We start from the raw sequence: 72089 nt of genomic DNA on the forward strand, positions 1-72089 counted from the left end.
AACTCAATATTATCTAACCCTTATTTGGATTACACACAAATTATTCTCTGATACTAAATTATTCGTAAATTAATTTATCTTAATTTTTTTTAATAATAACTAAATATATTTATTATAACTATATTATACACTATAAAAGTGTTTTTGATTGCATACGCAGCAACAATAATTTTATAGGCAAATTACATCATATATCCAACATATCATGTGTATGCACATCTTAAATTACAAAAATTCAAAATTTGCTTGAATTATGGATAATGCATTCCACTCTTTATAATATTATTATTAGTATTGTTAGACCCTCAATGCTAATAGACTAAGGAATCTTTATTCAATTTAAAAATAATACAATGAATAGTAAATTTACTGTGTCTAGAAAATAATTCTTTACTTTATTGAGTAATATTTTTCCCTCCCTAACTAACAGTTACAATACTATTTAAAAAAAAAACTAACAAAGAGTTTTATAAATACTATTAAAATTATAAAAAATAATAATTTTTATAATATAATTTGAAGGGTAATATATTGAAAGGTAAAATATTAAAAAAATAAATTAATAAATTTCATTGAACTTAATTAGAGAAGTTCAATCTATCAAAACGCCACTTAAATAAATTATTTCCTTAATATATAAAATAATAATTTTGAGAAAGTTATTTTAAGAAAATTCTACTATGTATATGAATTTATACACTCGTATGATGAAATTATAATATATAATTTAAAATAAAATAAAAATTATTTAAAATATAATGAGATTTATATATTAATATAAAATTATTATTTTTTATTGATTAATTATACAAATAAACTTGTACACTTTTTTTTTTGAATAAAAAACTTGTACACTTTTAGAATGCAAACCAAACAAGAATCTGAAAAAAAAAGGAAACTTTCTTAGTCGCAGCAACAGGAATCCAAATTCTGAAGGGCAAAATTGGGAAGCTGAGGGAGAGAGTAGCAGTCGTAGCTGAAAGGTGGAGGGAGGAGGGAAGTCTTTTCTTCAGTGACAGAGCAGCGAAAGAGAAAGAAAGAAAGTCACAATCAATCAGATGCATTTGGTAGCTTTCCAAGCAACAACAAAAGCCTCCATTGCCATTCTCTAAATTAAAAAAAAAAAAAAAAAAAAATTCCCAAAACACATAAACATACATCTCATGCTTCTCTTAATCATAACAGTCACCGCCTAACCTTTTCTCTTCCCCTCTTCACTCTTCTTCTCTCGTTTAGAACACAGGGTGAGCCTTCTCTGTGCATGTTCCATTTTTGGTTTGCTTCCCATTCTAAACTTTTCTTTGCTGTACTGTTGCTTTTGCTCTCAAAACTCGACTGAAATAGAGAGCCTTGTACACTTTTAGAAACAGATAATGGCGGTTGGAGGCGGAGGCGGAGGCGATGACGGCGATAAGGTGGACGACTTCGCACCTTTCCCCGTCAAGGAAGAGCTCCCTGGTGTCGACTTTTGCGTTCCCAGCACTCCTTCTTGGCGTACTCTCTTCCTCTCTCTCTCTCTCTCTTTCTCTCTCTCTCTCTCTCCCTCTGTTATCATTCTCTGTCTAGGCTTACTGCTGTTGTTTGGCTTGATTCTTGCTGTAGGAATCTGGAAAGTTAGCTAAAATTTCTTCCACTTGGATTCTCGTTTCTCAAATTCTTTGATCACTGTTGATGGATTTCCCGCGCCTTTTTTTTTCATTATTTTTTTATGCTTTATTTTCTGTCACAAATGTATAAATCGATACAATTCCGATTGCTTGGCGATTAATGATTTTTTTTTTCAAATGTTTCAAAAAAGTTGAAAAATATCGATGAATGCTGATCGATGAAATGATGGAAAGGTTAGGGAAGCAAAATGACAGAATAAACGGAAAAGATTTGAATCTTCAATTTGATGTTTCCCTTTCTTTCTTATAAATGTATATTTTGCATTTTTAATTAAATGAAGAAACTTATCCAATTTTATGTCTGAAAATGTTAAAAAAAAAAAAGAGATTCTAGTAGATTTCTTGGGGATTAAGCAATCTAATTTCAATTTTATGCTTCGATGGTTTTCTCGTTGTTTTCCTGTATTTTCCTACTATCCAAACAGGGCTTTCTAAGTAAAATATCACGTCGTTTCGTTTTCTTCATCTTAAAAAAATTGTCTAGTGTGTGTATATATATGTATATATATGCAACTGGAAATTTAATTTTGCCCACTGACTAGTTTCGATTATTTTGCTGACAAATAAATGTTCTTAATAGTACACTTGAATTAACGGTTTCAAATTCTAGACTAATCAAAATGTGATTTATGGAAATGGCTCAAACTTTTATGATATAGAAAATTACCAATTTGACTTAATATTCTTGCTTTCGAGAACATTATTCCTTTGAGGTATTGGTTGAGTATTAATGGTGAATTATAATGGTCAAATTAATAATAAGTTCCTCTGCACAAATTAATTTTTGCTAAAACTTGTCCCACTGATTGCAGCTCAGGCCATATTTTTAGGATTTCAGCACTACCTAGTGACGCTTGGAACTACTGTGATCATTCCATCAACACTCGTCCCTTTGATGGGTGGTGGCAACGTAATGCTGTGCAATACTTCTATATAGAAGTCCTTTTAATAATTTCAAATTTGTGATTATAAGTTATCTTTTGAATTGGTTATCCCCCTTTTTTGGTATTAGGTAGAGAAGGCTGAGCTTATCAGCACTTTGCTTTTTGTTGCTGGAATAAACACGCTCTTGCAGACTTGGTTTGGTACTCGGCTTCCACTGGTGATTGGAGGATCCTATGCTTTCGTTATCCCTACCATCTCCATTGTTTTGTCAACTAACAACAACAAGAACTACGCATTTCTCAGTCCCCACCAGGTTGGTTGCATTTTTTTCTTGAATAGGATGAATGAGAATGCTTTAAATTTGATTAGTATTTTGATAAGATGATTAGGAAAGTGAAGATTTAGTTTAGTGTTTGTCATCAATGTTTTAATGTATGTTTCTGTTGATGATCTTTGTATTACCTTTGTGGTTTTTAGAGGTTTAAACAGTCCATGAGAGCTATACAAGGAGCACTTATTGTTGCGTCATTCTTTCAAATGGCCATTGGTTTATTTGGATTCTGGAGAATTTTCGCAAGGTTAGTTGCTGTACAAGTGTCATAATGGATTTAGGAGATCTTTATGCATTATCTGCTTACCCTAAGGAGCCATTTTTGGATGTCTTACGGTGTAGATTTCTTAGCCCTCTTGCTGCTGTTCCTCTTGTGACTCTCACTGGACTTGGTCTTTATGCGCATGGATTTCCACAAGTAAGAAAGCTAACACTTCTTGGTCAACTACTGATGATTGCCTGTGTAAAAACCAAAATTACAAGTGCAAGATATTTCCTGAAATTATGTTTAGTTTGGTGAGAAAAACCATACTTTTCATATTTGTTTGAATTGTTGCCAACTAGTGAACTAACTTCTAGGCAGTCAGGACGACTAGAGTAAATGCTTCAGAATAATTGTGTACATTCTCTTTGATTTGTTGATGATGAGTGGAGATAGAAGGGGAGATAAAATGACTTCACATCCTTCTTATTTTAATTAATATTGGAAATAATTTTCATTAAACAGCTATTGTCATTAGGCTAGTGAATCTTGGTGATTATACTGAGCTTATATTGTTAGAATAATTGACTTGGTCTATAAATTTAAAATTATGGTTGTTAGGCTAAATCAGATGATTAAATTATTTAAATTATTTTGTTAAGATTTTAAATTCAAATTTAGATTGTTTATGATTTTATTTAATTTTTTACTTGCATGTTATATGTATAAATAACATGTAGATCAATAACATCATTATTTCAATCCTGTGCATTGAGTCTAGTGCAATGCTAGGAGAGAGAATTCTCCATTCACATGCAATGTCAGGAGAAGAGAATTCTCCATTCACATACAATATCAGGAGAAGAGAATTCTCCATTCACAAGCAATGCCAAGAGGAGAGATTTCAGAAACCATTCACAATATTCAAAATTTGTGCTTTCTAAGCCAAGGAGTGTTAAAATAATTGACTTAGTTTACAAATTTAAAATTTTTATTGTTAGGATAAATCAGATGATTAAGTTATTTAAATTATTTTATTGAGATTTTAAATTTAAATTTAGATTGTTTATGATATTGTTTGATTTTTTAGTTACATATTGTATGTATAAAAAGTATTTACATTAATAAAATCACTATATCAATTCTATGCATTGAGTCTCTTATTCTCTTCTCCTCCAAAAAAACCTATAATATGAATAACTCCTTGCTTCTTTATAACACCCTTTTTATGATTAATTTTATCTCTGTTCCTACCATTGTCAAAAGTAAAAAGTCAAATTTGCCCGTAAGTGGGGCTAAAAGTGTCAAATTTCATCTATTGATCTAAATTTCCCCCCTTAACTATCATTTTTGTCCCTGCCGTGTAGTTTAGTGGTAAATTTATCCTTCTGGCCACTGTCAAAACAAACAAATTATGATCTGTACTGACTTATTTTCTTGTTCTGTTAAATTATTTGTTATGCTGGTGGAACAATTTTGTGTGGAACTATATGTTTTGGTGCCAACACTTTTTCCATTTGGATTAATTTGCATAATGTTTTCTTTTGATGCTTCTAGCTGGCAAAATGTGTTGAAATTGGACTTCCAGCTTTGGTTATGGTTGTCTTGTTATCTCAGGTTAGTGGTGACGCTATTTCCATTCATACTGTACTTCAATGGCACGGTAAATGATATTCAGGGGAGGAACTATGGATTACCTCTGAGATTTGTTCTAGGAGGAACATCAAGTTTTGGGCTTCTTTTAACGTTTTCATTTTATACCTTTTCTCCTTGCTGATTTAGTGGGGTCCATATCATGTATCCTTAACTTGGAAATAGATTACCTACTTTTATCAAGGTTTTATCTTGCTTTTAACCAATTCTATTTCAGTTTCTTCCTCCTCTGATGAAATCAAAAGGAATCATACTGGATCGGTTTGCAGTCCTATTCTCTGTTGCAGTTGTATGGGTCTTTGCAGAAATTTTGACAGTATCCGGTGCATATGATAATAAACCTCCAAGCACGCAAATCAGCTGTCGCACTGATCGTTCTCGGCTACTTGGTGCTGCACCTTGGTGAGTTCATATAAAACAACCAAGCTTTGACATTTGATTGCATCTCTTTACGAATAATGTTCATATTATTGTTTCCTGAAATCTATAATATTCCATGCAGATGCTCTTTCATATATCCAGTGGGTAATTTATTGCATCTAATGACTCAAAAGCACACATGAAGTGGAAGCAATGTTATCTTTTTTACTTTCTAACCAAAATGTGTCCCAAAAAGATGGCTTACTATCATAATTGTCATCAAGAACCCAGTTTATAATCTGCTGAATATGTTCTCATTACATGCCTGACAAATTAAACAATGCATATAGATTTGAAGTACATCGTTTTTTATTATCACATATGTTTTAACATTACAGTTACCAGATACAATGGCTATACTCCTTTTATTCATTGCTATTAATAGTTGATAAGTTTAATCTAACACATACCTAAAATATTACTTGTATTTTGGAATGTGGTGAGTAGTGTCTTAGATCAGAAAGAGAGCTTATCTGACTGTATCATTGTATTCTACTGGTAGTAGTTTGTTGATCTATTATTACTTTATAATCTTATGCAATACCTTGAGTGAAAATCAGTAAGATATTCAAGTATATTTTACTTCACTTTGTATGCAGGATAAGAGTTCCATATCCATTTCAATGGGGGCGGCCTACTGTTGATGCTGGTGATACTTTTGCAATGATGGCTGCTTGTTTTGTTGCGGTTGTTGAGGTAAACTTTTTCAAGAGCATTTCGTCATGTATTACTTCTATGAATGCCCAATACAGTAAAAGGGTGGCCCTAGTGCAGCTCCCTACTTTGTGGAGATCAGGGAAGGGTCTCCATTGTATGTAGTCATTAGAGGTGATGCTCAATACAATGATTCACTTATTTCTACTTTTTATGAAATCAGGGATGCAGCGCTTTAAAATATTCTTTTGGTTCTTGTCATTTTAATGTAATGGACAACAGAATTATCTAGACGCACTACAGTAGATGCCATTTCAAATTTTTTATTTCTGGATGCAATCTTAATGCCCTTAGTTTATGGATGTCAATAAAGTGAAAGCTGAATATAATTGCCTTGAATTTTTGGGTCCTTTGTTCATGTTCTTCCTTTATCACTAGTTATATCTTCCAGGAAGGTTTCTCACTTGTACTTCTATAATTTTAATATCTGCCTTCCTCATTATTAATCTTAATGTATTGGTTCCAGTCTACTGGAACAATCATTGCAGCATCAAGGTATGGCGGTGCTACTCCAATACCACCTTCTGTGCTTACCCGTGGTATTGGCTGGCTGGTAATGGATGATCCTAGATGTCTTATTATAAATCTTTAAGGATCTCTTACATTCCATAATTGCTGGTTTTGATCTCTCACCCTTAAAACTTATGAATATCCAGGGATTTGGAACTTTGCTGGCCGGAGCTTTTGGTACAGGAAGTGGCTCTACTGCTTCAGTGTAATGATTTTGAATTTTTTAAGTTAGTTATTCCTTTTTGTGGTATAAAATAAATTTTTGATTCTGTCTACCACTTTGGCCTTCGTTTAATCATACTTAATCCATTGATAATTGTAACAATTGATACTTATAACAAGATAAATAATAATTGGGCAATTTCAGTTTGTTTTCTCTATTGAAGTGTCTATATATAGATTAGAAGGCCTTCTTAAGGCAACTCTTAAGAATTCTCTATCAATCAATTAGCCTATGATTATGTAATCTCCTTTAATTATGTACATATTATATTCACACTCTAACATTCTCCCTCAAGTTGGAGTATATTTATCATGCCAACTTGTTAGAAAGATATTTTATTCAAGGCCCATTTAAACCTTTGGTGACTGGATCATCCAGTTGCTCTCCTGTCACATAATCGGTGGAGATTAAAATTTTTCTTAAATTTTCTCATGGATGAAATGATAATCGACTTCAATATCCTTAGTTCGTTCGTGATATACTGAATTGGAAGCAATGTGAAGAGTAGCCCGATTATCATATTAAAGTTTTATAGGTGATGCAACATCCATACCAATTTCTTTCAGTAGATAATTTATCTACAAAATTTCACAAGTGGATTGAGCCATAACCCTATATTCTGACTTGGCAGTGGATCTGGATATCACATTTTGCTTCTTACTTTTTCAAGGTACTAAGTTTCCTCCAACAAATACATAGTAGTTTGTAGTCAACCTTCTATCATTTTTGGATCCCGTCCAATCAGCATCAGAAAAATACTCAAGTGCAGTATGTCTGTAATCACTGTGGAGTATACCGAGTTCAGGGGTCCCTTTTAGATAATATAGAATTTGTTCTAGAGTAGCTCAATGTTTCACCGTAGGTGTAAGCATGAACTGGCTTACAACACTTATTGCAAGAGTAATATTTGGTCGAGTCATCACCATAAGGTAGTTCAGCTTTCCAACCAACATCCTGTACCTCTCTGGATCATCATAAGGATCTTCGTTATCCTTTGTGAGACATATATTAGGAATCTACATGGTTTAGCTTCTATATTTGTAGAATAAGTCAAGGATATACTTTCTTTGAGACATAAAAATTTTCTTTTTACTCAAGACTTCGATTCCCAAGAAATACTTAACTTGACCCAAGTCTTTGGTATGAAAACTAGCATGCAGTAGTTTTTGAGAGGAGATTCCTGTATTATCATTTTCTGTAATGATAATGTCATTAACATACACAACAAGGAGAATAATACCAGTATCTGAATTTCTATAGAAGACTGAATGGTCATATTTACTTTTTTTCAATCCAAATTTTTGAATAACTTCACTAAACTTGTCAAACTATGCACGGGAACTTTGCTTCAAAACATACAAAGATTTCTTCAAATGGCAGACTTTTCCATACTCTCTGAGCAACAGACTCTGGTGGTTGCTCCATATACACCTCCTCTTGGAGGTCACTATGTAAAAGTACATTTTTGATATCTAACTAGTGTAAAGGCTAATGCTGAGAAGCCGTTAGGGAGATGAACAAGCAAATCGAGGTCATTTTTGCTATAGGAGAAAAAGTGTCAGAATAGTCAATGCCATAAGTTTGTGCATAACTTTTGGCAACAAGATGGGCCTTAAACCTTGCTACTAGACAATCTGGATTGACTTTGATGGCAAAAATCCCTTTACAACGCACAACCTTGTCGTTAGAGAGTAAATCAATTAGTTTCTGAGTATGATTTTCATCTAGAGTTTTGATCTCTTCAAACATTACATCACGCCATCCAAAATGGGCCAGTGCCTCTTTAACTATCTTAGGTAAAGAAGTAGAAGGAGACAATTGATCGTAAGACAGAAAATTAGCGAACAAAATAGGTAGACTTACACATTGTCATTTACCTGTGTGAAGACCAATGGGGAGGTCAAGGTCACTTGATGGTGGATCTGATAACGAAGAAAATTCTGGTACATGTATCATCAGGTACTAGTTTCCGAGAGTAAATTTGAACAACTGACGGTTTAATAGGAGACTGAAACTAGGCGAAATGTTACCATTAGATTATACAGCAGAAGGCATACTCGAAGAGTTCCCACCATCAGATATGATTTTATAGATAACCCATTCATCGTACTCCTCTTGATCAGTAGAGGTTTGTGGAACAGGATAAAAAGAAATTTACTCGGAAAATGCTACATTTGTTGAGACCAGATATTTGTTGAGGTCTGAAAAGTAATACCGATATCCCTTCTGAAGGTGAGAATATCTCAAAAAAATACACTTTAAAACTTTAGGATCAAGTGTAGTCAGATAAGGTCTGACATCCCGAATATAGCAAGTGCTGCCAAAAAGTCGTGGTTCTAGAGGAAACAATAGCTTCTTAGGAAAGAGGATATTATAAGGAGTATTATCATTTAGTATTGTGTAGGACATGCAATTAATGAGAAAGCATGCAGTGGAGACAGTATCAGCCCAAAATTGTTTATGAACTTGCATTTGAAATAACAGAATTTGAGCAGTCTCAAATAGATGTCGATTTTTCCTTTCAGCTACCCCATTTTGAGCGGGTGTATCAACACATGATGATTGATGAAGTGAAGAATACCATATTGAGTTATATATACCTGGAATGATTCTGACATATACGCAAAAATATTAAATTGAGTCTTGATTTCAGCATAAAAGGTAGAAAAATAAGAAAACACTTCTGAATGATGATTCACAAAATAAATCCAAGTCATTCTAGAGTAATCATCGAGATAAAATATCTAAATCCAGTCTTAGATCCAACTGGACATAGGCTCCAAACATTTGAGTGAATTAATTCAAAAGCAGACTTAGCTTGTTTATTGACTCTAGGACTTAAAAAGATTCGATGATATCTTGCAAAATGACATGACTCACATTTTAGTGAAAATACCTCATGAAATTTAGGGTATAGCTTCTTCAAAACCTGTAAAGAATGATGTTCTTTACTAATAATCTGTTTCATCACAAGATCTTGAGTGAGACAATGATTAGGAAAAAAGAAAATACAACAATTTAAGTCTTTAGTGAGTTGACTCACAAATTAAATTAAAAACAAAATTAGGTAAACTTAGCTCAAATGATAGAATAATAGGAGTAGTTTCAATATTCCCAGAACTCTCAACATTATAGGTTGACCCATCAGCTATAGGAAGGTGTTTTATGAGATTGAAAGCCGGTAAAAATATGAGGATTAATCAATAACCCATTTATATGAAGAGGAAATAAGACAAGTTTGACCTGTTTCAACCGCGACTGGAGACGTCGTGATAATTTTAATTATATGGATTTTACTGTTAGAAACCATTTCAACGAAAATCTTATACTCCTATACCTTCAAACGAATTAAAGGAAGACAACAGAACCTAACTTAGTGAATTGTAGACAACACTTCCTAATTAACGTCGGATGGCTAGAGTTCCATCGGAGATGTGCCGAAAATGATCGGGTGATCGTTAGGGTGCTCCCACACGCCATCGCAAGAAACTGGGGCTGAAACCTGGATTGGTGCGTGAGCACCACTCGTGGAAGCTTCAGTCACTGTTTTCTGAGGAACGGCCGAAAATGATGCTACGCCTCTCCTTGTTGCGACAATGAGATCAAACGGACACCCAAATGTGGTGACCCAACAACGAGTTTCTCAACTCGAGAAAGTCAAAGAATACAGACACTAAAAAATTAGCTCAAAGGTTTTGATACCATGTAATAAGATAAGAAATAATTGGGTAATTTCAGTGTATTTTCTCTATTGAAGTGTGTATTTATACATATTATAATGTTTTGTTAAGGTAACTTTTAAAAATCTTCTATCAATTAATAAAATTAGCCTATGATTATGTAATTTCTTTTAATTATGTATAGATTATATTCACACTAACAATAATCAACTCGAAAAATCTTACACCAGCTTGGAGGTTTTTCTAATCTAGCATGGCATTTGCTTTTTTTTTTTTTCTTCCACGAAGAGATTGCTAAAGTTCCATTGACTGAAAATGAATACTAAAATCATCCTTTTGTAGAAAGTTTAAGAAAAAAAGAAATTGTGCATTGTTCTCTAAGGTCTTTGAACTGCAAACAATTCTGTTGCTTGTTCAAGGATATACGCTGTTGTCAATCACATAAGCAGATGTATAAAAGATGCTGAATGGTTGCAATGGTTCAGTTAATTGAGTTGGTAGACATTCTAATCCAAGTTACTTTTTATTTTCTGCTAATGCTGTGATGTAATAATTCTCTGTTGTCCTTGTAGTGAAAATGCTGGTCTTTTGGGATTAACACGAATTGCAAGTCGGAGAGTTGTCCAGATATCGGCAGGCTTTATGCTTTTCTTTTCTGTGTTAGGTGCGGTAGACCTTATTATGGATCTTAACTGATCATTGATTATTCTCTATTGAGGTTTTTGGTTTTCTTAACATTTCTGCTTGAACGATATTGTAATTAGGACCTTAGCTTAATGTTTATAATTTTGTTTACTCATTAGTTGCTTTAATGGTGTAATAATTAATCTCTAACAGGAAAATTTGGGGCTCTTCTCGCTTCCATACCCTTGCCAATCATGGCAGCTCTGTACTGCGTCCTCTTCGCATATGTGTGTATGTATCTCTTACTTACATCTTAGTCAATAATATGGGTGAAGTCTATTCTGTGGCCAACCGATTATCAAGGGGCCAACTGATGTTTTCAGACTTACTTTTCCAGTTCTTTCAATTTCATGAATTTTATTCTAAAGCTTATAATCAGGAATAACTATATCTAGAGATTGGAACTATGCCACGAGGTGCTCAGCTATACTATGCTGACATAGAGCATTTTATGCTAGAGGTTGGGCAGTTTCAGGTTATGACGAATCTATATAGTTGTCGGTATTTAACTGGAGTCAATTCAGAGTTGTATAAACCCCACGAAATGTTGTGTTTTTTTTTGCAAATTGAGTGATAGTTCCTGTAAATCAGCATCGATTGGAACTCCCTGAAATTTGTTTTAGCTTTCTTGATGAATATGTTACTAAATTTCTCTTCTAACTCATTTCCTGATGATCAAAGTTGATACACTTGAACATGTAGGGTTATTGAAGATCAATGTTGTTGAGAAAATTCAAATAGTGTACATTCCCTTCACAGTAGGAATTGCATGTTTACAGATTAAAATTTGTTCTTTGGAGAATCATCAATAGTTCAGAGCTTTCGAGTTCTATTATTTTTTCCCACTATTTTATAGGAGTCTTGTTAATTCTATTGTTCTAGAACTTGTACCTTATGTCTATTCTTATTATCAATACAGTTTCCAAAACGCAGACTCTCTGATGTAACCTAATTTAGTGACTCTTTTCAGAAACCAAAGCAAATATATCCTTCATTTGTTTAGTTATAGTATTTCTTCTAGGTTTAGATTTCTGTTGTTAGCTTAAGTTTTATGTGATCGATTTTAGGTATTTTTAGAGTTTATTACTGTTGCATTTAATTTAATGGGTGAATGTTTCATTGAGGTTTTATTTTTTATGTAGGTTGTCTTGTACTTTCTATGTATTGCTAAATAAATAAAAACAAGATGTGGTATCACCACAATTTAATTGAAGAACAAGTTGATTAGTTGAAAGATAAAAACGATAAAGGAAGAATCAGGGACTACTGTAACATGTTCTGGTCATGCATGCTCGGTTGTCCTACTTTTCATTCACTCTTGAAAGATAAAATTTAAATTGAACTTTATTATGATAATACTTGTGGCATGAGCAGGTTCAGCTGGTCTTGGATTTCTCCAGTTCTGCAACCTGAACAGCTTCAGGACAAAGTTTATCCTTGGCTTTTCTCTCTTCATGGGCCTCTCTGTACCACAATACTTCACTGAGTATCTTTTAGTTTCTGGACGTGGCCCTGCTCACACTGGTGCCATCTGGGTGCGTATGTTTGAATTACAGCTTATTAACAATCATGTGCATTTTATGAAGAAATTCCTGTTCATCATCCCAAGTAATGTTTTTTTGTTTGGATGGTTTATAGTTCAACAACATATTGCAAGTGATTTTCTCGTCTCCGGCAACTGTGGCAATTATAGTTGCTTTCTTCTTGGACTGCACTCACAGTCTGAGGCACAGCTCAACCCGGCGCGATAGCGGTAGGCACTGGTGGAGGAAATTCAGAAATTTTGATCAGGACGACAGGAGTGGAGAGTTCTATTCACTGCCTTACAACCTTAACAGGTTCTTCCCTTCATTTTAATGCCTGGCTATGAAAGGAGTAAAAGTAGATAATATTGTCAATTTATTGCATACTCTAGGCTTACTATTTTATACATCAAGAAAGGAAATTTGTAGACACCCTCTATTGGCTATATATATAAATAAATATATAAAAGAAGGATCTTAATAGTGTTATTACAGAAATTTCTATCCACTGGCAAATAAAATATTTTAAGATTAATTCCAGCTTCTCTTTTATTGTTTTCCTTAACTTCTGCTTCTCCTTTGTTCTAATTCGAGCTTGCTGGACATAATTAATTATTACTCTTTTCGTCTTATTATTTTTTTTCATTTTATTTTCTTATAATTATTAAAAAATATATTTTTTTATTAATTTTTCAATTATATTTATTTTAAATACATTAAATTTTATTAAATATTAAAAAGTATTTTACAAGTTTTTTTAAAATAAAATAAAATAAAATTATAATAATTAATTTATATGTTATTATAGTCTAATAAAAAAATATACCATAATTTAAAGACAATTAAAAATGAAAAAACGAATAAAAATTACTATGATCATCTTCCATTAAAAAAAGTCTATCAATGAAAAACAAAACTTTTAAATTTTTAATAACAAAGTTAAAATTTTTTAAATTTTTTGGATCTCGGTTTATAAATATCAACGGCTAACACAATTATAAGGAATTGTAAGGCTATCAATGTGAAGGATGAGAAGGAATCCCCAAAGTAGATTTCCATGAACGTCTTGAAGCAATATAAATCTTCCAATCTTCCCACAGCGGCCTCAACTCCATCTCCTCCTCCTTTGGCTTCAGCTCCTTCTTCTTTGGCTCTTTCTTGGAGGATTTGATGGGCATTATCAAATTAAAAATGAAAGCAACTATAGTGGCTGTAGTTGGTGCAGATGAGAAAATCACTTGTATAATGTCTTTGAACTGAAACCCAAAAATAAAAATAAAATAAAATAATCAAAACGAACATCAATTTTAATAGGGCATTTTTAATTGAGAAAGAATTACTATTATATTTCTAAATTTTTAGAAAATTCATCGGCTCATTTCTATTTTAAAATTATTTAATTAAAATATTTATATATTTTATAAAATTAAATTTTTTAGTTATTCTATCAAAAAAATTATGAACTAAATAGTATCAATACTTAAAATTATAGATTAAATTATATATATAATTAAAATTATAGAAAATAAACAATATAAATAATTTAAAGTAGCTAATGATTTTTTTAATATAAAAATTAAGGAGTTGAATTTTAAAAAATATATAGATGATTTAATTGAGTAATTTTAAAATAATGAACTAATAAATTTTATAAAAACTCAAAATTTTAATAACAATTTACACTTTAATTGAAGCATACTAACCCAAGAAGATCTGGAATGAGGAAGGCCTTGATTAAAAAATATATCAGAGCTGTAGTATTTACTGGTAGATATACCCACAAAGAGGGAGAAGCCTAAAATGAAATTTAACTTTGACCTATCCAAGTCCAAGTAGTGAAGATCTTTCAGACCACTGGAAACTGATGAGTCACCAAACAAATTTGTCTCAAAGTTAGTAATTATATTTAAAGATAGGAAAAAAAAAAACTTCTTGTTAGTATTGTCATATATATTTATCAAATATATATTATTATCAAAATTTAATAGTATAATTTTCATAATCTATAATATAAAAATAAATATTAAATTATATGATTGATAAGTATACTAATAATCTCATTGCCTTAAATAATTGCAAATTACGAATTAATGAAAAATGAAATTAAAAAAAAATTACTTTAATTAATTATTATTTGCAAATGAAATTCATAGAAAGAAATACATACGCAAATAGGGAGAGAGGATGATATAGAGAGACGCCGCAATTGGCAAGGGTACAGACGCCAGAATAGCACTCACTTTTCCTGTGAAAGTCAAATTTTTTACTGACTTGCCATTTTAAGGAGGATAGTCTATCAACATTGTATTGTATAATTGCTTTATATTTTAACACTATCACTCTTGATTGTAAATTTTGAATAAAATTTCTACAAATTATTTTTTTTAAAAAAAATTATATATTGTGCTTAATTCAAACTGTTGGGTTAAATTATGAAAAGATATAAAGTTTTAGATAATTTTTATAATAATAATAATAACAACAGTATCTTAAGTTTAATTATTCGCCTAATAAACTCATATTAAAGTGTGTAGTATTCGATTTAAATCAAAAAATAGATTAAATCGAATTAATTTAAAAATTCAGTTCGATTTGATTTTTAATTTTAAAAATTTTCGTTATTTCAATTTAGTTCGATTTTATCAGAAAAAATCAAAATCAGATAATAGTTTATTATTTTAATATAAAGAGATTAGATTATATTAAAATTAAAATATTTTAATTAAATTTTAAAATATTAAAAATAAATAATAAAAAATAAAAAATTTATTAAAAATTTAAATCGATCAAATCCAACTGAATTAAACTGATTCAATTTGATTTGATTTTTAATTTAAATCAATTCAATTCAATTTGATTTTAAATCGAATCGACTCAATGAACACCCTCGTTCCTATTACGTCATATCCCCTTATATAAAAAAAGGAATGATAATGATATGATGCTAAAAGTAAATACCAGACCTGTTGTGGAAAGAAGAAGCATAAAAATTGCTGATACAAAAACGACTCGTAGGCTGCCTACCTTTGTTAATCCAGTCAAACCAGTCTGTTCACTGCAGCCATGCATCCACCATCAAAATTAATTGTAATATTCAAATGAAGATTTTAAAAAAATACACCAGAAAATTCTCTTTAAAAATTATATACATGCTGTTTGATAATGCCCACCATAAAAAATAAATTATCAATTATTTATTAACTATTTAAAATATCAATAATTAAAATTACGGATCATTTATCCATAAAAAATTATAATTATATTTTTATTTAATTTAATAATTTTTATTTAGGAATGGAGGTTTGATAATATTAACAAGTAAATAAAAATTATATTCTGAAAAAGAATAGTGATTACACTGAAGCAGTGCAGCCAAATCCCATGCCAAACACTGCATCAATTAAAGTTCCAACTCCCTGAAAAATTATAAGAATAAATAATAATAATAATAAAAAGTGATAATGCTGAATCCAGAATATATATATTATCAATATTTTCTGTAAATATATAATTAATAATCAATTTTATTTTTATATTAGGGTTTTATATTCTAAATTTTTATTATTTTAAATAATAATGTCAATTATTAGTCTATTTTAAAGAAAAAAAAAAAAAAAAAGATGAATTGGTACCTGAAAGCCAATAGCAGGAGGAAGTGTATCAGGCGAAATGTGGAGTGCACTCCTATTTTCTTTCGCTTTTACATATCTTATGAACAAATTCTTTCGCTTTTCCTTTATTTCAGAAACAATAGAATCTTATGTCTAATATCAGCAGAATCAGAAAAAAAATTATGAAAGGAAAGAAATAATAATTTTTTTATAATTTTATCTTATATTTTAAAATAATTAATTTAAATTTAATTTTTTAATTTTTTAATTTTTTAAAAATTAAATATAACAGTTAAAATGTTTATTAATCCGTTAATAGAAATGTCACGATATTTAGTCTTATCCTTAAATTGTCACCACATTTTATAATATAATATACAACAATTGTAAAAAAAAAAGAAATTCGTATTTTTTAATTTTATCTATACTTTAAAAATAATTAATTTAATTCTATATTTTTAAAATATTTATTAATTACACCAAACAATTAAAAAAATACTATTTATTTATTATATTATTAATGAAAATACCATGTAATCATGTTATATATTATAAAATTAGTTAAAAAGTGAAATTTAATTTTAAATTATATATTTATATTAAAATATTAAATTTTATTTTTTAATTTAAATTTATTCTTAAAATATTATTAAAGGTCCAGATAAAACCATTACTTATCTATTTTTTTTTATTCTCAATCTATTTAATTTTTATTTCGCCTTTTAATAATAATTTATAAATAAATTTAAACTAAAAAAATAAAATTTAATATTTTTAACGCAAATTTGATTCTTTTATTAAAATTATCAAGTAATAATTTTTATTGCATAAATATAAATATTATACCTATACAGATGTGATGATGATATAATAATGTGACGATGACATAATATTTTCATTTTAAAAAAAAGATATAATATTTTTATTAGTGAATTAATGGTTATTTTATAATTGTTTTAATAGTCCGATATAATTAATAAAAATTTTAAAAATATAAAATTAAATTAATTATTTTTAAAGTATAAAGTAGAATAGTAAGAAATCGTAAAATATAAAATTTTTTGACAATTATTTTATCTTAATTACTATAATGAGACGACAACATGGTGATGATATGGCATGTCTATTAGTAAATTAACCAAAATTTTAAGTATAATTTTAGTCTTTCAGTTTAATTTTTCTCTTGCTAATTAGTTATTTATTTGTTTTGTGTTATTATTTTAAGATAAATTATTATTTAATTTCTAAATTTCATAATTATTTTACATTATATTTCCTACTTTTACAATTATTTCAATTTTATTCATTAATTTTTTTATTTGGTGAGAATAAGAAAAGTAAATGAGGGATGAATTTGAAATTATTTACGAATTAAGGAATGAATATGTAAATAATTACAATATTCTAGAGTAATTAATTTTAAAAACTAACAACAAAATAACTAAAGCATATGTAAAAGCAAAAAAGAGAGCATATAATCAAATTTTCGAAATAATAGAGTCAAATTACTATAGAAAATTTACTATTTTATCATAGTAATATAAAAAAAATCACTAATTAATTTTTTATTTTAAAAATATAATAAATTATTTATAGAATTTTAAAAAAATTATTAATTAATTATTCAATTAATTTAATCATAGAATGTTTTATTATTTAATTTTAATGGTATAAAAAAATTTATTAATTTATATTTTAATTTTATAAAAAATATCTATTAATTAGTTATTTCGTAACACATATTTATTTTTTTTCTACGGTATTTATTTTTTATTTAAAAATAAAAATTTTATAAAAATTTAGTTTAATTTAATTTATTTTTTATTAAATTTTATATTTGAAAAAAGTAAAAATTTATTTTCTATTTATAAAATTTTTATTTTTTTTAAAAAATTAAATTATAGATGATTTTCAAAATAAATCATATCATATAAAGTTAGGTATAATAGGGAAGGTTAATAATTAAAATTAATAGAATGATTAATTAATTAATTTTTTTAAATTTAAAAATATTTTAACATATTTTTTTAAAATAAAAAAATTAATTAATTAATTTTTTATACTATAAAATTTAATAGTAACTATCTCAATTATTATTATATATATATATACATAGTGGTGAGAAGTCACCTTCGCGGCAATATCAGGTTCAGATTTAGGTTGTCTTGAACGAGAGGATTTAGGGAGCCGTGGACGAATTTCCCCCCCTAATCTTGATGAGGCAGAAAACGTACCTATAGACTGCATACACGTAAGCTCTCATCAATAAGGAGAGACTTTAGGATTGAGAAGTATCAAGTTAAATTTTTTATCTGAGCTAACTGTATAAAAAAATAATAAATTACATTTTAATTTTTAAAATTAAAATTTTCTATTTTTATTTCGTTTGAATGTAAACTCTTTTTATTAATTTCTTCATAAATTCAAAAGTAAATACCGGTTAAATTTAACAAAAAATATTTTTATTCGCATAATATTCTTATTATATTCTACGACTTATTTAAAAAAAATATTTACATTTAAAAATATAATTCTTCTTTCTATCTCTCTCATTATTTCCTCTAAAAAGAATTGTAGATAGAGAAATGTATACTTGAAATGATTCTGGAGTATCTTATGACTTAAAAGAAGTTAAGAAAGATCATAAAATTTTTATAAAAAAGCTTAAGAAGATTGAATGTGTATTAAAAAATTCACAAATTTTATTTTTAATTTGTATATTTTAAATATTTGTCCTAATAATAAAAATAATTTAGTTATATGAAATGTGTGAATGAATAAAAGTATTATTTTTTAATAGTTGTTGTAATGGTAAAAGATAAGAGAAATTAAAAATGACAGAAAATATAAAAAAATTATAAATTTTAATATAATTTTATTATTAGGAATTGATGTGTTTTAATATATAAAATGTGAAGGGTTTAAGTATTTATAATTAAATAAATTTTATAGTCAGAAAATTGAGAAATTTCAAATTGTTTTGAATTGAGATGACTGTTTTAGTATATAAAAGGGAAGGAGTTAAATATTGTATAATTAGTTGAATTTTATAAAAAAAAATTGAAAATCACAGAAAATTTAAATAAAATGTAAATTTTATTTTTAGGGATCAATGTGTTTTAACTTATAAAAATAGTAGAATTTAAGTATTTAAAATTACTTGTATTTTAAAGCAAATAAAATTAAAAATTACAGTAAATTTGAAAAAATTCTAAATTTTATTTTCATGCACGGATGTGTTTTAACGTATAAAATTAAAAGGACGAAGGTTTAAAATTAATTGAATTTTAATACTAAGAAAATTGAAAATGACAGCAAATGTGAGAATTTTTTATTTTATTTTTAAGAATTGATGTGTTTTAGTGTATAAAATATAAAGATTTAAATGTAAAAATTTTCCCTTAAATAGAGAAGGGTATTTTAGAAAGAATTTTTTTAATAGGTAGGCATAAGATAAAACGATTATGTATTTAAATATAATAAAAATAGAAAAATTTAAGTATTTAATTTTAAAAATATAGTGATTAATATGTTAATTACGCTAAAATTTAAAAATTAAAATATATTTTACTCTTAATAAAAATATAAATTATACAGAAAATAGAAAAAGATAGTATAAATTTAGAAAATGTATTAATTATAATATGCATAAATATTTTAATATAAAATAATATAAACTATAAATATACAGTTATTTATCTCAAATTATTATTTAATTATATCGGTAATAATCCATAGTCTAATAATATTATTATATTTTAGAGTTTAAAATAGCAATATATTAATTGTGATTATAAAATTATATATTAATATTATTATATAATAGTTGATAACAATTTAAAATTATTATTTAAAAAATTTACTTTTTTTTTATATATAATAATATATTTTAATAAAAAATTATTTTATATTTAGTAAAATTATAATTTTAACTGTAGTTTTAATTTATTATAAAAAAATATAACGATTTTGATATTATCTATAATTAAATTTAAAATATATAATATAATAATTTACTGTTATTATTTTAAATTTATTTTTGAAATATGTATTTTCTTCCCAATATTTATATTTTTATCAAATTATAATATGAGATGAAGGAATTAAGGAAATGCTTATAAAATTAATCAAACCTCAACAGTAGCAACAAGGCTAGCCACCATCACTAAACAGACATCTCTAACTTCAAAAGTAGGATGGCCCCATTGAAATGGATTTGGTATCCTTATCCTGTATAGATAATAAACATATATATTAGCAAAATGTTAACGTACCAAACTAAACTACGTCGTATTATGTTAAAAATCAAACTTATTTTTGGTAGACAAGCAAGAGTGAATATGAAGGTTTAGTTGGTAAGTTTGATCTGACCATGGTGCAGCAGAAATGAGGCCAGAGCGATCAGTTCTACAGTTGGCTTGTGTTTGTGGAGATGTATTATCGTATACACCAGACACAGTCAAAATCTCGTCAAATGTCCATACAACAGCAATCGAGATTGTGATCCCAGCAAATCGACTGATTATAGGTTTTTTTTGGTTTCCAAAGCATAGGAAGCAACTGCAATAATAATAATAATAATAATAATAATAATAAAATAAATTATTATTGGGAGAAATAACCCAGAAATATATTGCAGATGAGGACAATTTGCCTAGTCCACAAAATCCATTAACAAAAAAAAAAGAAAAAGAAATAGAAAAATATGGTTTCTAATCACAAGACACATTTATCAAGCAATAGGGGAAAGCAAAACTTCCATCAACCCATAAACATCAAAAGCAACAAAGATATTGTTATGACTTTTGCAAATGCATTTGGCTGAGTATATATTTATAGTAGTAATTGGGGTTAACTCATTAAATATTTAAATTAAAATTAAAATTTATTTAATACTTAATTTATAAAAATTATAATAATTAAATATAAGTTAATCATATTATTAATAATTTAAAAAAATATTAAAATAATCATATATTATCAACAGTACCCTAAATTAATTAGAGACCAACTATTACGTATTTTACCATTAATTACAAAATTATTATTTTAATATTATTAAAATAATAAATTTAGTGATGATTTTAAAATTGCACTCACAAACTTAACCTGTTGGTAAGTGCATCCGAGTAAATCTGAAAGTTCTTAGGTTCGAATCCTCCAACCCCCAATTTAAAAAAAAAAAAAAATTTAAAATTATTATAAAAAAATTCACTTTTTTACTGCATATAATAATATATTTAATAAAAAAATTATTTTATATTTATCAAATTATAATTTTAATTGCTAAAAAAAATAAGTAAGCTATGCCTTATGATCTACCTGTTTGTTATTAATCGACAGCTACAGATAAACTATATAAGGTAAATATTTATGACCATTGTTTTAAACTTGCAATATAATAAAATTTATTTTAAACTTGCAATACAATAAAATGGATCTAATCCAACACATTGACCGATAGAATATACAAATATTGATAAATTATATAAGTGTAAAATATTTTTCGACATAAACAATAAGCATCATCAAATTTTGATTATATGTTGATATTTTAAAATATGTGTGAATATATAATTTTTTTTCATCTTTCGATACAAAATATAAGTACAAAAAATTTTATAACATAAGTATCAAAAAATTTTAATTATATACCAACGTTTTAAAATATATATTAGTATATCGTTTTTTCTCCAATAAAAATCTCCCGACACAAAATGAAAGTATATAAAATTTTACCATATAAATGTAAAAATTTTTTAATTATGTACTTACGCTTAAAATATTATATTACTATATTTTAAATGAATTAATATAATTTAATTTTTTGATTCAAGTTTTATTAACTAGTTCAATTTTTGTTTTTTGATTTTTTATAAATTGATTTGATTTTAATTTATATTAAAAATCAATTTTTAGTCCAATTTAATTTTTTGATTCAATTCAATTTACTTATAATTTTCATTCATTTCACAAAATTAGTTATTTTCAATGATTACAAGTCAGTTTAGTATTAAACCGAAACAATGAAATTCAATTTGATTTCTTTTGAAATAAAAACAATATTTCAGTTTGATTCGAATTAAAATTGAAAAGTTGATTTTAATTTGATTTAGTTTGAAGTTCAAACAATCGATTACATTACATAACCTTATCAATATATTGAAACTTGACTCAGATCATTAAATATGTGAAAAATAAAGAGTTAAAGAGTTTGAAATTCGATCGAAATGGATCTAGAGTTTAACTAATGTATCATTAACTTGCATGTATCTACTTATTTAAATTGTTTTTATAATGACTAGGTATAAATTAATAATTATTTTACAATTACTAAGTACAAATATATATATATATATATATATATATATATATATATATATATATATATATATATATATATATATATATATATATATATATATATATAATTGATTATAATAAAATAATAAGTATTTACAATAATTTAAGTAGTAAGAGATGTATAAATTATTCTAAGAGGTCATAGGATTGATTCTTGGCATTAACACAATATTTTTTCTATTAAATCTGCGCGATTCAATTTAAAAAATTTAATTTAATCATCTGGATTTTAGTACAATAATTATCATATTACTTTGCATCGATTTGATTTGATTTTAATAACCATCACCAACATAATATTTGCATCTCAAATAATTACCCACAAAATGAATAATATTGTCATTTCATTAACAATACAGAAAATAATGACGTTTTAAACGATATATTTCAAAATATCAGTAACTATTGAAAGCGACCTATCGACTAAACAATAAACCAACCTGTATTTGACCTTGTGATCTGACAACCTATCCTGGATTCAACCTATCTGACCTATTTTGTATCTTGTTTGGCATCTTTACGACTTGTCGACTTGTTCGACCTCTCTCGCGTCTTGATGACCTATCACTTCCAACGAGGTTTAAAGCATGCTTCATGTGAATATCTTTTCTTCCCTTTTTTGGCTTGTACAATATAGAAAGTTTAGCTTGTACAGCGTATGAAGTTTGGATTGATACTGTATAGAAAATTAGTATTCATAGATTTTCCTAAACAGGGGTGAACCTGATGTATATATTGTGACATCCTGTAAATGAAAGGATATAACTTTCTTTCTCAAATTATGAGTATCTTCATTTCTACATGGTATTAGAGTCATGAAGGTTAAAAAAGAACACGAGGAGAACTCATGATCCAAGAAAAACTTTCCAATCCTTGTACATTAAACTCTAATGACAATCCGGACAATTTAAGTACCCAAGTGCAATTAAAAGAAGAGAACTACGAAGAATGGACAAGGGCTATGTGAACTGCATTGAGAGCAAAAAAGAAATACGGCTTTGTCGATGGATTCTTCAAACAACCAGAGGACGATGCATCGAAACTCCAAGATTAGTGGACAGTTAACTCTATGATGGTTTTATGGGTATTCAATACTATTGAACCGAAAGGGTGAAGAATCTGTGGAAAGGTATTAAGCAGAGTTTCTCAATTGAAAATGGACCACGAAGGCAGCAATTGAGATCAGACATAGCAAACTGTAGGCAGGATGGTCAAAACATTATAATCTATTTCGGTAAATTCAAAACCTAGTGGGATGAGATTAATAACTATGATCAACTACTGGTGTGTGCATGTGTAGGCTGCAAATGCAATATGACGTTGAATTGGAATGAAAATGTGAGGAAGAAAGAGTTCATCAATTTATGATGGGCTTGGATAAAGAAGGTTATGGTACCATTTGGTTACATATCTTAAGCACTGACCCTTTGCCTAATTTGAATCGTGCTTATGTTACGGTGGTTCAAAAAGAGCAAGTGAGAATCGTGACGAGAAGCAAAGATGAATGGGACAACCCCATGACTTTCGCGATTCAGACCAGTGATTGAAATTTAGAGGGACAAAGATAAAACTTCTATTTGCTGTCATTGCAATCGAAGGGTCATTACACTGAAAGTTATTTCCAGTTAATAAGCTACCAGAATGGTGGGGGCACTCGGCATCGTGGAAACTTAGGTGTGTGAGGTAACGCTCAAAAGTGTGGGACTGGAGGAGGACATGATAAAGGAGGTGCTATATGAGCACACACGACACAAGCAGCTGCAGTTGATACTAAACGAGAAGCAATGATAGATGCAGACCGAACGGGCTAAAAGGTCTCAATGATGAGCAATGGGCTGCTCTGTTAGACATGTTAAACTCTCACCAGAATACTAAGGAGATGATAACAAGTAACCAAAGAAATTTTCCTTGGATTATTCACATAGGAGCTTCTCATCATATGGTAGGAACTAAGGCTTGTCTAAACGACTTACATGACATTGCACCATGCTCGGTAGGATTGCCTAATGGGGAGAACACCATGGTAGGCAAAGAAAGAATCGTGTTACTTGGCGAGAATTTAAAATTACGATGAGTTCTTTTTGTTCCCAATCTGAAATGCAATCTGATTTCTGTCTCTCAGCTGCTTAATGGTTCAAATCTGCTTATTCGACTCACTAATAAAATATGTAATATTCCGGACCTAAATTCAAAGATTTTGATTGGCGTGGGTAAACAACACTAGGGGCTTTACTTCCTTAAATGAGTCGCTTTAGTTCATGCTTGCAAGTTGAGTAGTGGAGGAACTTTTGAGTTTTGGCATAACAAACTAGGACATCCGTCGTTTAAAGTGACAAGTTTGATTCTAGGAACTGATAAAATGGATAGAAAATTTAATAAAACTTGTATAGTTTGTCTTCAAGCAAAACAAACAAGAAAAGCTTTTGTTTCTAGTAAAGCTACAAAGTGTTTTGATTTGATACACTATGACTTGTGAGGACCCTATACTATTCCCGCTTCTTATAGAACCCGTTATTTCTTGACCATAGTTGATGATTGTTCGCTTGTTGTTTGGATTTATTTGCTCAATCGCAAAAGTGATATGGTAAGTATTCTTAAAAAATTCGTGGCCATGATCAAGTGTCAGTTTGACAAAAGTGTGAAAGTCATTAGAAGTGACAATGGAAGCAAATTTATATGTTTAAAGGAATAGTTTGATGATCTCAAAATATTGCATCAAACCTCTTGTGTTGGAACGCCTCAACAAAATGGCTGAGTGGAATGAAAACATCTTCATATTTTGAATGTGGCAAGGGGCCTTGCGTTTTCAAGCAAATTTCCCCTTTGAATTCTGGGGTGAATGTGCATTAACAACCGAATATTTAATTAATAGAATTTCATCTGACTTGTTGCATGGAAAAACTCCACATGAAATTCTCTTCAGGTAAGCTCCTTCTTACACTCACCTTTGAGTTTTCGACTGCTTGTGTTATGCCCATAATCTGCAAAGGGATAAAGAAAAATTTACCAGTAGAAATCATCGGTGTCTCTTTGTTGGGTATTCTTTTGGTCGGAAAGGTGGAAAGTTGTATGACTTGGACACTCAAGAATACTTTGTCCCACGAGATGTTGTGTTTGCTAAAGCCGATTTTCCATTTGCTAAGAGCACTAATAATGCGACTGTAGATGCTTGAGGTGTGGACTTAGGAGATACAGTTGATGACTCACATAGTACCCCAGGAGAGGAATCGCCAGGCCACCTAGGTAGTTCATTTACCAACCTTCATGCGGCAGACAACCTTCCTAGATACAATGATAAGGTCGAAAGAAGTGTTGCTGCTTTCGAGCAACTAGGATCGGGATTCCATAATGAGGTCGGACGGAGTAATATAGCTCCCCAGTAGTCGGAGGGATGCAATAAAGTGGTCGAAAGGAGTGATGGAGCTTTTGGGCTATTAGGAAGGGGTCAACAAAAAGAGGTCAGAAGACGTATTGTTGCTTCCGAGCAGTCAGGAATGGTATGCCATAAAGAGTTCGGACAGAGTAATATAGCTACCGAGCAGTCGGATAAGGGATGCAATAAAGCGGTCGAAAGCAGTGATGTAGATTCCAGGCAGGAATGCGATAAAGCAGTCGAAAGGAGTGATACAACTTCCAGGTTGTTAGGAAGGGGTCAACGAACTAAATAGGTTTCGATTCATTTAAAAGACTATATGACTCACGCGATCAGAGTAAGCTCCTTGCCGTGCTCGTCCTCTTCATTAGCTCCTTCTTCAAGTACCCTTTACCCTATAGCACATTATTTGAGTTATGATAAATTTTCTACACAACATAGGTGTTTCTTAGGAGCGATTACTGCGTGCCATGAACCCACCTCTTACACTGAAGCTTTCAAGATGCCTGGTGGAGAGAGGCTATGCGTGCGAAAATTCAGGCTTTAGAGGACAATGGTACATGAATAGCTGAAAGCTTGCCTCCTGGGAAGTGAGCCATTGGGAGCAAATGGATGTACAAAATCAAGTATAACTCTGATGGGAGTATTAAATGATACAAGACACAACCAGTTATCTTGAGTAATAGACAAGTTGAAGGGTTTGATTATCAGGACACCTTTGCCCCCACAACAAAAATGGGTACTATGCAGTACTCTTCTTGCAGTTGCAGCTGCCAAGAATTGGGAATTACATCAAATGAACATTTATAATATATTCTTACACGGTGATTTGCAGGAAGAAGTCTATATGAAGATGCCATCTAGCTTTGGCTCTTCCTCTTCTGGCTCCGTTGTTGCCTCTATAAGTTGCTTTATGGTTTACATCAAGCGCCTCGATGTTGGCTTGCCAAGCTAGCTGCTTCTTTACGAGCCTATGGTTTTCAGCAACTATACTTCGATTACTCCTTATTCATTCTTCACATTATATCGATTTATTTGATTGCCCTTTTCTATGTTGATGATCTAGTTGTCACAGGCAATGATCTTTTTACTATTCAGAAATTCAAGGAGTACTTGAGCCGCTATTTTCACATGAAAGACTTGGACAAACTGAAATATTTCTTGGGGATCTTGGTAGCCTGCATTATAGAAGGTCTTTTTCTCTGTCAACATAAGTATGCCTTGGATATAATTTCTGACGTCGGATTACTCGACTCCAAATTCGCTGCCACTCCTCTTGAACAAAACCATCAGTTAGCTTTTGCGAAGGGTGTTGAATTCACTGCTCCTACCTCCTATTGACGCTTGGTGGGTTGCCTTGTTTATCTCACTATTACTTGGCCCGAATTGTCTTACTATGTCTATATCCTTGCACAGTTCATGCAACGATCTCAACAAGCCCATTGGAAGGCCGCACTATGAGTTGTCTATTATCTTAAAGGTTGACCTAGTTAGGATATCTTGATGCATGCCTATTGTAACTTTGCCTTAAACACCTACTGCGACTTCGACTGGGCTAGTTCTCCTTTGATCCGCCGGTTTCTCACAGGCTATTTTGTTCTTTTGGGTGGCTCTCCCATTTCTTAAAAAATTAAGAAACAACCAACCGTGTCTCGCTCTTACGCTGAAGCTGAATATAGGACTATGACAACTGTCGCCTATGAACTTAAATGGTTGAAAAGCCTTTTAATCTCTCTTGGTGTGTCTCCCACTATGCCTATGCAATTGTATTGTGATAGTCAGACTGCTATACACATTGTGACCAATCATGTCTATCACGAGCGCACCAAATATGCAATTGTATTGTGATAGTCAGACTGCTATACACATTGTGACCAATCATGTCTATCACGAGCGCACCAAATATATTGAAGTAGACTGCCACTTTGTTCGCAATGAAATTCTCTATGGAAACATTGCACGACCCACGTTCACAATTTTATGCAGCTGGCTGATATCTTCACCAACGTCTTGGAGAAAGATCAATTTCATTTTCTTCTTGGCAAATTGGGCATTCGGGACCTTCATGCTCCAACTTGAATGGGGTGTTGGAAGCGATCTATTGACCAGACGACGAATCAACCTATATCCGACCTGTCTCCAATCTTGACGATCTGTTGATTTGTCTCACGTTTTGACAACCTGTCACTTCCAACAAAGTTTAAGGCGTGCTTCATGTAAATATCTTTTCTTTCTTTTTTTATTTTTATCTTGTACAGTATAAGAAATTTAGCTTGTACAACGTAGGAAGTTTGAGTTTGTCTTGTACAGTATAAGAAGTTTAGCTTGTACAACGTAGAAAGTTTGAGCTGATACTGATAAAAAGTTTTATATTCATAAATTTTCCTAAATAGAAGTAAACCTAATGTATATATTGTGATATCCTGTCAATGAAATGATATAATTTTCTTTTTCAAATTATACGTGTCTCTGTTTCTAAAATAACATATTTACCAATATATTTTTGTATCGCTAAATATAATATTTTATGGATCAAATTTATATTAGTGCTGTTTTTGTAGTAGTAATGTATCATTGGCTACATACAATTCAACCACAAAGAGAACTTGGGAAATAAGTGATTAAGAGGGACACTTACATGGGTTGAGAAAATCATAATAGCCAATGCTGGGAGTCCAATTGCAGTACATTTCATCATCTACAAGCATTAATCCAGTCGAGAAATGTCACACAACATAGAATTTAATTCATAAACAGAACAAATTAAATGCAACAGTAATAAATCAAATTAACCATATGACGATATTCACAAAGAAAATTTCTATTTAATTTGTGATCATTGTTAGCAAAAAATAATTATGAAAAATAAAATGCGTAATGAATATATCCTCAGCAAAGTTGAGTAATTTCCTGTTAAAATTAAAATAATAGATCAAATTGAATAATTTAAAAATTTTAAATTATTAAAGTGAATTTTATCAATTTTTTATAGTAAAATTTATCTTATTATATCTTAAAAATTTTTTAATTCAGATAGACCGATCCAAATAAGTAATATAAATTTTTGGAAGATTTACATTTTAGTTCATGAGTATTGCCATTATTAATAAGTCAATCCTTATATTTTCATAAATCTATTAAAACATCCTTCACTTTTCTCTCCGTCAATGAAATAGTCATTCCGTCATCTTTTTTGTTAAAAATTGTAAAAGATGAGAGACAAAATTTTTAAAATCCAATTTTGTCCTCAAATAAACCCTTTATTTAGTCATTGGATATTATTATAATTAACAAGTCAGTTCCTATATTTTCGAAGATCTATTAAAATATCCTTATCTTTTCTCATATCCATTAAAATGTTTTTATTGTTTCTTTCCGTTAATAAAATAATCTCTCCTCCTTCTCCTTAAAAAAGAAAAAGAAAAAGAAAAAGAAAAAAAATCTCTTCCTTCTTAAAGAAGAAGAATAAAAAGAAAAATCAAAGAAGAAAACGAAAAAAAGAACCAAAGAAGAAGAACAAGAAAAAAAAGAATCAATGAAGAAGAAAAGGAAGAATCAATGAAGAAGAAAAAAGAGGAGGAGGAAAAAAAATAAGGTAATTTGGTCTTTTACTATATTTTTATCGGCAGAAATAAATGGAAAGACTATTTTATTGACGGGGAGAAAAAATAAATATATTTCTAAAAATATAAAAATTGACTTGTTAATAATTACTAAATTTTTTGATTCGCGATATACGGATCCAAATAAAAAATATAAAGTATTTGTGTTACCTGTGGAAATCCACGGTCGCGAAGCTCAAGCCCAGTGAGAGTCACAAGTGGAATAGAAGCGACAAGGTCAAGTTTGCTGGCATCATACGAAATTCAAATTTAAAGATCAGATAGTAGTGATACTATTATAAACACTAAATACATAATTTAATTTTTAATTTTTATATAAGAATTAATTTGTACTCAAATTTTTTTATTTCACTTTTATAAAAATATAATTATTCAATTTCTAAATGCGAATATAATTTATATATATTTTAAATTTTAAAAATTAAATAATTATTCTTTATAAAATTTAAAATTTACTAGTTAAATTTTATAAAGTTTTAGCGATTGTACCTAACGAAGATCTCGACTAGACCAGAGTAACCAATGATGATTTGAAGGAAGGATCCAATAATGCTTGCTCCTTGTATGCGTCTCATGGATTCCTCAAACCTCTAGTATTCACAACCACCCACAAAATATAAATAAGATTATATTTTAAAAAAAAATTAATTAAAAAAATTAAATTTTTTATTATAAATAAGAAAATTATTAAAATAAAAAATTAATTAAATTAAATTCTTACAAGATTTTTAGTTTTAAATAGAGAATAGGTGAGTTATGTGTTAAATGGAATTGAATAAATTCAGACTCTGTAAAAAAAATAAAAATAAAAAGAAATAGACATTTCTACCTACATGAAATTATATAGATAAGTTGACGAAACTAACCTGACGAGGAGTAAGTGTGTCTCCAAATTTATTATTAATTGATACAGCAATGGAGATGGCGGCGTTGATGAAAGCTTGGGAAATTTGCATCACCACCGGAAGTTGAGAACCGAACAAAACCTGCAAGCCCGTGTTTACAGCTGCTGTAAACAACGACATTTGGATTGCCTCAGCTTTCTCCACCTGATTTAATTTCCACAGAAAAAAAAATCAATTAATTATCAGTAATTCATATCAAATATTCCCAATTAATTAAATTAAAAACATAAAAGGAAGGGTGTTAATTAAGATTGTTTACATTGCCACCGCCGATCACCTCGGCCAGCGTCGAGGGGATGACCATAGCAGTCCAGATGATCACTATACAAGTCTGTAATCCCATGAGATAAAGAGATGGATCACCTGCATTCAAATGAACGGGTTTGGACATTTTCTTTTTATTGAGCATGAAAATTTTTATTGAATATGAATGAGGGAGGGAAAATACTCCAAGCTGGATTCTCTCCAATGGGAATATTGACTTTAGATAGATAAGCCTTCGCCTCAACCCGTCTCTTTTGAAAATGCTCTACACAAGCTTTTTCTATCTCACTTCTTGATCTGGTCGGTTCTCGCCGACGTCGCCGTACTTGATGTGGTGGCGGTGGTGGTTTCGATGGTTCTGGAGGTAGATTTGATGGTGGAGGAGGAGGTAGAGGTGGGGGTGACTCAGGCGGTGGTGATTTATACGGGTAAGCAGAAGAAGCAGTAGCAGGGAAGCCATAGTTGAAAGTATACCAATGATTTAGGCAATTAGGGCAATGGGGCGGAGAAGAGAAAGAGAAGTGGTGGAGAGGCGGTGGTCTATGGCGGCAATAAGGGCAGTCTGGGATGCATGTATCGATGCCTTCCATTTTCGTCTTCTCTTATCCCTTCTCTGCCTCGCATGGCCAACTTTTTCAACTAAAATTTATATAAATATGGAATTTTGAGAAAGTCAAAAGATGAAGAAAAATATGTAAACAATATGCACGTCAGAGCCTGTGTTAGATGGACCTATAAAGAAATATCTAAAAATTTAATTTAATAGTTTATGTTTAATTCATGACTATAAGATATTATTAAACAAATACTAGTTTTCTTAAATAAATTAAATAATTTAATTATAATATCTTAATATTGTAGGTATAACTATATAATCCTAAATTGAGACATTCTTATAATTTTTCGTCCCCCTGTTAATTAAAGAATTTTTATTTAGAGAATTTTTATTTAATTTAATGATGATGTTGAATCGGCCTCTTCCTCTGGAATCTCTGAGTCCTTTATTTGATGTTGACTATGGCATCTCTGGAACACTAATGATGATATTGTAACTACAACATCCAGTTCCTTAAATGGCTACAAGAGATTTGAGAGTGGGAAAGGAGCGTTGTGTGGCTGCCTGAAGATCTTCTTACTAATTGGTCTCCTTTAGCCTTGATTTATACCTAGCAAAATATTTTCCCAAACCAGAGAAACCAATCACCATTTGGAAGATGGAGGAAATGAGACTTGCTCCTTGTACGCGTCTCATGAATTCTTCATACCTCTAAAAATATCATACCACATTAATTCATAAGTTTTTATAAACCATGAAATTTAATTGTAATTTTTTAATAGAAAATTGTAATTTTTTAATTAATGATAATGATGCGGTAATCGATTTGATTCAATTTAGTTCGGTTAAATTTAATTTTTTAATAAATTTTTTATTTTTTACATTTTATTTTTATTATTTTAAAATTTAGTTAAAATATTTTAACTATGATCTAATCTCTTTATATTATTGAAAATAATATATTATTATCACTAATTAATTTAATTTAATTTTTTTAATTTTTTTATTAAAATTAAATTAAATTAAAATAATTAAAATTTATAAATTAAAAATTAAATTAAATTAAATTAAATTAAATAAATTAAAATTTTAAATTAATTTAATTTATTAATTTTTTAATTTAAACCGAATTATTATGCTAAATCCTACTAATTACTACCCATATATTACTAAGGAAATATCCAACACCGGTCGTCACTAAAGACAGCGAAATATTTAGCAAACACATTATTCATTGCAATGCCAATTTATTAATATAAATTTATTAATAAATTTATATATAAAGGTTTAAAAAAATAATAAGTTATTAAAAGGAAAAAGTTACTTTTTTCAGATGTTTCCCTTCCTGGTTTGGTTGTTTCAGATGTTTCGCTTCCTGGATTGGTAATTTCGGTGACTGGTTTAGTTGTTTCAGGTGTTGGTCCGTCTGGTGCAGTGGACGGGTGTGGGCAAAAAGAACAAGAAGGGACACAGTAACCGAAGGCAAGTTTATTTTGGAGGCAAAAAGGACAGCTGGGGACGCACTGGCAACAGTGTAATGGATGGGAACGAGAAGGACATGTTGGAAAATAATCCAGAGGAGATGCATGTTGGCAACATGTGCAGTTTGCGACCCACATTTTAAATCTAATTATCCTAAACATACGAATGATACCATAATTAATATATATAAATATTTTTTTATATATTTATATATTTATATATAGACTTGAGAGTTGACTATTAAAAAAAGAAAAAGAAAAAGAAAGAGGGAATATTGGTCCCCTGGATGAGGTGGGTGCAGATTCCTTTGGAGCAAACATTATCGTATAGTTTGCAGAATTTATTGTCATTATCAATAAAACATCGTACTTGGCGGTCCATATGATGAGTTGGCCATTTATTCTTAATTGGAGCGCAACAACCCTCAATCATTTTTGAAAAATTATAAGCTTCAACTACGAATGTGACCTGTAAATTTTGTTTTCTTCATTGAGTATGTATGTAGAAGAATTATAAATATTATAAGGTCTACTGATAAATTTATATGTGAAAATATATAAATGGTTCAAATATGTACGTAAATAAATTATATATTTATAGAAAATTTAGAATTAAGAAATTGTATTTCAGTTCTAAAATTTTTATATAGTAAGTTTTTCTTGTTTCTATTCCCATATATTTAATCTTATAATCTAATATTATTATAAAAATAGTCATTGTAATAAATAGAAAATTAAAATTTTAGTACTTGTAAAAATTAAATTAGATCGATTTTGGATAAAAATTAATTTAAATTGAATTGATATGATTTGATTTAATTTAATTTAATTTGATTTGATTTCATGACATAAATTTTTTCATTTTTACATCTTACTTTTAATATTATAAATTTTAATTAAAATATTTTAATCTCGTTAATATCTAATCGCCCTGTATTATTAAAAATAATATATTATTTTTCATTAATTAGTTCAATTTAATTTTATTGATTTTTTTATCAAAATCTATACGAAATAATTAAAATTTTTTAAAATAAAAATTGAACTAAATTATAAAATTAATTCAATTAGATTATTTTTTTAAATTTGAATCGAATACTACTCACTCTAATTATAAACACACAAATCGAATACTACTCACTCTAATTGTAAACACACAAATAATAATAAAATTAAGCCACTTATTTAAAAATAAAGTTTATAAAAATAGCATATTAATAACTATATAAAAATATTAATCTCACGAAAATGGTAGCATATATATATCTTATTTAAATATTTTTTTATCTTTTATAATGTACCATTATTAAATGTATATTTTATAAATGTAAAATATATAATTATTTAATTAATAAAAAATTCAAATATAAAATTTAATGATTTTATTGTTAATATAAATTTATTTTAATTTTTTGTTCCATTTATTTTAAACATTAAATTTTTAAATGAATTTCAAATAAATTCTATATATTATAGATATATAAATTAAGTCACATAATTGAATAATAATTGATGTTATTTACATCCTAATTCTTAGGGTATAAACCATAAAATAAAAGAGAATACCGGGTAAATTGTTTTGGCAACCTCTTGATGTTTAAGCCAATATATGTAGTGAGTAAATTATAAAATTTACTAATGGAGAAAATAGTGTATCAAATTATGGAGTTTATAACATATAGTGTGTTAGATAGAATTTCGATATGATATAAAATTAAATAAGATAGAATATGGAATCCTATTAGATAAGGATAATATTTTGATATGGACAATACCCTATGATAATTAGGATTCTATCATTTTATTAAAAGTTATCATGTATCAGAATAATTGACGTGATTTGGGTTATTGAGATCTAAATTTAATATATTTTAATATTGATTGACGTGATTTAAGTTATTGAGATCTAAATTTAATATGTTTTAATATTGATTTACATCAGTAATCTTTCCTACTATTGTTGAATTTTTAGGTTTGATACTGTATTATTTCTTTTGACGAACTTGTCGTATTACGGAAATTTGGTGACAAATTACTTTTGTGATTGTTTTGACTTTCCCTTATCGAACTTATCGCTTTGTATTTTCACTTTTGGAGGCCTTAATTTTTTTGCTATTTGTTTTAAGGTAATGATATTTTATAGGTGTATTTTAATTCCTATAAAAGGACTAAAGTTATCAATATGTAAGTAAAATATAAATGTTTCAATATATGAACTCATATGATTAAATAAATATTACTTGACTATATTTTCATATACTTTGATGACTTGACGTTGATAAGATATGCTACTATACTAACATCATGAAAAGTTATATGGGCATTAATTGTTGATAAGGGTGTGCAGATCATTTAAGGAGGCAATTGGTTGCCCGAAAGGGCGCTCTTTAGTTATCTAAAAGAGCGCTCTTATGTTGCCTCAAGGTGCTCTTACGTTGCCTAAATGAACAATTGATTGCCTATGGACAATTGGTTGCCTGAAAGAATGTTCTTGTGTCACCTAGGGGCACTCTTATGTCGCCTAGGGGCGCTCCTACATCGTCTAAGAAAGTAATAGGTCGCTTGATTTTGAATAAGAGTCTTTCAATTTGTGGAACGTACTATCACTTTAGGGTTCACTACAAAAATTTGTCAGAATAGTAATGGATATTAGTAACGGATTTAAATCTGTTGCAAATTTATAACGGATTAGTAACGGATTTTGTATTCCGTTACTAATTTTTATTATTTAGTAACGGATTAATAAATCCGTTATTAAATCCGTTATTTAATAAAATTATGTACAAATTTAATAACTAATTTTGAAATTTGATATTAAATTAGCTAAAAATTAGTAACAAATCTCAATCCGTTACTAAAATTGTTACTAAATCGGTTATTAAATAAATAAGCTAAATAAATAAAATAGTAACGAATTTAATAACGCAATGCAATTTATTACATAATTAGTAACAGATTTAGTAATGGATTTAATCTGTTACTATTTTTTAAACAAAAAATCGACTTTTTTACTTTTTAAAATCACATATTTTCCTTTTAAGTTAGTAACAGATATAATCTGTTACTAAATCCATTACTGATTCAAAAATTAATAACGGATTCTATAATCTATTACTAAATTTTAGAAAATAAAATATTGCATTTTTATTTTAAAATTCTATATTTTTATTTCTAATTTAGTAACAGAAAGAATCTGTTACTGAATCCGTTACTAATGTTTAGATTAGTAACGGATTCTATAATCCGTTACTAAATTTTAGAGAATAAAATACCGCATTTTTATTTTAAAATCTCGTCTTTTTATTTCTAATTTAGTAACAGAAAGAATCTGTTACTGAATCCGTTACTAAACTGGTTAAGAAATCCATTACTAAAATTTAAAGAATAATATCATTTTTTTATTTTAATTCGCCCGCATTTTTTTTAAATATAGTAACGGATTCAATCTGTTACTATATCCGTTACTAATTTGCATATTTATGCAACCACCCATTTTATCTCCCTTCATTTCATTCATTTTCTTTTTCATTTTCTCTCTTCATTCATTCATTTTTCCCTTATCTTATTTTCTTCTCTTAGTTATTAACTCCATTTTCTTTCATTTTCCTCAATTTTCTTTCATTCTCTTCCATTTCCTTCAATTTTCTCTTCAATTATCTTTCATTATTAATCTTCCTTTTATCTCTTGATTTTTATTGTATTTTCTTTATTTTCTCTCATATTTTTTTCCTTTCATTTTCTTTCATTTTCTTCCACTTTCTATCATTTTCCCTTCCTTTTTCTTTCATTATTCATTCATTTACTTTCTTTTCTCTCATATATATATAACTTTTTTCTTTCATTCTTTTCTATATATTCATTTTCTCTTTATTTTTCTTCATTTTTTCTTCATCTTTCTCTCATTTTCTTTTCTTTTTTCTCTTTTTTCTTTCTTTTTTCTCATTTTCTTTAATTTTCTCTTTTTCCTTATTTTCTCTTTATTTTTATCATTATTTTCTTTTATTTTCTTTCTTTTCTTATTTTCTCTCTTGTATCTCATTTTTTTCCATTCTCTCATATTTTTTCATTTTTTTAGATTTTGCTCATGTAATTTTATAACAAGTTTTTCATAAAATTAATAAAATTTAAAATATTAAAATTAATATTTAATGTAAAAATACAATAAAAAATTAATAGTTTACCATAATTAAATTATTATTTAATGTAAAATATAATGAAATAAATTAATAATTTAATATAATTTTTTAAATATTTTTTAAAAATTAAATCTTTTTAATGTAAAATATAATGAAATAAATTAATAATTTAATATAATTTTTTAAATATTTTTTAAAAATTAACAAAAGATTTAATAATGAAATATAAATTTAATATAATTTTTTATTTTTTATTTTATTAAATTAGTAACGGATTAGTAACGGATTTCTATCCGTTACTAAATTTAGTAACACATTTAATTTACATATATATTTTAAATTTTTATTAAATTAGTAACGGATTTTGAATCCGTTACTAAATTTCATTACAAATCCGTTACTAAATCTGTTACAAAATTAGTAACAGATTGCTAATCAGTTACTATTGCATTAGCAACGAGATTCATAGTAACAAATATAAATCTGTTACTAATCCATTACTAAACTGGTTAGTAACGACTTTTTTATTGATTAGTAATAAAAAAATCCGCTATTAATCCAAAAAAATCTTATAGTGTTGTGCCTCTTTTATAGATGACATAACTGTTAAATCTCATTTGAAAAATTAATTCTTCTAAAAGATATAAAATTATAAAAATTGCACTCACAGACTTAACTTGATAGTAAGTACATCTAAATAAATCTGAGAAATTTCAAGTTCTACCCTCTCAATCCCCATTTAAACAAAAAATCATAAAAATTGAAACTGTATAAAATGATTCATAATAATATGTGGTCCTAAAGTTAATATAGAATCTAATTAGAAAATTAAATATAAAAGTAGAAAGTAATTATTATTTATCACTGGTTATTAAATATATATTATTATTTGATGGATATGGGTACACATCACCCTTTTACAATAAAATAATTTGTACTTTTACTCTCTTTTTTAAAAAAAAAATGTAAGTTTTTTTTTAAAATTATTAATATAACAATAAATCTTGTAAATTTCATGTTTAATAAGCGCTTAGGGTGATATTTAAAATTACAATACATGTCATTTAGCGACAACGATATTTCATCGCTGATTTAGCAATATCATCATAAAATCTATCGCTATAGTAGTGTCAGACACAAATTTAATCACAGAAAGTTTACGATGAATATACCAAATACATGATTAATTTCATTGTAAATTTGTCACATAAATTTTTTGTGACGGAACATAACATTTTAGCAAAGGAAATTATTCTGTAACAGGAGATTAAATTACTATTATAAATATTAATAATAAAAAAGTTTAAGCAAGCTACATAACTTTTTGTATCCATTTCCATAAGCGACACCAATAATATTATTCAAATCATAATTCTTCGGTTATAAACTTATAAAATAGGAGATAATACCGGGTGTTTTGACAATCTTTCTAATGCTTAAAATATATGAAATTTCCTAATAAAGAGAATAGTAGTTTTCTAAATTTTGTAATGTAATTATTTGTGTTTTAATCATTTTTATTATAATTATTAATTCAGAAAATAGTGATGATAAATGTTAAGTCTAACCGATGTAGATAATATGATAGAATATAATTTATGTAAAGTTAATAATCTGAAGTGTAATGTTAATAAATTTTTACATATCCGTGTGTATAAATTAATTAATTAAAAATATAATATTAATATATAAATTTTATTATATTTTAAATATAGTTTTTTTAAATTTAAATAATATATCAATTTTAAATTGAATGAATAAATATACTGAAAGCATACAAAAAATTTTTATGGCTGAGGTTATAGTTAAAGCAACTTATATAAAAAATTTAACTAAAATAAATTTATAAACTTAATTTAAAAAATTGAAAATTTTGACCACTTTTCAGAAAAAAAAAAAAAAATAAAAACTCCGCAATAATTTTATTACTTTTTTTGCAATAACATTGTATGAGTCATCGTCTTGGTCAACCCAAAAAGTTTATATATATATAGGAATCTTCCACAAACGAAGTTGCCTAAATTGAATTTCAGAATTTTTCAAAATGAAATTAGACCAGCTGGTTAATAGATTAAATTGAACCAATTTGCAATTTTTTTTAAATTAAGCTGCAAAAGAACTTACATTAATAAACTAATTTGCAATTTAATTAATCTATTTTATCATTTAAAATTACCAGATTTTTTTATGTCAAATTGATGATCTGATAAAGACAACAATAATAACATTCTGTATGTCAAATTGATAATCTGATAAAGACAACAATAATAACATTCTGTTATGTCTTTTTTAAAATTTTGAAAACAGTTGATATTTTTCTACAAATTTTTCTTTAATTTAATTTTATATTTTATAAAGGAAAACAATGATTTTTAAGGTTGATTTAACATTTTTAGTTGAATAAAAATATTTAATTTTAATTTTCAATTCAAAATAATAAATTTTCTTAATTGTATTTAAAATAATAATTTAAAAAATAACTTTAATCTCAAATAAATTCCAAAATAAATATAAATGTACAAGACTGTACATCTAAAAAAATATGCATTCTTTAAACAATTGTTATTATTATTATTATTTGATACTACATAGCAATCGTTTAAAATAAAATATGAGCTAACATAATAAGATAATAAAACAAGTTTACGTAATAAATATCTCATAAATAAATAACGCGATTTAGTCTAAAAAAAGAAAGACGTGTACATCTTAACAGATGATTTATCATCAAATATTTATCTTTTTCTGAATAAAGTAAGTTTCGATACAAAATTACTGTTAAGTGGAAACAGTCCAGCATGTCGCATTACAGACGTGAAATTTTTCATCCATTAGTTGGTGATATCCCTTACTAAGCAGCCGGTCACATCACCTCCAGTTTATTGAAAAATACTATATTTATCTCTACCTTCTAACAGTATAAAAGGAAAAAATATTATACTCATCCTTCTACTCAATTTATTGATTTGACTGTCATGGATATCTACTATCTCACGTTCTCTTTATTGCAAGATTAGTCAATCACGACCTAACTCTATTCTGTCCACGTCATCAATCTAAGTTTAACAACATCATTTGGTTCCATTATCAGGAAATTCCTTAAATCTTCTCTTCATTTAGATTACGATTGGTCTTCTAATTTTTTTTTATAAAAAAATATTTTTTTCTCCTTCCACTTTTTAAATGGTCGAATTGTACATATTATTACTAGAGAACCTGATAAATACAAAAGAAAAAATAAGCATGTAGCTGAAGAAATCCTATCTATCGATCAAGAATCATAAACCAAGTAAGAGGTAAGATTCAATTCTACTGACAACGTGATTGAATTCTTTCAAAACAACCTGCTGCTCGTTAAGATCCTTTTGAACCGGTATGAAGATAGGTATTGTTGGATACAGATAGTTTTATTAACCTTCTTATCTTAAATGTTTTTAACAATTTGGGCTTAATAAAAACAATTTTACTAGAGTTTCTTATCTTTTAGTAGAATTAGGAGATAAGATCGTCATAACGTTGAATACCATCGACCTTTCCTGATACTGGATGATGAAAAGTATAGACAAAAATTATAAACAGAGTTCATGATGATAGATATCTTATTTGTATACAACGCAATACTTGACCGTCAAATTGGTCCTTAATTTTATAAAAATTAAACTAATTAGTCCATCATTTTAGATTTTTATTAGTATTTAATGACTAAAATTAATGAAAAAATTAATTAATAAATTTTTTAATACTTTAAAAATATTTTAATATATTTTTTAAAACTAATAGACTAGTGAGATTTCTTATACCATAAAAACTAAATTATAATTCTTTCTATTTTTTATGATGATATTGTTTAGACTCCAACTAATATTGTATTACTGGAATAAAATATTTATAAATGTATACAATAATAAGATAAATAATTAAAAACTGATGGAATATTATTCTTATTTAAATAGTTATAAGAGATATTATTTATTTTTAATAATTTTATTTTGAATTGAAATCCTCTTCTATTTTTATATATATTTTTTAAAATTTTTTTAATAAATGAGAAATACGTTTAATAAATATGTGATTTTTTATTTTTTACGATATTAAATTTGAAAATACAAATGAATGATGATTTTTATACTTTTAAAATAAAAAGGCAAATAAATATATTTATTGTTTAGTAGTAAATCTAAGCTCAACAATCTCCTCAATTATGAGGAAGAAGAGAGACCCGGTCAATATTGACATACTTAGAAATTATAGAGAAAGTGCGTCCACTGGTAGTCACTTATTTTAATTTTGACCGAAGAATTGAGAAGTGCCGGTAATTTTGGATTTAAACTTAAATATGTAGATTTAGAGATAAATTTTTTTTTTTTTTAAAATGAAAATTGAAAATGGAGAGAGTTGAATTTGAAATTTTTTATATTTATTTAATTATATATTTTACCATATTAAATAGGTGAATACAGAGATAAATTATAATTTAAAAGAATTAATAGATTTTTTTTAAAATTAAAAATAATATTACTTCAAAATATTAATCTTAAAAATTTAAAAAATCGATAGTATTTACTTTATTCACTTTTATTCAAGAGAATTAAACTCTTAATCTCACTTAAAAAAAATGAGAGTGTCTCACCACTCATTCTAATAGTGGTTGATTTATTAATTTTAATATAGCTTTATTTACTTATTTCATTTAATTAATTTACTTGCATTTAATTACTTATTTGCTCATTGCATTTAATTTTCTTAAATTTTACTTATATATTATATTATATTTGGTCTAAATGATCAATTAATTTATAATATATGATAACATATAAAATACGAATTTGTGAAGATCAAGATACGTCATACATTTTTGTCATAAGCCTTTAATTTGGACAGGGGTTTAGAAATATTAATTACTTTTATAAAAATACTGTTGTAAATAATTTATAGGTTTTGAAAAATTCTAATATTCCAGTTCCATTTTTATATATATATAGAAATATAAATACCTATTATTGGTAAACATAATTTATTGAACCATGTTTCATGAATTAACATAATAAATTTATATTTAATTAATGTAAAATAATAATATAGAAAATTATTATAATTGTTTTTTTAATAAATTCAACTAACACTGACTGAGATGTGCATATTGTTTACTTATTTTCCATAGTAATTTCTTTGTCTTTTTCAAAATTTCGTATTTATATAAATTTTTGAATATATTGTCCATGCGATGCAGAGAGAAGGCGAAAATGGCTGGCATTGATACATGCATACTAGAGTGCCCCTATTGCCAGCAAAGACCACCGCCTCTCTACTACTTGTCTTTCTCTTCTCCGCCCCGTTGCCCTAATTGCCAAAATCATTGGTTTATTTCCAACTACGGCTTCCCTGCTACTTCATCTTCTGCTTACCCATATGAATCGCAGCCGCCTCAGTCACCCCCACCTCCACCTCCACCTCCACCTCCACCTCCATCGCTACCACCATCACCACCACCACCACCACCACAACAACAATCATTGAAACCACCACCACCACGACGATCCCATGCAACGCGACGACCGCGACAACCATCCAGAACAAAAAGGGAAATAGATGAAGCTCTTACAGAAAAATATCGGAGAAGACAGGCTCAGGTGAAGCCCCGTCTAACTGAAGTCGAAATTCCCATAGGAGAGAATCCAAACTGGAGTAAGTTTTCTTTCATGATCCCATCCATATTCATACCTAATAACAATAATGATAACTGAAATTTATAATTTAGTCCCTAAATTTTATATTTAATAACAATTGGATCTCCATTTTGAAAAATTAGACTATTTAATCTCTTGATTTTCTTTCATCAATAGGAATTAATTTAATTGGTAAGTGGTTTTTAATCTCATCTTATAACAATGTTGATAATAATATGTAATTATCAAGAAAATTTTGTATTTGGTGCATAAATTAATTTATATATTTAATTAATTAAAAATTAATTTATGTATCAAATTAATTAAGAATTAAAATATTATATTCAGTACTTTCTAAGCACTAAATAATTTCTCTGGATTCATTTGAATGCAGGTGATCCATCTCTTTATTTCATGGGATTACAATTTAGTATAGTGATCGTGTGGACTTCTATGATCATTCCCTCCATGCTAGCCACAGTGATGGGTGGTGACCATGTAAGCTGTATTATCAGAAAATAAAAATAAAAAAAATTATCTAGACCTATTATCACACAGGTTTTCATGAAAAAGCTGATTGGAACTTGAATTGCTGATAAATAATTAATATTTTTTCAATTGCAAATCAGGTGGATAAAGCGGAGGCAATCCAAAGTTCGCTGTTTACAGCAGCGATAAACACGTTGCTGCAGATTTTGTTCGGTTCTCAACTTCCTGTGGTGATGCAAATTTCACAAGCTTTCATCTACCCTGCCATCTCCATTGCTATATCAACTACAAATAAATTTGGTGCCACTCTTACTCCTCGTCAGGTGAGTTACCTAGCTATGTTGCCAATCCTAGAGATATTTTATGAGGTATTTTGATAATTAATTATATGTTTAAATTTAGGTAACAAATAATTTATTAGATTTAAAATAATTTAAGAATTTTAATAAATTATTTATAGAATATTCAGTTAGTTCGATTTAAAATTAAATCGAATTAAATATACTAAAAATTGAAATTTTAATATTTGTAAAAATCAAAACAATTTTAAATAGAAATCAATTTCAATTGAATCGGTTTGATTTAATTATATTCAGTTTAATTTAATCGGTCGAGTTTTTTAATAGAATTTTTATTTTTTATATTTTATTTTTAATATTCTTAAATTTAATTGAATTATTTTTATTTTAATTATAGTCTAATATTTTTATATTATTAAAAATAATATATTATTATTAAATTTAATTTTTTCAATTTTTCTAATTAAAATGAAATCGAATTAAAATAACTGAAAATTTTAAAATTAAAAATTAAATTAAAATAAATAAAAAATTAAACTAAAATTTTAAAATAATTTAATTTAATCTCTTTTTTTAATTTGAATCGACTTTTAACTCTAAAGTTAATTTATATTATTGTGATTACAATTATAATTTTGTGTGTGTGGTTTCATGCAACATTAGATGTTCAAAAAATCCATGAGACGCATTCAAGGAGCAAGTATTATTGGGTCCTTCCTTCAAATCATCGTTGGTTTCTCTGGTCTCGGCCAAATCTTTGCAAGGTAGAATAATGAGCTTATTTCAAGCACAATAATTATAAAACATTAACAGATTCGTCAAATTTAAAATTTAAAATTTTATTTTGGAAATTTTTTTTGAAAATTTAGATAGATATGTGAATTTCAGATGAATTTAGGTCGCATATAATTTAATTTAATTTAATTTGTTTATATCCAACAAACTCTAGTGACGAATATTGGGAAATTTTATTATTATTAAGAGTTTTAATTTGGATATGTTCTGATGCCAGCAAGCTTAGCCTTCTCTCTTCTATTCCTCTTGTGACTCTCACTGGACTTGAAATGTACGACCGTGGATTCCCACAGGTAACACCAATACCTTATTCAACAATAATGTCAAATAGTAATTTTTATTGTTAGGATAAATTATATTTTAATTTTTTAAATTTTAAGATAATTGATAAATTAATTTTTATATTTTTAAAATTAAATATTTAAATTCTTTCATTATCATTCTATCTGAATAATAAGTCTCTCCACTCATTTTTCTATTAATTCAAAAAATTATGACCAATTAAACTTATTAAAATAAAATTTTTTTTTACAGTACCTTTCCTATTACCTATAACATATTTTAAGAAAATTTTATATTTGAAAACATAATTTCTCTTACTTCCTTTCTCATTATTTTCTTAATCGATTATCTTATTTAGATGAAGATTTTAAATTTCCTACAATATTATAATACACTAGTAAAGACATATATAGGATCAGCAGTAAAAATAATTTTTTTTATATCCTTCTCAACAATAATACCATTAAAAATAAAAAAATAAAAAAAAGAAGCCAGATGTAAACATATATGAATTGAAACAGAAATCTACTGCTATCCAATACACAAATTGTTTTTTGGTATGAGATTATGAAGAAAGAAAGAATACTACTGAGAATGGATTTTATTAAACTTAGCAAAATACGAATACAGTTTAATTCCACAGTAAAAAGAGAGGAATTATTTAGTTCACTTCGTTGTAATGAAAGAGTAAACACCCAATTCATGCACTAAAAAGACCAAGTAAATTTAAAAACTTAACTAATAAATTTTTTAAATTATAAAAATTAAATAAAAAATATTTAACGTTAATATTAATAAAAAGACTAACTAATAAATTTTTTCAAATATTAGAAACATTTTAATAATTTTTTAAAATCAAAAAATTAATTACCTCAATAATAGGAATTAAATAATAAAATTTCAATTATACATACCACGTGATATTTCTTTTATTTGATTGATCCTCTGTAGATGGCGAAATGTATTGAAATTGGACTCCCAGCAGTTTTTCTTGTAATCTTTTCAACACAGGTAAGTAATCAGTGACTTGTTTTACATTAATTTATTATTCATAAATTATGAAAGTATTAAATTTGGTGACTTTTAATATAGTAATTTATAATAATATTATTAGTGCAGTTCCTTCCATATCTTTGGAAAACCAAAAATCCTATGGTCATTCGATCAGTTATGATCACAGTCTCCATTGGAATTGCATGGACCTTAGCAGAAATTTTGACAGCGGCTGGTGCATTTGATAATGCTTCTCAACAAACACAAACGACTTGTCGTACTGATCGTTCTGCCCTCATTCCTGCTGCACCTTGGTCAGCTCCAACTAATTCATTTTCGTGCTTGCAAATCTTATTGTCCATAGTAAATAATAGTTTTTTTTTAAAAAAAAAAAATTAAAATACAATGCTTAAAATATTTATATCTAAAAAGACATAATTTATATCCAAAAATAATATATTTTTAATGGAATTTTAGTAATTTTCATATAATTAATAGAAAATTAGGGGTAGTAATCTATAAAGTCAAAATATAAGAATTAAATTATTAAATTCTAAAAATAAAACAGCATAATGCGTTATTTTGGATGAAAATTAAGGATAAAGAAGTAATTTCCTGTAATATATATATATATATTATTTTTTACTTTGAAAAAGAAAATTCATTACTGCTAATTTATTACTCTGTTTTCGACTTCTAATTTTTTAATTATATTTATTTTAAATATATTAAATTTTATTAAATATAAAAAAATTTTTAAAACAAATTTATAAATAAAATTATAATAATCAATTTATATATTAAAAAAAATAACAGTTTGATAGAATTATTATTATATGCAGGATAAAGATACCAAATCCATTTCAATGGGGCTCTCCCACTTTTGAAGCTAGAGATGCCTTTTTGATGATGGCTGCTTGTGTTGTTGCCACTATTGAGGTTTTATATATACATCATATTATTAACACAATTTTTTTTAATATTTAAACAGTTGATAAAAATATTCACAGATTTAATTTAATAATAAATATATATAATTATTTTTAATTTTTAATTTTTATTTAAAAAAATAAAAAATAATTTAATTTATATAATATAAAAAAAATTTAATATTTAATCGTTAAAATTAATAAAAAAAATAAGCTCACGGATATTTTTTAAAATGAAAAGATTTGAGTTTTTCCACACTATATTAAGTTGATATATACGTACAGTATCAAATAAAATCTTCTATATCAACAACAATTTCTCTTTTATTCTGTTTTTTTTTTTTATAATTAATTCAAACACGGGTTTATATAATTTAAAGACTTCTATATTAATAAGTTAAAATTTATTATTATTTTTTTATTAGTCAGAGTTATTGATTTATTGCAGAGTATCGGTACATTTTCCACGTCATTAAGATTAGGAGGCGAATATCGTGCAAAACCCCCCAAACTTAATCGTCCAATTGGCACAAAGGTGACGTGTGATTACTTTAATGCTTTTGTCCATTGCAATTACGCTTTTATTTGTTTATAATTAAGTTTCCGGTTGATTTAAAATAATTTATTTCTAAGGAAAGTTTAATTTTTAAAAAATTACATTTCTAATAATCGTTATTTCTCAAGATAATATTTTAAATGTATTTGAGTTGATATGTTAAATTTTTGAAAGGAAAGATTATTAATAAAAAATAATTATAAAAATGACATAAATATTTATTAAGAAAAATAAAAAAAATAGAATCAGAAGTTAATGGAGTAATTTTAATTTATTTAGATTGGATTGATGAATTTTATTTTTTTAAAAAAGTAAATTTTGGTGAAACAAAACCCACAAACGCTCGCTTCTCTCTCTGCTCTTCTCTCTCTTCTAACTTTTTGCCAACAATGAAGAAAATTCAGTAAATTGTCTGTGTTGCTACTCATTTGTTGATAAGTGTTTTTTTTTTTTTTTTTTTTTTTTTAATTTTTTATTTTCAGCCTATTAAACAATATGGGAGTGCACTGCCTATTTCACCTGATCTACTCCGTTATGCTATTGGGTTTCAGGTAGTCAATTGAAAATTTTTATTTTTATTTTTATTTGAATTCCTTTAAAATGCCTAATAAATAAAATGTCGGTAATTGATGGACTCTGAACAAATAATTTTCTTTAATGATTTTAATTGGAAAAATAATAAATTTTTATAAAAATTAAATAATGAATCCATCCTCTTCTATTTTCTCATTCAGGTATCACTTAATTATAAATTTATGAATTTTTCAGGGAATTGGAACTTTAATTGATGCAGTCTTTGGAATGGGACTTGGCTCCACTGCTTCTGCGTAAGGATTAAGCTCTACATGTTCAGAATACAAAGAAAATATTGTTCACAATTTTTTTTTTTATGTTTTAAACATTAAAAAAATTATTTAATAAAAAAATATTTTTTATGAGAATGTAGTTTAATAAAAAAATATTTAATAAAAAAATAATGTAGTTTTATGAGAATTTAATTAATTTTTTTTATTGTAAAGATTTATTTTAAATGAAGCTGATGTTTGTGGGTGCAGTGAACATTCAGGGTTAGTGGGGTTGACAAGGGTAGGCAGCCTCAGGATCAATTTTGTATCAGCAATTTTTATGCTTCTCTTTTCCTCACTAGGTCTAGTATTTCTAACCAAATTACATCTCTTTTACATATTATTATTATTATTATCTTTCAAAAAAAAAAATTGAAAATTATTATTATAGAAAATTGAAATTTAATTGCAGCATTATTATTAGGATTTATTTGGTTATTGACAAAATTCTAAGTTGAGCCTGGTGTTTGATATAATTAAATCATATGACGTCATTAATAGGAAAACTGACTGCAATTATAGCTTCTGTACCTTTGCCAATTCTGGCGTCTCTGCATATTGTCTTCTTCCCTTATGTGGGTATGTATCCCTTTCTTTGTTTTATTTGAATTTATATACTTTAAATATAATGAGTGGACTGAGACAGAGATCCATTGGGTGAATGAACAGTTTCAACTGGGCTTGAAGATTTGTATTATTGCGAGTTGGATAAGTTCAGGTCGAAGTTCATTTTAGGGATCTCACTGTTTATGGGTCTCTCAATGAATAAATACTTCAGTAATTATGATTTATTTTCTGGTGAAGATCTTCCTCATTCAAGAGCCTCCTGGGTGAGTATGCATGCTTCATTCATATTTGTTAATTTCTTCAATTTAAGTTCTTATATCATGTTACTTAGTTGATGAATTGCTTTGTTTAATCATCAGTTCAAAGACATAATGCAAGTGATATTCTCATCTGCATCAACCACTGCAACTATATTTGCTTTCCTTTTTGATCTTGTAACTCCCAAACCCCCAAAGAAGGAAGAGGAGCCAAAGAAGGAAGAGGAGAAAGAGGAGAAGAAGAAGAAGAAGGAGGAGGAGGTGGCGCAGGGGTTGAGGCCGCTGAAAGAGGATTGGAAAATTTACTCAGAATCATCCCGTTCAAGCAGTTCAACTCTAGGGATTCCTCCTTGGAGACGACAATTCTACTAGAAAGAAGTACATGACAAGTTTATATGGATGCTCTTACAGGTGCTTTGGCAATAAAGAAAAACACTTATCTAGATCAGCTTCGTCATGAATTCAATACACAAATAAAGCGAGTCAATGAATTTTTTTTTTTAATAATATTAAAATGCTTTTATAATTTGATTTTATCAATTTAACAAGCAGTCCACTCTTTTTCTTTTAGTCAATAGTGAGAATAATAATTTGTATAGAAGTTATGTTGTATCGATTTGATTTAAAATTAAATTAAATCGAATAAATTAAAAATTAAAATTTTAGTATTTATAAAAATTAAATCGTATTGGTTTTGATTAAAAATTGAATCGAACTGAACTGATTTGATTTGATTCGGTTTAATTAATTTAAATTTTAATAAATTTTTTTATTTTTTACGCTTTATTTTTAATATTTTAAAATTTAATAGAATATTTCAACTTTAATATGATATAATCTCTTATTTAAAATAATATATTATATCACTAATTGGTTCGCTTTAATTTTTTTAATTTTTTCTGATTAAAATCAAACCGAACTGAAATAACCGAAATTTTTGAAATTAAAAATCGAATTGAATTGAATTCAAATAAATAAAAAATCAAATTAAAATTTTAAATTAATTCGATTTATAGATTAATTCATATTAAACCAAACCCTTTAATTAATAAATATAACCCACCCCTCTCTCCTCTATTTTCTTTCTCTCTCTCTTTTCTCTTTCGCTATATGAAGAAAATGTGCTCAAATACAGACTATATTATTTCTACTTTCATGCAATCCATCCTCGTGCAACAACTTCAAGAATATGATACAACTTGAAGATGGACAAAGCTTCTCTCCTTGGAGATGCTATCAAGTATGTAAAACAACTCTAAGAACAAGATAAAGTACTCGAGGAACAGACCAAGAAGAGAACTGTAGAATCAGTAGTTCTATTGAAGAAGTATCAAGTCTTTATTGATGATGACTCTCCTTCATGTGATGAAAATTCTGACGTAGCCTTCAATTCAGCTCTTCTAGAGGTTGAAGTGAGAGTTTCAGATTAAGATATATTGGTTCGAATACATTGGGATAAACAATAGGGAGTTATTCCAAAAATACCAAGTGAACCAGAGAACCTATCAACAATAGTTCTTGCCTTTTGGGAATTCCACCGTTGATATTATCACTATCACTAAGGTAACTTGAGTTAGATCTCATAGATCGAACATTTTCAAATTAACCATGATTTAGTTGAGTACCCATCTAATCAATTTCCATAAATGTGTAGGTATGGAAGCTGAAATCTCCACGGCAGTGAAGGACATTGTTAAAAATCTAAGAGTGGCTTTATTGAACTTCATGTAAGGACCACAGCACTTAGCTGCTGATCTCTGCTATTTCAATAAAAAAATAATAAAAACTAAAAGGTGATTCAGATTCATCAAAGACCACCCATATATATATATATATATATATATATATTTCAAGCACAAACTACAAAAACATATGAAGTCATGCAGCATGATTCATAGACAGTAACTATATTTGGGTTTCAAGTCAATCCATATAAGGGTTATGACGGAGGCAAAGTGTTATGGATGCAGCCAGAAAGAAGCCAGCAGAAGAATCGATATTGGGCTTGGGTGCTAAAGCGAGTGTTTTATTTATTGGCGGAAGGATTTAAGAAATGAGATTTTGCTTTTATTTCTCGGAGCGGGTGAGACCTTGTTCATGCAGATCATGAAAGAGTGAAAATGAGAGAGAGGGAGAGAGTGAAAGACATAGTAAGGGAGAGAGAAGGTGGGTTATATTTGTTAAGTATAAGGTAATTTGGTCATAAAAATTATTATTCTCATAAAAATAGCGTATTAACAGTAAAAAGAACTAAAGTGACAGTTGACTTGTTCCATTAATAAAATTAAATTATAAGAGTATTTTAATGTAATTTAAAAATTATATAGATATTTTAATTAGTTAGATCAAATTATAAAAATATAGTAGTAATTTTTTTTGATATACAAGAAAATTTGAAATACTATTCATAACAAAATGAATTTTGTTAAGAATTAAAATTGCTGTTGAGTTTTAGTGTAATTGTTTTTTTTTTTTACTTTTTTTTTATTTTCCTTTATTGTTGCTTAATTACGGAACAAGTATAATTAGAATTGCATGTTTTTTGTGTTCTTTTAGAATGACTGTTTTTGAACTTTGCCTTTGATATTATAGAAAGCTTCACTTGTGTACAACTCCTTGTAACGATCATTTTTACAAGATCAATAAAAAGATTCATTTTTTTTTATTATCTTTGGTTTCTCTCATGGTATCAGAGTCTAGGATTTGATCCTCAACTACTTGTCTTTCCTTATATCCAAGATTTGTGCTATGTTAGTACTCGAGACAAGGATGTCAGAGCGTGAACACAATAGCAAGTATCAAACATCTATGGTAATTGCCGATAAAGGACTAGCTAGTGTTTAAGGAATCAAAGATCCATTTAGCCTACAGTCATCGGATCATGTAAGTATGTTCTTAGTCTCTACACCTGAAGTGGAACTTAATTCAAATCTTGGAGTAGGGCTATTAAAATAGTCTTAGGAACCAAACAAAAGTTAAGATTTATCGAAGGAACAGTTTTGACACCAATTAAGGACTCCGCGTCATATGAGCAGTGGAAAATACATGATTTCATGGCCACATCTTGGATCTTGAACTCGATTCCAAAGATTCATTGGATGGATTCATCTACATCGTCTCTGTCAAAGATATTTGGCTGAAAATCTCTGAGAGATTTGATAAGTGTAATGGACTTATGATCTACCAATTGCACAGGAAAATATCCCTAATTACACAAGAAAATGCCTTTGTGCCAGTCTACTTCACCAAGTTGAAGAGGCTCTAGGATGGATTAGGGTCCATGGAGACCTTATCTCTATGTATCTGTGGTGCTTCTAAAGTTATAGCTGAGGTAGCAAATAGAAACAAACTTATGCAGTTTCTGATGGGATTGAACGATGTTTTTGGATCTGTGAGGGACGCAGTTCCTTGGGATGGACCATTGCCATCTGTAAACAAAGCTTACTCCATGGTTGTCAAGTTTGAATCATAGAAAGAGATCTTAGGCACTATAAATAAAAATGTGAATTCTCTTATACTTCTTAACAAGGCACAAGGAAATCCGCAAGGGAAACAAAAGAGGTTTGACACCAAAAAGGGTCAATGCACCTACTGTAACATGGATGAACACATAAAGGAATGTTACTTTAAGCTGATAGGCTATCCTGAATGGTATAAGCCTAAAACCAAGACTGGTGGACGATCTATAAAATTGCATACAAACACAAGAATGGTGGCTACAGTGGAAGGGATTACCATTGAAGAGGATAATCCTTTAGATCCTCTTGATACAACCACCAAGATAGATGAGCTTACTACCATTTTAAACTCATTACAATATGAGGTTACCAAACTGATGAAAAAGATAACAGCCTTCACTGCTAGTACTTCAATGCATTCTAGTTCACATTCTAAGCATGCTTTTGATTATCATTTTATGGATTCTACTGGTAAGTCTAATCAATAAATACTTATGTTGTTAACTTGTATGATGATACTAGTTGGATCTTAGACATTGGTGCTACTGACCACATGTCCTCTAATAAGTCCTTATTCATTTCTTTTCAATCCATACACAAATATGTCTCTATTTCATTCTCTGATGGGATTGCAGTTGATGCATGTACAAGGGGACAATACTTTTCAATAGCTTAAACTGTAAGAACGTTGTGATATTTTTTGAGTATTCATCTAGGAAAGTAAAAAATTATGAGGAAACAGGGAGAAGTCAAATTATGCATATTGAGTACCATGTTTGGAAAATAAGAAAAAGAAATAGGCTTATTTACTTCAAATTCATGTGTCCAGTTTTAGCCATTATAAATTCAATTTTGGAAGCTCAGATATGGGATATTTTAGCGTGTTTTGATATCTTTTATGAGAATATGGATTAAGAGTTAAATTAGTAGGATTAGATGTAGTTTTCCTTATTCAAATAGGATTACCTTATATTTTTCTATTTTAACTAGAATTTGTCTTATTTTTCTATTTCAATTAGGTTTTATTTTATTTTTCTATTCTAACTAGGATTAGGAGATATTTGGTTATAAATAACTTTTATTTTATATATAGGGGAGAGTACGTTAATAAGTAAAGATTTGATATTTCTCTCCATAATGAGAATTTATTCTTAGAACTTTAGTTCTCCATTATTTAGCAACTTATCAAGATTCAACCTTGTGGTATTCTAATATGGATTTCCTCCATACTTAGTTAACTTATCAAAAATTTTTTATGGTGTTCTATAGCTGGCTGCTTGATTATATAAGGTACTAATCACATTGGTTGGTTAAGAGTGTAGTAGAACAACCTTTGAAAAATATCTTTAACTCGTTCTTTGTCAGGTTGTGTGATGGGATTTTTTTATAACGAGTTAATTGTAGGTTCCTCATCAGCAGTTCAAATATTTAACTGTGGCTATGTCAATCTGTTTGACTGCATTACTCTTGACAATATTCTTTATGTTTCTAAATTTCAATACAAGCTCTTATCTGCTAGCAAGCTTATCAGTAGCTTTAGTTTCAATATAATAATTTGCAATGATTACTGCATTATCTAGGACCTTCTGATTAAGAGAGTGATTGCTATGAGAAAGGAACAAGGAGGCCTATACAAGCTTACTCAGCTGAGTTTCTCTCTCACTGAAATCAATAACTATTTACATAAGATTATGAATACTATCCCTATTTTGAGAACCTTTATAAATACCATACTTTCTGTGGATGGAATTAATAAAGAAATCTTGTATTCTAATTCTACCATACATTAGTGTGTTATGTCTGTTGTTGATATGCATGATAGACTGTGACATGCTTCCATTGGGAAGTTAAAACACATTAGAGGTATTGCTATTAAGGACACTTCTGCCATTGACTGCAAAATCTATCCCTCGGCTAAATAGTCAAGACTTCCCTATTAGCAATACCATTGCCCAAAAACCTTTTGACTTAATTCATGTAAACATATGGGGTCCCTATAAGGAGACATCCATTATTGGTGCTAGGTACTTCTTTGCTGTGGTTGATGATCACATAAGAGTAGTGTGGACCTTCATGAAGCACCTTAAGGGGCAAACTTTTAATGCCCTCTGCAACTTTATAAAAATGGTAGAAACACTATATGGAGTTAGCATTAAAACTATTAGGACAAAAAATGGATGTGAGTTTCTCAGCCGTGAGTATAGCATAATGCTTACCAACAAAGGCATTATTCATAAAAAAAAATCTTGTCCATATGTTCCACAGCAAAATGGAATAGTGGAAAGGAAGCATAGACACATTCTTAACATAGTTAGAGTTTTAAAAATTCAATATTGCACTCCTAACTATTTGGGTCAGAATGCATTCTCACTGCCACTTACCTAATAAATAAATTACCTATTGAGAAATTTAGTTAGTAAAGTCCCTATGAAAGACTACATGGGCATCTTACTCAGTATGCATACTTAAGAAAATTTGATTGCTTATGTTTTTCTACTCATATAGATAAACATAAGGACCAATTTAATGCTAAAGCTATTAAAGCTATTCTAGTTAGCTATGCTGGCAGTCATAAAAGCCTATAAATTATAAAATTTGATTGATGGTTCTTTTTTTGTTAGCAGGGATGTAGTGTGTAATACCCGGCTAGACTCCGGCGTCGGAATTCTAACTTTTCGATGGAATCTCCGTTAAAATTCGGAATCTCAGACGTCGGAACCTCCTTGTAATACCCGGCTAGACTCCGTCATTGGAATTCTTGTTTTTCGGCGGGCTTTCCATTTGAAATCTGGAATTCGAGGATGTCGGAGATTCCTAGAAGGGTAAAAGGGAAAGGTTTTCTAAAGGTTTTTAAGAGTTTTATGGTTTTGAATGCAAAGGATTTGAGTTTTGAAGAGAAAAGACCAAGGAGGCAATTGCCAGGTTCGGCCGCCGAAAGTGAAGTTCGGCCGTTGAACGTTGCATGGTTTTGCTGCCTCCGAAGCCCATGTTCGGCCGCCGAACGTGGTAAAGGTTTGCATGCAGCTTTGGCCGCCGAAGGAGAGGCGGTTGGCCATCTATAAAATCCCCGTTGACCAACAATGGAGTGTACGTTCACTCTCTTTTCGTGCAAGGGTAGGCTCATGCTCTCCTTTGGTTGTTTTCATGATGTTTCTTCAAATCTTTCAAAGTTTTCATGGGTTTTCTCCTTGTTTTGAAGAGTTGTGAGCTTTGAGCAAGGTTTTGAAGTTTGAAGACTTTGGAGCTTGGATTCTCCATATCTTCAAGTTTGAGGTCGCACCAACTCTTGTTCTTCAAGAGGTAAGTGTAGATCCTTAGCTTTTATGAGGTTTTAAATGAGTTTTATGAAGGGTTAAAAGGGTTTTTATGCATGAGATGCATGGTATGCATGTTTAGGGTTTTAATACCCTTTATGATAAAAGTATGTTATTGCATGTTATGTGATGTTTGTTGGGGGTTTAGGCTAGTTTGAGACCCCTAGATGCTTGTTGTATGAGTTATGCATGTTTTGGAAAGGGTTGAGGCATGTTTTGGGTGTTTGAAGGGTTGGGAGGCTTGAGTGCATAAGAGGCTGAGTTCTGGATGAACTCAGGTTCGACCGCCGAACATTCCTTTGAATGCTTGGTTTGGCCGCCTAACCTTGCCCCCGAAAATGGACTTTCGGCTCTGGAGGGACTTTCGGCCACCGAAGGTGCCGCTGAAAGTGCCTGGCTTTCGTCTCTGGAGGAGACTTTCGGCCGCTGAACCTGCCTCCGAAAGTGCCTGACTTTCGGATCTGTGGGAGCATTCGGCCTCCGAATGTGCCGCCGAAGGTGCCCTGTCCAGCTTTCCTTTGCCTGTTTTGCATGCATGTTTTGAGGTGTTTTAGAGGGGTTTTTGGGGAGATGTTTAGTGTTATGATAGAGTTGTTTGGTCCCTCATTTGAGTCCACCTGCGTAGGCTCAGACCTGGGGAACCGAGGTGGTCAGCAGAGTTAGCTGCTTCAGAGGTAGTTGGTCCTGAGTTAGCCCAGCAGTTGCTAAAGGTGAGTAGAATACAACTCCTTTCTTTTAAAGCAAATGAACTTTGGAGCATGATCCATGCATCATAAAATGCCATGATATGTATTAGGTTGTTTTGCATTAGAATTCACGAATATGATGCATTGCATAATATGTTGTTGATGTGGATGAATATTGGATGATCCTTAGCTCTTGATATGAGATGAAATGACATGATATGAGATATGACATGAGATAGAAAGACCAGGTCGCCCCTGGCACTAGGATATATGTAAGAGACGTCCAGGTGAGGCTTTATCACCCCTGGCGTAGTTGGACATGTTATGATATGAGCTATATAAGAGGAGTCCAGGTGAGGCCTTATCGCCCCTGGCGTAGTTGGACATATTACGATATGTAGAGGGCTATTGGTGACAAGTTCATCCTTGATGTGATATGTTTGTGATGTGATGCATTTCATGAGAGCATATCTTTTAAATGGATTTATATTACTGTTCTGCTCACTGGGCTTTAGTAGCTCATCCCTCTCCCGAATTCCTCGTTTTGCAGGGCCAGTCAGAGTTAGCATGGGATAGCAGCTAGAGTGAAGAGTATGTTATAGATAGTAGTGGACATGATGTAATTCAAAGTTATGTATTGTACAATGATATGATGTAATGTGTACCGAGTTATAGTATTGTGCTTGGCCCGAGTTGGATAATCCCTTTGTACATGAGTTTTATGTTATGTTTTTTATTGATTTATGTGTTGGACCGAGTTTGACATAGGATATGCTGAGCCTAGGGGTTCTATGTATTCAGACATAGTGCATGCACAGGTCAAGCTTGGTAAAGGAAACGTTTTAATGTTTTATGGGCATGTTTGATCATGTATGGGATTATACCAATTGTTCAGGATGTAGAGTAGGCTTGCTACGGGTCCCGGAGGCCTTAAGCCGATCTGGATCCTAGCGCCAGTAGCGGTTCGATTTTTGGGTCGTTACAGATTGGTATCAGAGCCCTAGGTTCATATGGTCGGACCTATAGTGTGTCGGGCTCATAGAGGTTATAGAAGGGCAAGCACAATAGGCAAAATCATGTCCACTAGGATAGGATGTGGAGTCCTGTCTTGCATGGTGATGTGAAATGCCATGATGAGATGCATGTGCTTTAATGTTATGTTGTGTATGTATTGTGGATTCATGTGTTCTCACATGGATCATGTGATGTTATGTGTGATGTTGTGCTTTTCAGAAGCAGGATGAGAGGAACTCATCGATCTGCGAGATTAACTGGAGCTCCACCAGAGAATGTGGGCATGGATGCCCATCCCCCTGTTCTGCAAAGGGCGAGGTCTGGTAGGACAAGTAAAGAAGGAACATCAAGGGACTCTAGAAGGTCTTTTGATGCAAGTAGGAGGGGATCAGTTCTGGGCAGAATGTCGGCTGATGTGAGGGAAGCAGAAGAGGAGGATCAGAGAAAAGATAGTAGTTTGGGCATGAGTATGTTAGTAGAGGGTATGGAAGTGTCCCAAGGAGGCGCTCAGGCCTCGGGTTTTATTCACCCACCCCAGTACCAACCCTATCCTCAGGGCCCAGGGTATCCGATGGGAGGTACATCGGATTACTTCAGTTACCACCCATATCCCACCTTCATGCCCTATCCTCCCTTTTACCCACAGTACCCCATGTTTCCACCCTCATCATTCTACCCAGGTTCAGCAAACCCTAACCCAGGAAATGCTGCACTTCCTCCACCACCAGCAGAACCAATTGTCCCTGATGTCCAAATACCCAAATCTAGCTCATCAGTTGGAGGAAAAGTAAAGATGACGGACTACCTAAAGTTGAATGCCCCCAAGTTTGAAACAGGTGATGACCGTTTTGAGTATCTCAAAACGGTAAAGATGATAACTGATGAGTTAGGAGCAAATGATAGTAGAGTCATTCAAATGGCAGGGTTCACATTGAAATGCAAGAAGGCAAGGGAATGCTTCAAAAACTATGTGGACCCAAGGTTGGAAAGCTTATCCTGGGAGCAGTTTGCCAACGAGTTTGCAGGATGGGCTTTTCTAGATAGTTCAAGGGAGCTTAAGATGATTGAGTTTGAACAGTTGAGGCAAACAGAAGAGATGAGTGTGGATGAGTTTACAGATAAGTTTTTAGAGCTGTTACCGTTTGCAGGACAAGGTTTTGATACAGACCAGAAGAAGGCTAGGAGGTATACCATGAGGCTCCATTTCAGGTATTCCTCCTTGATACAATCAGAAGAAAGGGAGAGTTTCCATGCTATAGTGGATATGGCTCAGAAGATGGAGGCTAGTGCCATCATTCATGGGACAATTAAGCAGTCTATGGCATAGTCTTTGGGTTTTCAAATCCCAGGAACAAGTGATGTTAATCTCTCCCCTCTGAGCGAGGTTGTTACAAAGAGTAAGAAGGGAAACAGAGGCCTTAGAAGATCAAAGAAGAACAAGTTCTGGAATCGGATTTCGAGCTCTGGTTTGGATGACTCCAAATGTTCGAGGTGCGGTAGGCCGCACAAGGGAGTCTGTCTGGTGGGGACAACGACATTTTTCAGGTGCGGACAGGAGGGGCACATGGCACGTGAGTGTCCCACCGCAACCTTGGTAACACAGTCCCAGCAGATAGCTTCAGGCAGAGTGGCTCAGCCAGGACCTCTAGCTATGGCGCAGGGCAGAGGTAGAGGGAGAGGGATAGCTCCTTCTTCAGCAGGTTCCCCAAGTGAAGGTCCATCAGCTCTAGCATGGATCTTCACCATGACGCAGCAGGAGGCTGACACATCGGACATGGTGGTGACAAGTAATGTTCACTCCCTTATGTTTTGATGTGTCTGCTTTTATGAACCCTGATGTTTCTCTTTCCTTAGTGCGTTGAGAGCCGTAGAGAGTAGGGGTTTGATAGCTTCTGGGATTAGAGTGTCCTCTTTGGGTCAGTGGACCCAAGTGTGATCCATCAGTGGCAGAGTCAGTCTGCCAGTAAAGTTTAGTGTTTGTTGTGAGTAGGTGCCTTCCAACTGACCTAGTGGTTCTAGAGTGACTGTTTGATGTCATTCTAGGGGTGGATTGGCTAGCTGCTCATAGTACTGCCTTAGATAGTAGAGGCAGGGTAGTCATGTTCAGAGATCAGGATGGATCAAAGGTAGTCTTTTGAGAGGACAGTGTAGAGATGCCTAGAGGTTTGATATCAGCCCTATAGGCTCGTAGGCTGTTCAGGAGAGGTTGTCAGGGGTTTCTTGCTCGTGTCCGAGAGCATAGCAGTCAGATCGGGGGAACCAGTGTCAGTGCCCGCAGTCAGTGAGTTCTTAAATGTTTTCCCAGAGAAGCTGTCAGGTTTACCACCTGCTAGGGAGATAGAGTTGGAATTTAGAGTGATGATGGACACTAGACCCGTCTTTACCACTTCCTACAGGATGGCACCTGCAGAGTTAAAGAAGTAGAAAGAGTAGTTGCAAGAGTTGTGAATGAGAATAAAGGATGAATCCTTATCGACTGCAAGTCGTTGGACAAGGTCACTACCAAGAGTAAGTATCTGTTACTTTGGATCGATGATTTAGTTTAGACCAGCTAGTAGTAGCCGGTTGTCCTTCCAAGATAGATCTGAGATCTAGGTATTATCAGTTAAGAATGAGAGTAGAAGATGAACTGAAGATAGCGGATAGGATGAGATATGGGCATTATGGGTTCTTAGTAATGTCGTTCGGGCTACTAAATGCCCCTATAGCATTTGTAGATCTCATAAGCAGAGTTTTTAGTTGGATTCTGGATCACTCCGGTATTGACAATACCGTAGTGAGTTTTAGAAACACAGAGGAGAGTGCCTATTATCAGAAGATAGTGTTGCAGACCTTGAAGGAACAGGGCTTGTATGCCAAGTTCTTCAGGTGTGAGTTTTGGTTGAGGAGTATTTCATTTTTGGGGTATGATGAATCAAAAAAAGGAATCGAAGTGGACCCCAAGAAGGTGGAAGCTGTAGCTAACTGGCCTAAACCCACTATAGTGACAGAGACCAAGAGCTTTTTGGGTTTGGAAGGTTACTACAGGAGGTTCGTTTAGGATGTCTTGACCCAGAAGGACCCGAAGTTGTGTAGTTTGATCAGTGTGAAAAGAGCTGTGAAGAACTGAAGAGAAGGTGAAGTCAGCACCGGTGGTAGCTCTGCTTACCAGTAATAAGGCTTTCAGTGTCCTGTAATGCGTCCCTTGTGGGACTAGATTGTGTGTTAATACAAGTGGCAGGGTAATTACTTATGTTTCTAGGTAGCTGAAGAAACATGAGTGAAATTATCCTACACATGATCTAGAGACGGCAGCTGTAGCCTTTGCACTCGAGAAGTGGAGGCAATACCCGTATGGGGTAAGTTGTGAAATCTTTATAGATCAAAGGAGCTGCGGTACATCGTGAGTCAAAAAGAGATGAATCTGAGGCAGAGGTAATGGGTAGAACTGTTCCGCGACTCTGATTTCAAGATTCAGTATCTTCTGGGTGAGGCAGATGAGATGATAGCTGCCCTCAGTCGGAAGTCGCTTGACAGTTTATCTTGTATTACAGTAGAGACAAGGTCGGTGATCAGAGAAACAATTAGAACTGCTGTGAGTTAGCAGAAATGGTAGGTAGATGTTCGTAGAAGGTGTGTAAAGTTCCAAAAGGGAGAAAAGTTTTATTAGAATGCGCAGTAAAAGTTCGTTAAGTTTGTTAAGGATCAAGAGAAGGTTGAGGTATTGCTGGAGGTGGCTCCGAAAGAGAGGGTGATTCGTTATGGGAAGAAGGGTAAATTAGCTCTAAGATACATTGGATCCTTTGAAAATCCTGCAAAGGATTGGGAATGTATTCTACAAGCTAGATTTACCTACTTCAATGGATTTACCTACTTCAATGGAGGAGATCCATTCGGTTTTCCATGTTCCTAAGTTATGTGAGTTTGTGTCGGATCCGAGTGAGGTTCTTAAAGAACCAGAGGTGGAGATCACAGGGGATCTCACCTATGTTGAGCAGCTAGTACGGATCGTAGACACGTAGGTCAGAGAGTAGATGAACAAGGGAATCCCGATGGTGATAGTCTCTTGGAATCTCTTCAGTATGAAACGTGCGTCTGGGAGACCGAAAGTTCGTACTCCAGTGGTACCGTGTTTCGTTTTAAGCTAGACTTTATGTGTTTTTATGTGTCTATATGTGCTAGTTGAGGAACATTCGGGGAAGAATGTTCTTAAGGGGGGAAGAATGTTCTTAAGGGGGGAAGAATGTAATACCCAGCTAGACCCCGGCATTGGAATTCTTATTTTCCGCCGGGCTTTCCGTTTGAAATCTGGAATTCGAGTGTAATACCCGGCTGGAGACCGGCATCAGAATTCTACTTTCCGGTGGAATTCGGGATGTCGGAAGCCTCTAGACGGGTAGGAGTTATGTTTTACTCCAGTGTTATGCTGAATTTTAAGGTTTTGAGTTGAATTGGTTTGAGGTTGGAAGAGAAAAGGCTATGGAGACTTTTGCCAAGTTCGGCCGCCGAAGGTAAGTTCGGCCGCCGAAAGTGCCCAATGTTCGGCTTCCGCAGTTCAGATTCGGCCCCCGAATGTTGCATGGTTTTGCATGCGATTCGGCAGCCGAAGCTGAGTTGCTCAGCCAACTAATGAGCATTCCTGAGTCAGCATTTTGGACAGGTGTTGGCTCCACACCCTATCCAGAAGCTTGGCCACGTCTCCTATATGGTACAGCTCCTGCAAGTGTGTTGTTTTGTTTGGTGTCAAAAGTTTTGAGAGTGTGAAGCAAAAAGCTTAGGTTTGAGAGTTTATGCGTGTGAAGAGAGTTGATTCATTTTCTTGTTCAGATCGTTCATCTTCTTGACTACAGGAGGTAAGTGAAGATCTTGAACATGTTTTCCTGTTTTACAGCAGTTTTATGAAGGTTTGGGTAGAGATGCATGCTTAGGTGACAAAGGGTGTATTTGATGGTTTAGCTTGTATGCATGATTATGTGTTTTGTGTGATGTAGTTGTTGGGGTTTTTAGGTAGTTTTGAACCCCTTTGTACATATACATGAGTATATGTGTGTTGAGGAGTTGAGGTATGCATGTTGTGAGAGCTTGAAGGGATGGAGGAGCTTGTTTGCCGTCGGGGCTGAGTTCTGGAGGAACTCAGGTTCGGCAGCCGAAGGTTCATTCGGCCGCCGAACCTCTTGCATGGTGGCTTAGGCTGCCACAGCTTGCCCCCGCGAGTTTTGCATGTTCGGCTCTGTTTGGGGGATTCGGCCGCCGAAGGTGCCGCCGAAGGGTAGGGCCTTTTGTCTCTGGAGTGCCTTTTGGCCCCCGAAACTTGCCCCCGAAAGGGTTCGGCCGCCGAAGCTTGAGATTCGGCCGCTGAAGGTGCTTGAGTTTCGTTTCTGGAGAGGACTTTCGGCCGCCGAACCTGCCGCCGAAAGTGTCCTGTCCAGCTTTCTTTTGCATGCTTTGCATGGATAGTTGAGTGAGTTTAAGGGGATTCTTGGGGAGTTTAAGAGAGTTATTCATCAGCTTGTTTGGTCCCTCATTTGAGTCCATCTGTATAGGTACAGACCAGAGGAACCAGAGAGAGCAGCAGTGAGTACTGCTCCAGAGTTTCAGAGCCTGCAGAGTCAGTCAGTCCAGATAGCTAGAGGTGAGTGGAACTAAACTTAACTCTTTCACTTGCACAATGAAATGTTTTAGCATATCTCATGCATCATGATTATGCCATAGGGTGATTGCATTAGTATCCACGAATATGTTGCATTGCATCATTATTTGGTGATGTGAGGAAATGCTGAATGATCCAATAGTCTCAGACAGGAAGTCCAGGAGCCTTTGACTATGCCCTGGCAGGTATAGCAAAGTCCAGGAGCCTTTGACTACGCCCTGGCAATGGTAAGTACAGAGGTGTTATATACACATATACATATATGACAGGAAGACCAGGTGCTCGATTCTACGCCCTGGCACAGAGCTACTGGGACTATGTGGTGACAGTACAGTGATAGTGCATGCACAGGTTACGCCTTGGTTCAGATAAGAGTTGTTATTTTCACAGATAATGTATGATCATGTATGAGATTTACAGGTACACAGAGAGTATAGCAGGCTTGCTACGGGTTCTGGCAGCCTTACGCTGACCTGAATCCTAGCGCCGGTGACGGTCCATTTTGGGGTCGTTACATCGAGGATGTCAGAGATTTCGAGAAGGGTAAAAGGGAAATGTTTTCTAAAGATTTTTAAGAGTTTTATGGTTTTGAATGCAAAGGATTTGAGTTTTGAAGAGAAAAGACCAATGAGGCAATTGCCAGGTTCGACCGCCGAAAGTGAAGTTCGGTCGTCGAACGTTGCATGGTTTTGCTACCTCTGAAGCCCATGTTCAGCCGCCGAACGTGGTAAAGGTTTGCATGCAGCTTTGACCGCCGAAGGAGAGGCGGTTGGCCACCTATAAAATCCTCATTGACCGACAATGTAGTGTACATTCACTCTCTTTTCGTGTAAGGGTAGGCTCATGCTCTCCTTTGGTTGTTTTCATGATGTTTCTTCAAATCTTTTAAAGTTTTCATGGGTTTTCTCCTTGTTTTGAAGAGTTGTGAGCTTTGAGCAAGGTTTTGAAGTTTGAAGACTTTGGAGCTTGGATTCTCCATATCGTCAAGTTTGAGGTCGCACCAACTCTTGTTCTTCAAGAGGTAAGTGTAGATCCTTAGCTTTTATGAGGTTTTAAATGAGTTTTATAAAGGGTTAAGAGGGTTTTTATGCATGAGTTGCATGGTATGCATGTTTAGGGTTTTAATACCCTTTATGATAAAAGTATGTTATTGCATGTTATGTGATGTTTGTTGGGGGTTTAGGCTAGTTTGAGACCCCTAGATGCTTGTTGTATGAGTAATGCATGTTTTGGAAAGGGTTGAGGCATGTTTTGGGTGTTTGAAGGGTTGGGAGGCTTGAGTGCATAAGCGGCTGAGTTCTGGATGAACTCAGGTTCGGTCGCCGACGGTAGTTTCGGACGCCGAACATGCCTTTGAATGCTTGGTTTGGCCGCCTAACCTTGCCCCCGAAAATGGACTTTTAGCTCTGGAGGGACTTTCAGCTACCGAAGGTGCCGCCGAAAGTGCCTGGCTTTCGTCTCTGGAGGAGACTTTCGGCCGCCGAACCTGCCTCCGAAAGTGCCTGACTTTCGGATCTGTGGGAGCATTCGGCCGCCGAATGTGCCGCCGAAGGTGCCCTGTCCAACTTTCCTTTGCCTGTTTTGCATGCATGTTTTGAGGTGTTTTAGAGGGGTTTTTGGGGAGATGTTTAGTGTTATGATAGAGTTGTTTGGTCCCTCATTTGAGTCCACCTGTGTAGGCTCGGACCTGGGGAACCGAGGTGGTCAGCAGAGTTAGCTGCTTCAGAGGTAGTTGGTCCTGAGTTAGCCCAGCAGTTGCTAAAGGTGAGTAGAATACAACTCCTCTCTTTTAAAGCAAATGAACTTTGGAGCATGATCCATGCATCATAAAATGCCATGATATGTATTAGGTTGTTTTGCATTAGAATTCACGAATATGATACATTGCATAATATGTTGTTGATGTGGATGAATATTGGATGATCCTTAGCTCTTGATATGAGATGAAATGACATGATATGAGATATGACATGAGATAGAAAGACCAGGTCGCCCCTGGCACTAGGATATATGTAAGAGACGTCCAGGTGAGGCTTTATCACCCCTGGCGTAGTTGGACATGTTATGATATGAGCTATATAAGAGGAGTCCAGGTGAGGCCTTATCGCCCCTGGCGTAGTTGGACATATTACGATATGTAGAGGGCTATTGGTGACAAGTTCATCCTTGATGTGATATGTTTGTGATGTGATGCATTTCATGAGAGCATATGTTTTAAATGGATTTGTATTACTGTTCTGCTCACTGGGCTTTAGTAGCTCATCCCTCTCCCGAATTTCCCGTTTTGCAAGGCCAGTCAGAGTTAGCATGGGATAACAGCTAGAGTGAAGAGTATGTTATAGATAGTAGTGGACATGATGTAATTCAAAGTTATGTATTGTAAAATGATATGATGTAATGTGTACCGAGTTATAGTATTGTGCTTGGCCCGAGTTGGATAATCCCTTTGTACATGAGTTTTATGTTATGTTTTTTATTGATTTATGTGTTGGACCGAGTTTGACATAGGGTATGCTGAGCCTAGGGGTTCTATGTATTCAGACATAGTGCATGCACAGGTCAAGCTTGGTAAAGGAAACGTTTTAATGTTTTATGGACATGTTTGATCATGTATGGGATTATACCAGCTGTTCAGGATGCAGAGTAGGCTTGCTACGGGTCCCGGAGGCCTTAAGCCGATCTGGATCCTAGCGCCGGTAGCGGTCCGGTTTTCGGGTCGTTACACTCCTAGAAGGGTAAAATATGTTTTTACAAAATGTATTTTTTTCATGGTTTTATTGGTTGATTTTGAGTTAAAGTTTTAAAAAAGAAAAGAAAATATTTTTGGAGGAAAGCCCAGGTTCGTCCGCCGAACCTTATGTTCGGCCGCCGAACCTTATGTTCGGCCGCCGAACCTTATGTTCGGCCGCCGAACATTATGTTCGGCTACCGAACATGGTGCAGCCGCGGGAGCTCTCCTTTCGGCCCTCGAAGGTGGTCTGGCCAGCCACCTATAGAAGACCTGCAGTCCGAAAATGGGAGAGTTTTCTCTCTCCATTTTCGGGCAAAGGTGAGTTCTTTCCCTTCCTTTGATGATTTTATGTTTTTCCTTCAAATCCTTCAAATTTTTATGAGTTTTCGCTTGTTTTTGAAGTTTTAAGCTAAAATCGAAGATTTTAGAGTTTGGAGACCGTTTCTCCTCAACTCCAAGTTTGGGGTCACATCTACCTTCGATCTTTAAGAGGTAACTGTAGATCCTTGCTCTTTATTATGTTTTAAGTAAGTTTTAAAAAGGGTTAAGGGTTAAAAATGCATGAAATGGCTAGATCTAAGATTATAGGCTTTGAGTTGGGTTTTTGTTCAATATATGCTTATGTGATATTTTTTGTAATACCCGGCTAGACCTCGGCATCGGAATTCCTACTTTCCGGCGGAATCTCCATTGGAATTCTGAATTCTCGGATGTCGGAGCATTCTAGAAGGGTAAAATAAAGGTTTTCCAAAATGTTTTTACATGTTTTTATAGTTTTAATCAAGAAAATTTGAGTTTTGAAAAGAAAAGACCAAGGAGGGAAATGCCAGGTTCGGCCGCCGAAGGTGGCTCCCTTTTGCTGCCGCCGAACCCCAAGTTCGGCTACCGAACATGGTGGTGTTGTGGAAGCACCTTTGGCCGCCGAAGGTGGTCTGGCCGGCCACCTATAAAAGGTCCCTTGTCCGAAAAAGAGACGAGTTTTCTCTCTTTTTTCGGGCATATGTGAGTTTTTGCCCTCCTCCGATTGATTTCATGTTTTCCTTCAAATCTTACAAGTTTTAATAAGTTTTTAACTTGGTTTTGAAGATTTTGAGCTAAGAAGCAAAGTTTTGAGGCTTGGAGACTCCGGAGCTATTTTCCTCCACATCTCCGAGTTTGGACCATCAATCCTCTCGATCTTCAAGAGGTAAGCATGGATCCTCACCTCTCCTTATGTTTTAAGTATGTTTTGAGGGTTTTAAGGGAGCTTTTATGCATGATTAGAGTAGATCTAGAGGTTAAGGTTTATGATGATCTTATGCTATATGTGTTGCCATGACGTTGTTTGTTGCGGTTTAGGCTAGTTTTAAGCCCCTATATGCATGGATAATGGTATATGCATGTTTTTGAGAGGTTGGATGCATGTTGTGGGTGTTTGGAGAGATTTTGGAGGCTGAATGCTTGAGGCGGAATCGAGTTCTGCCTTCTTGGAGAACCCAGGTTCGGCTGCCGAAGCAAGGTTCAGCCGCCGAACCCCTTGTGGAGGCTGTTTTGACCGCTTAAACTCGCCCCCGAAAGTTTGGACTTTCGACTCTGGAGAGGAGTTTCGGCCGCCGAAGGTTGGTGACTTTCGTCTCTGGAAGGACTTTCGGCCGCCGAACCCTGCCCCCGAAAGTACGTGACTTTCGGATCTGGAGGGACCTTCGGCCGCCAAACCTGCCGCCGAAAGTCCCCTGTCCAACCTTCCTTTGCCCGTTTTTCCATGCATGTTTGAGATGTTTTAGGGAGAGGGTTTTTGGGGAGATGTTTAGAGTTATGTTAGAGTATGTTTGGTCCCTCATTTGAGTCCACCTTTGTAGGATCGAACCCGAGGAATCGAGAAGGCCACAGAGTTAGCTGGTTCAGAGTTAGTCCAGCATCTGCTAGATGTGAGTAGAACTGAACTATGTTTTAAAATAATGAATGCTTTTAGCATGTTTCATGCATCATAAATGCCATGTATATAGTAGGTTGTATCGCATTAGAATTCACGAATATGACGCATTGCATTTTTCATTGTGGGTGTGGATGGACAATAGGACGACCAATTAGCCCTCTAGATATTATGCTATGTAACAGAAGTCCTGAGGAGCCCCATCAAGGGCCAGGTATAGAGCTTATGTATGTAATAGAAGTCCTGAGGAGCTCCACCGAGGGCCGGGCACAGAGTAGAGGGATTTTTGGGTAAGTCCATCCTTGATGTGATTGATTTGTGATGTGATGCATTTCATGAAAGCATGATTTATTAAATGATTTTTATTGTTCTGCTCACTGGGCTCTAGTAGCTAACCCCTCTCCCTAACCCCCAGGTTTGCAGGGCCAGAGATAACACAGGGTATCAGCAAGAGTAAAGGCTATGTAATAGTAGAGTAGTGGACATGTATTGTAAAAATGATGTAACATAATGTATATTAAGGATTAGTATTGTGCTTGGCCTTAGAGTATGGTTAATCCCTTTTGTACATGATCTGTATGTAATGTTTTAATGATGTTATGTGATGAGAACCAAGCTTGATATATGTAATGTTGACCCAACTAGAGCATTTGATGAGGGCTTTAGTATGGGGTTTTATGTTTACAGATATAGTGCATGTACAAGTCAAGCTTGGTATATGAAAAGTTTAAAATTTTTATGAAAATGTATGATCATATATGGAATTTATCAGGTACACAGGATGCATAGTAGGCTTGCTACGGGTTCCGGCGACCTTAAGTCGATCTGAATCCTAGCGCCGGTAGCGGTCCGGTTTCTGGGTCGTTACATTTTTTTTGTTTTTGTTGGGGCTTAAGTTAGTTTTTATGCCCCTTATGCATGTTGGAGTGAGTATGCATGTTGTGGGAAGTTGGGGGGTGAGGATTTGAGAATTTTGGGGTTGCAATGCATGAGACAGAATCCGGTTCTGCCATTCTGGAGAACCCAGGTTCGGCAGCCGAACCTGTATGGGAGGCAGCCTTTTGGCCACCTAACATGCCCCCGAAAGCATGCACTTTCGGATCTAGAAGGGAGTTTCGACTGTGGAACCCGCTCCCGAAAGTCCTTGACTTTCGGATCTGTAGAGGACCTTCGGCCGCCGAACCTGCCGCCGAAAGTCCTCTGCCCAGCCTTCCTTTACTTGTTTTATATGCATGCGTTGTGATGTTTTAGGGGGTTTTTGGGGAGATGTTTAGAGTATTGTTAGAGTATGTTTGGTCCCTCACTTGAGTCCACCTGTAATACCCGGCTGGAGACCGGCATCGGAATTCTACTTTCCGGTGGAATTCGGGATGTCGGAAGCCTCTAGACGGGTAGGATTTATGTTTTACTCCAGTGTTATGCTGAATTTTAAGGTTTTGCGTTGAATTGGTTTGAGGTTGGAAGAGAAAAGGCTATGGCGACTTTTGCCAAGTTCGGCCGCCGAAGGTAAGTTCGGCCGCCGAAAGTACCCAATGTTCGGCTTCCGCAGTTCAGATTCGGCCCCCGAATGTTGCATGGTTTTGCATGCGATTCGGCAGCCGAAGCTGAGTTGCTCAGCCAACTAATGAGCATTCCTGAGTCAGCATTTTGGACAGGTGTTGGCTCCACACCCTGTCCAGAAGCTTGGCCACGTCTCCTATATGGTACAGCTCCTGCAAGTGTGTTGTTTTGTTTGGTGTCAAAGTTTTGAGAGTGTGAAGCAAAAAGCTTAGGTTTGAGAGTTTATGCGTGTGAAGAGAGTTGATTCATTTTCTTGTTCAGATCGTTCATCTTCTTGACTACAGGAGGTAAGTGAAGATCTTGAACATGTTTTCCTGTTTTACAGCAGTTTTATGAAGATAAGAGTTGTTATTTTTACAGATAATGTATGATCATGTATGAGATTTACAGGTACACAAAGAGTATAGCAGGCTTGCTACGGGTTCTGGCAGCCTTAAGCTGACCTGAATCCTAGCGCCGGTGACGGTCCATTTTGGGTTCGTTACACCACCAGTGTAGGATCGGACTCGAGAGACCGTAGAGGCCAGTAGTGAGTCAGCTGCTCTAGTTTTAGTAAAGCGTCAGTCAGAGGTGAGTAGAATTGAACTACATTTTTAAAGTAACTAAATTTTTTTAAGCATGTTCATGCATCACGAATGCCATGTTATGTAATAGGTTGTTTGCATTAGAATTCACGAATATGATGCATTGCATAATTTATTGTGGATGTGGATGGATATTGGATGACCCACTAGCTCTCGATATGATATGATATGATATGATACGGAAGTCCAGATCGAGACCCATTCTACGCCCCTGACACGATGTAAGAGAAAGTCCAGGTCGAGCCCCTTTCTATGCCCTGGCACAGTTGGATATGTTATGTTATGTTTAAGAGGAAGTCCTAAGGAGCTCCGTCGAGGGCCGTATATTATTTGGATATGTAGAGGGTTACTGGTGACAAGTCTATCCTTGATGTGTAATGTTTGTGTTATGATGCATTTCATGAGAGCATATGATTATTAAACTGTTTTTACTGTTCTGCTCACTAGGCTCTTATAGCTTATCCCTTTCCCCTAACTCCAGGTTTGCAGGGTCAAGAATAGCTCGGGAGGTCGGCTAGAGGCTAGTATAAGTTTAATGTAATAGAATAGTAGAGGACATGTACTTTGTAATAGATTAAATTTATGCTTTGCCTTAGTTTATGTTTTTGTAAATCCATATGAACATGATTTTTATGTAAAAGTTTTATGATGAGTTAAGTTGAACCAAGCTTGATGTATGTGATGTTGACCATACTAGAGCATTTGATGAGGACTCTAGTGTGGGTTTTATGTATACAGTTATGATGCATGCACAGGTCGAGCTTGGTATAGGAAATGTTTAAAATTTTTTTTATGAAAATGTATGATCATGTATGGGATTTTATCAGATACATAGGATGTATAGTAGGCTTGCTACGAGTTCTGGCGACCTTAAGTTGACCTGAATCCTAGCACCGGTAGTGGTCCGATTTTCGGATCGTTACAGAATGGTATCATAGCCCTAGGTTTATATGGTCGGACCTAGTGTGTCGGGCTCATAGATGGTATAGAAGGGCAAGCACATTAGGGAAAATCATGTCCACTAGGATAGGATGTAGAGTCATGTCTTGATGATGATGTGAAATGCCATGATAGCATGCATGTGCATTAATGATATGTTATGTGTATGATTTGGGTTCATGTGTGTCCACATGAACCATATGATGCTAATGTTTATGTGTTGTATGTCGTTTTTTCAAAAAACAAAATGCGAAGCTCACGTTGATCTGCACGGTTGACAGGAGCACCACCTGAGAATGAGGGCATGGATGCCCTACCCCCTACTCTACCAAGAGCAAGGTCTAGTAGAACCAGCTGAGAGGAAACATTAAGGGACCCTAGAAGGTCTTTTGATGTAAACAGGAGGAGAATCAATCTGGGAAGGATGTCGGCGGATGTGAGGGAATCAGTAGAAGATGATCAGAGGAGGGATGGCAGTTTAGGTGTGAGTATGTCAGAGGAAGGTATGGGAGAGTCACAAGGAGGTGCTCAGGCCTTGGGCGTTGCTTATCCACCCCAATATCAACCCTATCCACAGGGATCGGGATATCCGATGGGAGGCACATCGAATTTCTCAAGTTATAACCCATATCCCTCATTCATGCTCTATCCTCCCTTCTACCCACCATATCCACCTTATCCCATGTTTTCACCTCCACCCTTCTATCAGAACCCAGCAAACCCTAATCCAGGGAATGTTGCACCACCTCCTCCTCTCCAGTATAACTAAGGGTTCCTGAAACCCAATCATCTAGACCCGACCCATCAGGTTGGAGCAAAGTAAAAATGATCGATTATCTGAAGTTGGATGCTCCTAAGTTTAAAACAGGTGATGATCCGTTTGAGTATCTTAAGACGGTAAAGATGATAACTGATGAGTTGGGGGCTAGCGACAGCAGAGCCATTCAGATGGCGGGGTTCACTCTTAAATGCAAGATGCGTACTCACTCCAACATGCATAAGGGGCATAAAAACTAGTCTAAGCCCCAACAATCAACAACAAAACATCACATAAGCATACATTAATCAACAACCTAACCCAAAGTCTATAACCTTAGATCTATCCATTTCATGCATTTTAAACCCTTAAACCTCTTAAAACTTACTTAAAACATAATCAAAGGCAAGGATCTACACTTACCTCTCGAAGATCGAAGGTAGATGTGATCCAAACTTGGAGATGAGGAGAAAAACGGTCTCCGGAGGTCTCCAAGTTTTAAAACTTTGGATTCAAGCTTAAAACTTCAAAAACAAGCGAAAACTCATGAAAATTTGAAGGATTTCAAGGAAAAACATAAAATCATCAAAAGGAGGGTAAGAACTCACCTTTGCCCAAAAATGGAGAGAGAGAACTCTCCCATTTTCGGACTGGAGGCCTCTTATAACTGGCTGGCTAGACCACCTTTGGGGGCCGAAAGGAGAGCTCCCGCGGGGGCACCATGTTCAGCGGCAGAATATAAGGTTCGGCGGCCGAACTTGGGCTTTTCTCCAAAAACATTTTCCTTTCATCTTGAAAATCTTTAATTCAAAATCCAACAGTAAAATCATAAAAATCATTTTATAAAAACATATTTTACCCTTCCAGAGGTTCCGGTATCCGAGATTCCGGATCCCAACGGAGATTTCATCGGAAGGTTGGAATTCCGACGTTGGAGTCTAGCCGGGTATTATATTCTTCCCTCCTTAAGAACATTCATCCCCGAATGTTCAAATAACACACAAGCAAGCATAACATCAAGAA

General features: G+C 32.0%; 4 protein-coding genes across 6 annotated transcripts; 2 read left to right on the forward strand and 2 right to left on the reverse strand.

The window, feature by feature from the left end:
• Window positions 1-919: 919 nt before the first annotated feature.
• On the forward strand, window positions 920-13027 carry LOC110618834 (nucleobase-ascorbate transporter 4). Of its 3 annotated transcripts, XM_021762093.2 has the most exons (15): window positions 920-1244; window positions 1371-1494; window positions 2480-2577; window positions 2680-2865; window positions 3030-3130; window positions 3226-3301; window positions 4643-4702; window positions 4956-5140; window positions 5758-5854; window positions 6339-6425; window positions 6529-6587; window positions 10858-10949; window positions 11123-11200; window positions 12344-12504; window positions 12608-13027. In XM_021762093.2, the coding sequence occupies exons 2-15, from the start codon at window positions 1374-1376 to the stop codon at window positions 12824-12826; spliced, it is 1620 nt and encodes a 539-aa protein (XP_021617785.1). In that variant the 5' UTR covers window positions 920-1244; window positions 1371-1373; the 3' UTR covers window positions 12827-13027. The 3 variants fall into 3 exon arrangements, with proteins under 3 accessions (XP_021617785.1, XP_043814000.1, XP_021617786.1); XM_043958065.1 differs by having other exon boundaries at window positions 920-1494; XM_021762094.2 differs by lacking the exon at window positions 6339-6425 and having other exon boundaries at window positions 920-1494.
• Window positions 13028-13462: 435 nt separating this feature from the next.
• Window positions 13463-24488, reverse strand: LOC110619859 (nucleobase-ascorbate transporter 4). Its single transcript, XM_021763430.2, has 11 exons — window positions 24440-24488; window positions 22959-23142; window positions 20475-20621; window positions 20237-20333; window positions 18234-18344; window positions 16125-16226; window positions 15850-15908; window positions 15456-15547; window positions 14660-14737; window positions 14196-14353; window positions 13463-13748 (listed from the first exon to the last, which is right to left on the reverse strand). The coding sequence occupies exons 1-11, from the start codon at window positions 24486-24488 to the stop codon at window positions 13509-13511; spliced, it is 1317 nt and encodes a 438-aa protein (XP_021619122.2). The 3' UTR covers window positions 13463-13508.
• Window positions 24489-28417: 3929 nt separating this feature from the next.
• Window positions 28418-31221, reverse strand: LOC110619858 (nucleobase-ascorbate transporter 4-like). Its single transcript, XM_021763429.2, has 6 exons — window positions 30816-31221; window positions 30627-30730; window positions 30329-30511; window positions 29952-30052; window positions 29613-29688; window positions 28418-28537 (listed from the first exon to the last, which is right to left on the reverse strand). The coding sequence occupies exons 1-6, from the start codon at window positions 31219-31221 to the stop codon at window positions 28418-28420; spliced, it is 990 nt and encodes a 329-aa protein (XP_021619121.2).
• Window positions 31222-42863: 11642 nt separating this feature from the next.
• Window positions 42864-49005, forward strand: LOC110618923 (nucleobase-ascorbate transporter 4). The gene is made up of 14 exons (XM_043958106.1): window positions 42864-42968; window positions 43100-43282; window positions 43922-44022; window positions 44271-44346; window positions 45287-45346; window positions 45455-45642; window positions 46171-46267; window positions 46706-46792; window positions 47296-47364; window positions 47582-47640; window positions 47869-48016; window positions 48156-48237; window positions 48328-48488; window positions 48585-49005. Exons 1-14 carry the CDS (start codon window positions 42885-42887, stop codon window positions 48852-48854), a joined length of 1665 nt encoding a protein of 554 aa, XP_043814041.1. The 5' UTR covers window positions 42864-42884; the 3' UTR covers window positions 48855-49005.
• The last annotated feature ends 23084 nt before the right edge of the window (window positions 49006-72089 follow it).

The sequence above is a fragment of the Manihot esculenta genome, chromosome 7, assembly GCF_001659605.2.
Source record: "Manihot esculenta cultivar AM560-2 chromosome 7, M.esculenta_v8, whole genome shotgun sequence".
Lineage (NCBI taxonomy): Eukaryota > Viridiplantae > Streptophyta > Magnoliopsida > Malpighiales > Euphorbiaceae > Manihot > Manihot esculenta.

Coding starts and splice junctions, on each gene's coding strand:
- LOC110618834 (XM_043958065.1), top strand. CDS start 1,374: ATGGCGGTTGGAGGCGGAGGCGGAGGCGATGACGGCGATAAGGTGGAC. Junction 1,495..2,479: donor TCCCAGCACTCCTTCTTGGC/GTACTCTCTTCC, acceptor CACTGATTGCAG/CTCAGGCCATATTTTTAGGA. Junction 12,505..12,607: donor CTCACACTGGTGCCATCTGG/GTGCGTATGTTT, acceptor GATGGTTTATAG/TTCAACAACATATTGCAAGT.
- LOC110619859 (XM_021763430.2), bottom strand. CDS start 24,488: ATGGTGTTCTCCCCATTAGGCAATCCTACCGAGCATGGTGCAATGTCA. Junction 14,738..15,455: donor GCTTCTTCTTTCCACAACAG/GTCTGGTATTTA, acceptor TGACTTTCACAG/GAAAAGTGAGTGCTATTCTG. Junction 13,749..14,195: donor CTCATTCCAGATCTTCTTGG/GTTAGTATGCTT, acceptor TTTGGGTTTCAG/TTCAAAGACATTATACAAGT.
- LOC110619858 (XM_021763429.2), bottom strand. CDS start 31,221: ATGGAAGGCATCGATACATGCATCCCAGACTGCCCTTATTGCCGCCAT. Junction 30,731..30,815: donor TGGAGAGAATCCAGCTTGGA/GTATTTTCCCTC, acceptor ATTTGAATGCAG/GTGATCCATCTCTTTATCTC. Junction 30,512..30,626: donor AGGTGATCGGCGGTGGCAAT/GTAAACAATCTT, acceptor AAATTAAATCAG/GTGGAGAAAGCTGAGGCAAT.
- LOC110618923 (XM_043958106.1), top strand. CDS start 42,885: ATGGGATTACAATTTAGTATAGTGATCGTGTGGACTTCTATGATCATT. Junction 44,023..44,270: donor CTCGGCCAAATCTTTGCAAG/GTAGAATAATGA, acceptor TTCTGATGCCAG/CAAGCTTAGCCTTCTCTCTT. Junction 48,238..48,327: donor TGTCTTCTTCCCTTATGTGG/GTATGTATCCCT, acceptor GTGAATGAACAG/TTTCAACTGGGCTTGAAGAT.